Genomic DNA, 71600 nt, shown 5'->3' with positions numbered 1-71600 from the left:
TTCAAGGGTAACCCTGTCATCCTTTCAACCATGACATGAAATTTTTAAAAATACTACAATACCTGATTTTTGTATTTCAACATATACACCCAAGTCTTACATGAAGCATTATCAATAAAAATAACAAAATATCTGCTACCACCTAATGACTCAACCTCAATGGAACTACTTACGTCAGAATAAATTAATTCTAATATATTTTTTTCTAAGAACTTTTACTAAAAGAAACTCTATGATGCTTACCAAACAAACAATAATCACATGAATTGAGAGACATACCTTTGGTCAAGGGAATAAAAGACTACCTTGCCAAAACCTGTAACCCTTTTTTCACTCATATGTGCCAGCCTCCTGTGCCACAAGTTTGCTGAAGCATCATTTTCAATGGCATTTACCTGGTTACTGTTTAATTGCATCAATGTCTTATACATTGTACAGCATAGTTTTTCCCTTGTAACTACTAGAGATCCTTTGAAAAGCTTTCACTGTCCATTCTTTTGTCAGCTTTCATATCCCTCCTTATCAAAGACATTAATAGCAAATAAGTTTATTCTCATATCTGAAATGTGTCTGACATCTCTTAAAGTCAATATGCAATCTGTACTAGTTTGTATAATAATATCACCAATCCCAACAATCTGTGACACACTCTTATTTTTCATCTTAGTACAATCAAAGTTTTTTGCTTTGTAAGTTGTAAATAACTCTCTCTTAGAAACATAATGATATATCGCTCATATGTCAATTATCCACTCAATGTCGAGATCACTAATATAATTACAATCATCATGTGTACAAATCAAAGTAACTGAATTATTATCTAAATTCACTGCTGTAATATTACCATCATCTGAACTATTGTCTTTCTCATTTTTTCACTCTTGCTTCAAAATTTTACAGTTTCGTTTTATATGACCTGCCTTACCACAATAGAAACACTTCACGTTACCTCTAGACTTGGATCTATGTTTAGACTTACCACGACCTTTTGAGTTCTGATCTCTGTCGATGTTTCTACCTCTATTCTCTGTGACCAGAGCTTGATTCCCAAGGTTTACATTTTTTCATCTTGCTTCTTCATTAAGCATACTATCTTTTACCATCTCCAATGTTACCTTATAATTAGGAGCTGAATTAAGAACAGTCACAACTAAAGTATTCCAACTGTCTGACAATGAACTCAAAAGAAATAACGCATTCATTTCATCATTCATCTTAAGCTCCATAGTAGTCATCCGATTAAATATATCTTAAAAATCACTCAAATGCTTTGTAACAGATCGTCCATCCCTGTACTGTAAAGTTATAAGCTTTTTAACAAGCATAACTTTATTCATACATATTTTTCTTTCATACAATGCTGTCAATTTTTTTCAAACAATGTTAGCATCTGACTCCTGCATTACATGATGGAACACACTGATATCAACCCACTTTTTTATTGTAGCCAGCGTCTTTCTACGTAACTTCTTCCAGCTTTCATCTTTTATATCTGTTGATTTAGTCGAATCATCCAATATTGGCTCATACAAATCTTTGCAGTATAGATGATCCTCCATCATAGGCTTTCAAATTGAATAATTCGATGCTGTCAATTTTATCATGGAACCTGTATCACCCTCCATGATCTCAAACAAAATTTACTTCTATCCTGGGTTGCTTCTGTATCGATGTCTCAAAAATAATCCTCGCTCTGATACCACTTGTTGCGTCTGAAGCAATAATCAAAATAATACAGAAGCAATAGACAATAATCAATAATAAAAAACACAGAAAAAATAAAGCACACACCAAGATTTACGTGAAAAGCCCTCTAGTGTAGAGGAAAAAAAATCACGAACCACTAGAAAATCTTCACTATCAAATAATAGGTATACAAAGTTCTTCTCTAGCTAAAACTAGAGCTAATCAACAACTAGAGAAACAATTGGAGAAATCTCACAAAATAAGTGACTTAACAAATACACTATGGATTTGTTCTTAGAGAGCTTCAAATCCGATCTTCACTGTTCAAAATGTAGAACTCTGAATCATAAACCTCTTGACAAGGTTTCAACTCAATCAGACCACAGATCGACTTCCGTTCAACCAACTCTCTTTTCTCTTTTTTCTCTCTGCTTTTTCTGGCTTTTCTTCTTTCTCTACTTGATTTTCAACACCCCTTTAAAATAACTCCACCTCTTTTTTATGAAGTAGCTAGGCTCTGTGTAAAAAAAAAAGATTAAAGCTCTGTGTAAAACCACTTACATAAGGCTGAACTTCATTTTTTTAACAAAAAGAACAAAAAACCTAAAAATCGATGATCCTTTTGATAAGAATTTTGATAAGAATTGAGAGGCCTATAATTTTGTTCGTGACAAATAAAAGGTTAAAAATTTTATTTTTGTGACCTCGTAGAGTGGTCCTCTTATTGATTCTGAGACTGAAAGTGCCTCTTTGGCTTCGTTTTCTATGATGTGATTCTCATTTTCACTTCCCAAAACTTCAAATTCCCTTTTCATCACTGTTTTAATCATGATGGGCTTCATCATGATTTGGGTGTCCAATTTTCAACCTGTCACATTCAAGTTTCTTTTTCTACCACATATGCTTACAAATATTAAGAAAATTTTGAAAAAATGTCATGTTATTTTCTCGGAATATGACCGTTTGGATGCTCCATGTATCTTGTTTTCTCTGTTAGCTTTACAACTTTAGCCATCTCCTTTATGATTTTTGTTTTGGTACCGATGGAAAGATCATTCAAGAACATCGTTATAAGAATTAACTATCTTGAATCCGCTAAATAATCAACAAATGCTAACAAATGTCCAAAGAACACTAATTTAAACAAACAAATGCTAGGTCAAGTTCTGAGGATCAAATTTTTAATTCTTTTGCTTGCCGATTTGTATTTATGAAAGAAAAGAAGAGTATTAATTGAAATTATTTGAAACTATATTTTTTTTTAATGTAATGAGATTAAAATTTTTATATAGAAAGGTTTGTTAAAATGAAATATTAGTAAATGTTTTCTTTTTGTTTAATGGAGAATTCAAAATCTCACCTTCAAATACTTTTTCTCATAAACCTAAATGCTTACAACAGTAATTTGAAATTTTCTTTTCTGTGTTGGGAATATATGTCCATTTTGATTGGTCAATGAATTTCGTTTCCCTAAGTCTTCTCTAAAAATCTTATATTTGTTGGCCCTTTTTTGAAATATTTTCATATTGTTTCCAAAATCTGAAGCTAAAGCAAGCAAGTTTTTATAAAAGAATCTATAGTTTTATTTTTTAAAAATTCAAAATGAGTCTAACACAAAAATTTTCATCCCCTAATAATTATGTTTATTGATAAAATATTGAATTCTTAATTTTAGTGAATAAAATTCAATTTTTAATAGTTTCAAATGTAAAATTTCTCATAATATTTAGTTAGTGGTGTATAATCCATTTGTCAAAAAAAAAAACAAAAAAAGTGGTTGGTTCAAATTAAGGATATAATCGAGTCGAATCGAGTCGATGCAGTGAGAAGTTCAAGCTCGAACTCAACTCCCAACTCGTGGCTTGATACTTGGCTCAAACTCGATCGAGTTTTATTTTCTTAGTTCGAGTTCGATTCGTGATCGAATTCGAACTACTTGAACTCACTCGATTAAGCTTAAAAATATATAAAAATATTGAATTCTTAATTTTAGTGAATAAAATTCAATTTTTAATAGTTTCAAATGTAAAATTTCTCATAATATTTAGTTAGTGGTGTATAATCCATTTGTCAAAAAAAACAAAAAAAGTGGTTGGTTCAAATTAAGGATATAATCGAGTCGAATCGAGTCGATGCTGTGAGAAGTTCAAGCTCGAACTCAACTCTCAACTCTCAATTCCCAACTCACGGCTCGATACTTGGTTCGAACTCGATCGAGTTTCATTTTTTTATTTCGAGTTCGATTCGTGATCGAATTCGAATTACTTGAACTCGCTCGATTAAACTCAAATATATATAAAAATAAGCTCGATTCTTATACTCGACAAGAGCTCGATTATTTATGTTCGAGTTCGAATTCGAGATATTTTATTAATTAAAATAATAAAAAAATTTAAATATAAAAGTTCGATTAGGCTCGCGAACTACTCGAGTTGAGTATAAAAATACTCGAATTCGGCTCGATCGATGAGTCGAATTACTCGAGCTTGAGCTCGACTCGATAATAATTGAACTGAATTCGAATTTTATTCGAATCGAATCCAAATAACTTGCGAGTACTAATGTATCATTTACACTCCTAATTCAAATCACCCTATTCTCACATTAATAAAAAAATACTTCAAATGTTGAAGAATTCGAATCTGTATTTTTTGCTAATACTTCCTTAAACATATATAACAAAAGAGAAAAAAAGTAGAAATGACAAAGGAAAACTTGACTTGAGGACCACTTCCCTATAGATATAATGCAAAAGCTCAAGTAAAACCAGTGGAGATATGAATTTCCCCAAAAGTCAAATGCTACGGCCACCGGCCCCCGATGAAGGCTTTGAAGAGAAGTGAAAAAAATGAGACGTTGGGTAATGTCTGGACAGGTGGTGCGATTGTACAAATTTTGCAGCACCAAAGAATTTCATCTATGAAATTTGGTGTAGTCCTCACTCAAATCATCAGATATAATTGGCACATTTTAATTCGTTTGGTGACTAAGCTTTGTTTGGGGGTCCAAATTGGTTGATGGTCGGTCCTTTACCGTCTCTATCATATTTAACAACATTAGTTTGAGGGTTGGCCCTAAGTAATTAAAACTTGTTTTAAACGGTTTGACTTTCAAATAATTAGGATGTCGGTGTAAGAATCGTTGAACCGTATCCATTTGTGTTTGAAATAATTGACGAGTATTAAATCGTTTGAATTTTAAATAATTAGGATGTCGGTGCCAAATTTGTTGAACCGTTTCTATTTGTGTTTGAAGTACTTGACGGGTAACATTGTTTGTTTGATTCTAATAAATTCTAAGCAGGAATGTTAGGTGCTATATGAAGTTGATAATTGTTTGGAAAAAAAAAAGCTTGATTGTTTCCATTTGTTTGCTAATCTGGTTAACAGATTGACATATAAATTGCATTAAACATCATTTTTTTTTGCTAAATAGTAGAAATTATAGTGTTAATTGATTAGTAATCTGTGTGAATATTGTGATTAAAAATTTGACTATGAATAATGTTAATTGTTACATATGATTAATTCAAATTTGGATGGTTAATAATAATTAATGAAGTGAAGAGGGATGAATATTGGGAATATTGATTCAAATTTCATAAGAGATTTGTTTAAGATTTGTTAGAGATTTATTTGAGATTTATCAGATATTATTTGATGGACAAGAAAACTTGCAAAAGAATAATTCTAAGAGAAAGATAGTTCTTAATAGGTAAGTTTGACGAGAAAAATTTTAAAAAGAAATGAATTCTTAATAAGCAAGTTTGACTTACAGGAAAAGAATTTTAAGAGAAGAGGGATTCTTAATGGGCAAGTTTGTATGGTTATAAATATTTGAAGTCTCTACAGGGTTAAGTATGAGAAAAAGATATAAGAGAGTTGTAGGGTTTTGTGGGATAGACACTACTCCACGTCTTATAGATGTGTATGCTTGTTTGTGAGTGGACTAGAGGAGACTGAGAGGGTCCACATAAATATGATGTATGGGAGTATATGGGTATGTGTTTGGTTATGTTAAAAAGGGTACACAAAGGTTTGAGTTGAGAATACTCAATAGGACTAGAGGAGATTGAGAATATCTTATGAGTATTGATTGTTGAGTGAGATTGATGATTTGATGTATGTTTCTCTACAATTAGTGGATCTTATTTCTCATCTGTGGATGTAGATTGATTGAATCGAACAACGTTAAATTGTTATCTTTTGTGAGTTTGATTTATTGTTTGATTTCGTTTATGCTAGTGCGATTAGATTGAAAGCTTTTAGTCCAACAATGAAAACTATATATTTGAAAAAAAAAATGATGAACGAGGAAGTTTTTTTTTTTTTCTTTTTTTTTTTTTAATTCTGAGAGGTCTCTACATGTATGGATGACAAATTACGCATCAACTTTTTTTTTTTTTGATAATTTAAACACCAACTTAATTAATATAAAATTATTTTTAAAAAGATAAGAATGAAATGTTATTGCATGGGAAGGTTTTGTTATTATCAAAAGAGACAAAATAGATACATTTAGAATTTGAGTTATATAAAAAATTAATTAGTATTTGATACATTATCTCTGCAAATTTTTAATTTTATAAATGGTGTTAAGAGTATGATATATATTTTATTTTTATGTTTAATTAATTTTTTTATTTTTTTTAATGTACTTTAACAAATATGTGTAGTTCTTTTAATTCTATTTATGAAATTTTAAAACTTCATTATCAATCTATTTGATAATTTCTTATAAAAAATACTAAATTTATTAATTAGTTTGTTTATCAATAATTATTCTAATTCCAAAAAGAAAATTATTTGGTAGATGTGATTACAAATAAGATTGGCTTTAAATTGATTATTTCAATTAATAAATTATGAATTTTTAAAATTTATTCAAATCTGAATTGAATATTTTTAAAATTTATTCAAATCTAAATTGAATTTTTTTTGAAATCATATTAATCTAAATCAAATTAAAATATTTAAGATTCAATTTGAACCAAACTGAATAAAAATAATCAATCCTAATAAAACATTATAATTTTAGATCAATTTTTAATTTTTTTTTTATTTTTCTTCCGCCCTATTATCTAGTGCATATCTATTCTTCTTTCAAATTGATTTCAAAATCAATATGCAGTTGACAATAATAATTAACATGATAGATGCAAAATTAACCCTTACCAATTTTTTTGAATTCATCGATAATTTATTTTTGGGACTTATATAAATGAATTTCACCTCAAAAAAAGCATTGATAATGCAAAAGATATTTTATATAGTAATTATTATTCTTTTTCATCCGCTATTACATATCTAATCTTGCTATAATATATTTTTTTATATATTTATTTGAAAAAGTATCAAATTTGAATCTTGAGAGTTAGGATAGAAAATTTTGACATAGGAGGAGGTACCTCTTTTATGTACTGTATTTGTTAAATGAATCTCCGCATAATATATATTAAAGAATTCAAATATATAATGGTTTGAATAAATTTAATTTTTTTTTTTTACAAAAGAAAATTGTAACTTTATGATTAAAAAAAATTACATTTATTAATTTTTAAATATTAAATCTATTATATATCACTTCTTACTTGAATTGTTTTTATATAAAAACGACCAAATGTTTCATCTCGGATCAAAACCTTAAAGATTATCATATTACATTTTGATGTTAAAGTCTAAAATTTCATGTTAAATTTTGATTTAAAATATTATTATTTTGATGTTATAACAATGCAATTTTAAAGTTTGTTGAAGATTAACAACTTTAATTTTTTGTTCTAACATGATCAGTATGATCGAAATCATCCAACAAAAACTAGAGGGATGTCATTGCCAATGCCTCAAAAATTTAAACAAAACTCAAAATGTTAATTTTTTTTAAAGGCCAACTAGTAATAGTTAATTAATTAGAAAATAGTTAAATTCCTCAAAAATTTACCTTTGTTTTTTCATATTCCACTTTCCCCTACAATCCAAAAGGAAATTGGAGTTTAGATTGGATTCCTCTTTTATATAATAATTTCTCAAAAAAAAGAAAATTATGTGGTTAAGCTTTAATGGGAAAAAAAACAAGGGCTTAAGAAAAGTTGGCTAAAGACGAGTTGATTATGGTCACCTTTGGTGGGCTTCCACGTGCTTGAACAGGTTGCTTAGCTGGCTCACCGACCAAAGACAAACGTCTTTCTGTCAATTATATTGGGATCCACATTCTTATTGGGATCTTCAGAAATTAAGGTGCATTTTTTTTAAATGTTGAATATTTTTATTTATTTGTGCGATACTAAATAGTATTTGTGAAATGCCTTTCAAGAATAAAATTTTTATGTTCTTAAAATCGTTGAAAAAAATATTAGACTCATTTTATTTTATAAAAAATTTTTTTTTGAAAGGGCAAAAAGCAAATTATTTGTTTTTTTTTATTTTTTTATTTTTCAAAATTTCTTATTTACTTATTTATATGGTACTAAGGACTCAAAATAAACTAGTAATAAAAACATTATAAAAATGTGAAAAAGGAGAAAAAGGGGTTTCTATAATGGAATAAGAATAAAGATTGTGATGAAAATATTAATTGCAATGGTAATTAAAAAACATTTTTATTTTTACTTTATTCCTTTAGAAACCCCAACCCAGAAGAAATAGGAGTGTGACGATCGTTGGGGAAATTGTTTAATTTAGTTTAGTACGTTTAATTTTACATTTAAAATAAAAATGTGTTATTAGAAAAATATGAATAAAGTGTTCCTTTATTTACTTGTAAAAGTTTCTTAGCAATTTCATCTATCACTACTTTTTCACACCTATAAATTTAAATAAAATGTCATGTGATAAAAAAATTTTCATTAATTGTAGCTTCCATTTTTTTTTTTTTTCATATAATTGAAGTAAAAATTCATTTTAATGCCAAACAAGAGAAAAATATACGTAACGTATTTTTTTAAAAGTTATTTAGGATTCTCTTTACCAAGTGAAAATCAACTATCCACTATTATATATTTCATATAATGTTATTTTTATTTTTATTTTTTGATAAAATCTACGTGGAGTGTGGACCTGAGTCGCCCGCAATTCTTAACGCTCAAGAAGAGGAAACCGCCAGGCAATTTTTATTCCACAAATGTTTTGCCACGTTTTATCTTACTATTATTTCATTATTTCTCAGTCCAATAAAGAAACAAATATGTTTAAAAAATAGGACATACCAAAGGAATACAGTTACTGATTTAGGGCACCAAAGGCCTTAAAGGCTGCATAGGTACGGCACCTCGTGGGACTCCTGTCATATCCACTGCGCATGCACCATCACTTGTCCTTACCCTTTACCCTTCCAACCTAGTTGGCTTGCCCCTAATGTTTTTCACTTGACTTCCCACCCCTTTTTTCCCTTCTTTAAAAAAAAAAAAAAGATCATATTTAATTTAGAAATTCTCTTTACTCCTTTTTTTTTTTTTTTCTTTTTTAAATCTTGAAGAATATCACATGAAAGTCTATATATAGCACGCCAAATCAACTTCATTTCAATCAAAAAATTACAAATAAAAAAAATTGGAATTGGAATCTCAAAAAGAGTTATATTTTTAAATATAAAATTCAAAAAAATGAGTTGTTCAATTTTTGATCTTATTAAAATAAGATATATTGTATATCACAAGAGTTTTATATTCAAACTAAGTATCAATGCATGATAGGTCATGGTGGTTTTAATTTAAGGCTACTTTTTGTCTATCAACATTAATTCCTTAACCATGAATCAACCCCTTGTACATCTCCAAAAAGAGTTTATATATTAAAAATATGATTTATCATGACAATGAAAAATGGGTTTATTTACCGATAAGGATTAATCGAATTGGTAAAAAAAAAAAGTTTTCTTTCCTTGTTATTTAGAAAGTAATATTTGGAACGAGTATTTTGAAAATAAACTCTTGAATAAGGTCGATGTCAAAAATATATTTTTTAAATTAAAAAAATATACTTTTAAAATTAGCTTGTAGAAAGAAATAAGCTTCAGCGAAACTTAAAATATACACGATGATATTATAAAAAAAAATTTAATATAGCTTATATGTTTGTTTTATTTATAAAATTTTATCCCAAAATTTTCACGAATAAAACATTGCCATAATGTATATTGAAACAAAACATGTTAAGATTTATGTATGATCAGTATTATGGCAAGTTTGAAAATGATTGAAGTTGAGAGTGAAGTAAGAAGAAAACCAAGACTATTGTCCAATTAGTCTATCAAAACATAGTATATGAAAATCAAAGACTTGCCTAATAAAACAAAAAAAAAGAAAAAAAGAAGAAGATTATAGAATGGTGGATTCAAGAAAAACTTCCTGTAGCATATATCATTGCTTTTCCTAACATTTCTTGTCATTGGCAAGAAACAAAAATAACTACAATTAAAAGTTACCTTGCATGATAATAATCCTATGATTTATTGATAAAATATTATATTATTAATTTTAATAATTATGATTTAATTTTTAGCAATTGCGAGAAAAAAATTATTTTCTTTTTATATTTTATTTAGTTAAAATGACAACAAAAGGAAAGAAAGAAAAAAATAAAACAACTTTAAAACTTTACCTTAATTTATTTGCCTTTTAAGGTTAAAGGCAAATATATATATATATATATATATATATATATATATAAAGAGAGAGAGAGAGAAGGAAATGCTAGCTAGAAGAAAGGCCAACAAATGCCCAAGTAAAAAGGCAAAGTGACTGGCAAAAGGGTAGAGGGATTGAAAGCAAATGGGTAGACCATGGTGGTATGGTAAAGTCAAGTAGGGTCGGTGATAGTGAAATCACCCTAATGTTAATTTAGTGCAATTATTGTTTTGCATTAATTAACTTTTTTTTTAAATAAATTTTTTTCTATATTTATAGGTTTTTTTTTTAAAGGTAAACAATTAAGTTGTTAAAAAGAGGAAAGGAGCCAAAATACTACTAAAATTATGACACCAAAGCACTCGAGCAAGAGACTCAAGATTTAAGGTTAATTTAGCATTGTTTAAGATTGAAAAATAAATTGATTTTTTTTTATTTCAAATGTACAAAAATATTCTTTGAGAAACTTTTTAATTTGAATTGAAAAATCAAACTTTTAAATTGTAAAGTCAAAATTTTTATTATTTAACATTATATTTGAATAAAAAATAGTTTTTGAATGTTAAAATTATTTTCAATAATAATATTAAAACGAGACCTTAATCAAGCCATTAGCTATACGATTTATTTCTTGAGAAATGTACTTGAATTATAGTATTTTGTTTGCATGTACAATTTTAGATATTACAGGAGAGATAATTTTTTTCTCATTTCATAAGTATAATCTTTTTGGTTTTAAATTTTAATTCGATCACAATTAAAAAATCAATTTGTAAGTAAATTAAAAATTCTATAGTTAAATTACAAGATTTTTTGAAAATAATTAAAAAATCAAGTATGTTGCTTTTGGTTGATCCTTCCATTTTTCACTAACTAAAAGTTTTTCTTAATAATAAAAGCAATCAATATGATAATTACTTGTGTCTTTTTTTCATGGCAAGTTTTAACTTAATTATCAATTTAAACAAAAATAAATAAATAAAAATCTAAGTTTCAAGTTACCTATCTACTTAAACAAGAAATAAAGTTTAGGTACCTCTATAGTCTATAATGACTTCTTTCATTTTTTTTTTCAAAAGTTTAAACATTAGACCTTGAAGTTAAAATTTTGTGAAATTATATTTAAAAATGCATCTTTTAAAAAAAAAAATCTACAAGAATTAGTCAAGAGGAATTTTATTTTCATATTAATAAGGTTTGATTTTTGTAAATAATATATTTCAAAAGTACAATTTTAAATGTATTAAACTTTTTTAATATTAAAAGAAAGTGTACTTAAGCTTTCTAAAAGGAAATTAAAGTAAAATGCTGAGAACCATATATTATAAAAATATATACAAAACAAAGAAAATAAAGGAAGAAAAAAAGGATGATGGGAGTATATTTCATATAATATAATTAATTAATCTTAATTTAAAATTATATGAAATATATCAAAATTTATATAAAACACATGTAAATTTTTATTTTGCATGTATAATTATAATATTTTATTAAAAAAATTGCAGGTGATATGCTTTTAAGAAAAAGCTAACGTGTTTAAAGCTCCATTCTCTCCCCATATTAACCCCCTCACCCTCTTCATTATCTGCTGCTCATTTCTCAACCAAAAAAACCAAAGCACACTCTTTCTTTCTCTCTCTCTCTCTCTTCTGTTCCTTTCTAGCATTTGCAAATCTTTCTTCTTTTAGTTCTTGAAGCTATGGCAAAGGAAGAAGAGCATGGCTCATATCATGCTAAGGACTATGTCGACCCTCCACCAGCACCTTTGATTGATGCAGCTGAGCTGATGAAATGGTCATTTTACAGAGCTTTGATAGCTGAGTTCATTGCAACTCTGCTCTTCCTTTACATCACAGTCTTGACTGTGATTGGCTACAAGAGCCAGACCACCTCTGACTCCTGTGCTGGTGTTGGTCTTCTTGGTGTTGCGTGGGCCTTTGGTGGCATGATCTTCGTTCTTGTTTACTGCACTGCTGGTATTTCTGGTATGTTAATTCATTATGTCCTTTTCTTCTTTGCCTTGGGTTTCATTTTGTTTTTCTAGGTGGAAAATGTTTCAATATTTTCTTGGAAAAATTTTCACAGTTTTCCGACCATATTACTATATACTATATGTTTTTTAAGTTTTGAAGTTTCAGATTTTAAAACATAACAAAAGAGATTAAGATTTGTAAAACCAAAAAAGAGTTGATTTTGTTATGAGCTCAAAGCATAATGAATTTTTTTTAGTACAAGGAGGCCCTAATTTAAAGATAGAAAAACAATTATGGATGTTAGGATTTACATCTCAAACTTATAAGATAGCATTTTTTTTTTTTTAAGTTGATTGAATGAATCATTGACCAAAGCTTTAATTTAAGCCTAATAAATTTCTAAATATAGAAAAAAAGCTTTTTTTTTTTTTTTGTATTTTTCCATGGCAAATTCCATGAACAAGCAATCTATGACAAAAAGTTCAACAATTTTTCCTACTCCCTACCCACCAACCAAAAAAAAGCTGATTTTTTCTCTACTACTTAGTTTATTAAATAAACTTAACAGTGCAAAGTAATTTTTGGTTCACATCAAGTCAATCGATTTCTGACCTTAATATAATTGTTATATAATTTTTTTTTCATGCCATGCAACAAACAGGGGGTCACATTAACCCAGCAGTGACATTTGGTCTATTCTTGGCTCGTAAGGTCTCATTGATCCGAGCCCTTGCTTACATGGTGGCTCAGTCTTTAGGAGCCATATGTGGGGCTGGGCTGGTTAAGGCTCTGCAAAAATCATACTACAACAGGCATGGCGGTGGAGCCAACACTCTTTCAGAAGGCTACAGCATTGGAACTGGTTTGGGTGCAGAGATTATTGGTACCTTTGTTTTGGTTTACACTGTTTTCTCTGCTACTGATCCCAAGAGAAAAGCTAGAGACTCCCATGTCCCAGTAAGTACCTTAGCATTTCCTCCATTATAATTGATTTTCACCATAAAATTCCAGATTAGTAAATTGTTCAATCTTGTTTTATTTTGCAAAACGCACTGAATTTTTCAAAGATTTTACATTTTAATTATATATAAAATATTTTTATTAAGCAACAAAAGATTTTTGAGTTTTTTCTGTACATCTTTTTCTCGGGCCAGTTCATTTATTTATATAAGATTTATTTTTTTCACAGCTTCTGACAAATTTGAATCCAAATAATAAAAAGAAACTCATTCTCTTTGTTGAGTCAATCATCCGGTGGTTAAAATATTTATTTTTCGATCCAAAGATAATGACTATTTGAATCAGATTTCTACCCTATTGACAGATGAGGTTGAAGAAATGGACAGTGGTATGAGCTGGCCAGTCATAACTCTTTGGTTACCATTAAAAGAATTGTAATATTTGCTTACCCAAAGGGTTTCGTTTTTCTTGTTTCCTTGGACAAAAAAGTTCTGATTCTACAATTTTTTTTAATATATTTTTCTTTTGGGTTTTGTCTTTTGCCATGGACAAAAGGCAAAGCTTTGTTTCATAAAATCTTGGTCGTTTTTCAGTCCAACGTGAATGGTGGGTTTAAAACAAACGTCTTTCATGTGTCTTCATGGACAATGTCCTTTTTTTCCTTTTTTTTTAATTTCTATATTTAGTAAATCCGTGAGAATTTTATCTGCTTAATTTTGTTTAAAGTATGTTTTTAGTTAGTGGGCATTTTATGCTTTCACATGTTTGTGTCACATGCACATAGTTCCATTCCAATTCATGTACTTCTCATCTGAGTTTCATAAAACAAAATTTTTTTATAAGTTTTCGATTTATCATGTTAGCTAAGTGAATATTTGAGATCAATTTGTTCAGTTTTTTTTTTTTTTTTTTGTTACACAATGAAAGAAAATCTCTGATCGCTTGTCCAATTCAACAAGGGCAAAGACATACTCTTAATTAGGGTATTAGAAAAAAATCTCATACAAATCCTTGCAAAAACGTGATTGTAATTTTATCACTAATCACAATTATCAATATGCATTAGAAATGAATTGAGTTATGGTTTTATTTTTTATTTTTTAGGTATTGGCTCCACTTCCAATTGGGTTTGCTGTTTTCATGGTTCACTTGGCTACCATCCCAATCACTGGCACTGGCATCAACCCTGCTAGGAGTATTGGAGCTGCTGTTATCTACAACAACAAGGAGGCTTGGGATGATCATGTTAGTATAATTCTCAATCATTTCCAAAGCTCTTAGTGTTTTTTGATATTACTGTCAAAAATATCTTTGGACTTTACCCAAATCTAATTCTTTTTTCTGGCAATTTTAAAGATGTACTCTTATAGATTGGTTTTTCTTCTTTTTAGGTCTTCATTATCTTAATTTTCCCTTGACATTCTTTTTTTTTTCAGTGGATTTTCTGGGTTGGTCCCATGGCTGGAGCAGCCATTGCAGCTTTCTACTACCAATTCATCTTGAGAGCAGGAGCTGTTAAGGCTCTTGGGTCATTCAGGAGCCAGACCCATGTTTGATAATGATCTTTGACAAGTCTTTTGCCTTCCTTCATGCTTTTTAAGAGGACACAAAAAAAAAAAAAAAGGAGAAAGTGAAAGTAATGAGGGTAGTTTCTTTTATGATTTATGTGTGGTTATTGTTCCCCAAACACCCCTTTTTCTTCAATTCCCCTTTGTGGAAGTTGAAAATTTTATTGGAACTGAGGGTCATGAAAATTTAGATAAAGTACTCTTTGAGAAGTATGGGTTTGTCATTTCAAGCACTTTCCTTAGAATTTACTTAAACTTCTTATTTTGTACTAATTTATGGTTTTAAAAGTAGTTTTGGACATTGTTATCATTAGTTTACTTATGTCTCAATTTACACTTATTGCTTATTGATTAAGGGTTCACTTTCTAATTCCTACTCATTCCAAACATGAAATTTGTACAAAATATTAGTGTTTTTTCAAGAAGTAAAAGGGGAACCAAAAAGCAGCATGAGAATCCTCATTGAAAGTAGATGCCAAATTTGATAATGCAAAAGGATTAGCTCTTCACTCTTCCAAGGATTAGCAACTCATTTTGATGATGAAAAAAGTGTTGATAGTATTGTAATGTAGCAATATTGTATTTCATTATTTTACAAGCAAGTTTAAAATTATGAGTTTTTAAATTAATACGAGTTGTCGAAATGATATTATCTTATATTCGTTAAATATTAAATATTTATAATTTTATATTTAAATTGAATCCTATCACTTATTATCAATTAGTTTTAAATTAAATATTTAAAATGATATTAGAGTCCATTTTTTTTTATATTATTTTGCTTATTACTTCTATGTGTTACTTCTTTCAAATTTGTTATTTGATGACAAGAACTTGTTAAAATAATGTTATTTCATGTATATTAAAAATTAAATTTTTTATAATTTTATATTCAAATTGGATCTATTCATTTTATCATTAATTGATTTTAATTTAAATGTTTAATACGAGTGAAGATTTTTTGTTTAATGTTACTGTTTACAATCATGTCGTAATAGTAACGAATCACGCGGAGGTAAAATGTGGGGTTAACTATAATGTAAGATTGGAAATTTTTATACAAAGTTGCATTCCATTCATATGTTATATATTTTGAAACAGTGTCAGAAAATGCCAGCCTCTATTTTTAAGCCAACCAAATCTCATCCTATAAAATGCCAAGGAATTAATGATCTTAGTGGGGCTTCGCATGCAACTCAGAATTATGAAAGGCATCCAAAAACAAATGAAAATGTGCTGATCCCACTTGCCAAACAGGACAAAAGAAATTGCCTGATTTGGTGAAATCAGTGCAGGTGACCGTTGCATATTCTGACATATAATTAATTTATTTTGTTTAATGTCAACCTCAAATTTCCAAAACATGGACCCAATTGCTTACACATTCTCCTCAACATTATCTCTAGATACTATATCTTTTATTTCCCCAACTTAATTGCATTATATGCTTTGTTGGTGTAACATGCTTAATTCTTACTAATTTTTGCCAAATTTGTATAAATTTGAGGGGAAAAAAAAAAAGATTTGGATCCAATCCTTCAAGAAAGAAAATTCATACACCTATAGTTGAATTAAAATGTTTGAGTGAATATCATACTCATTACTCAATAAACTTGTCAACATTAATTTAGCCTTTCTTGTTTAAACCTTTTTAGTTGAGTTGACACATTAAATATTTCACTCGTAAAATTTAAGATTTAGGTTCGATATTCGTTATTAACAATATTTTTTAAACGATTTGTAAATTCATTATAAGTATTCATTGAGATCTGCTATGTACACCGATCTTGGAATGGATAATCTCTCCCCCACCTGAACCTTGATGAAAAAAATAAAACATATTGAATGACGTGTGTGACAGTGCATGAGTAATCTTTACTATTCCAAGGCTTGTTCTCAAGCAATTTGGTGTTTTTCCATAATCACAGGCTATGTGGGCTGTTTACATCTTGCAAGTTAAGCCCATTTTTGTTCCAAGGATAGACAAATTAAATTATGATATGGCTTGGGTAGGCTTTTTGAATGGTCTTTTTTTAGGCTTTACCAATAATAACAGGCTTCAACAAAAATTTTCCCTTCAAGACCCAACAAAACCTAAACATAGCTTCATTGGCTAGACCTAACCCATCCAAAAGTTGCAAATGTTTATCATTTAATCCCATTAAACAATTTAAAATTTTAAAAACTCCACCTATAATGTATATAAAATAATTTTTCATAATGTATTTGTATATTTTTAATTCTTTTATTCATTAAAAAAATAAGTACTAAATCAATAATATATACACTAATGAGTATCTTACAAATACTTGCTAAAGTAGATTGTTAAAATATTTAATATTTCACATTAAATGCAATAATTTTGGTTAAATCAAAACAATTTTTTCTTAAATTAGAATTTGTCCACTAATTCTGTGAGTGTTTTTGAAAAAAAAAATATTTTAAAAGAAAATAGGTTAAAATAATAGAAAAAGTTCTTCAACTTTATAATTTTATTTAAATAAATTTTTATATTTTTATTACACTCAAATAAGTTTATAAACTTTAATTTACACCAAAATAAATCCTAAACCTTTAGTTTTATTCAAATAAACCCCTAACTTTTAATTTGTATTTAAATAAATCCTTAGTAAAATCAATATTTCGTTTGAAATAAAGGTTTATTTAGATATAAATAAAAGAATAAGAGCTCATTTGAGTATAATAAAAATAAATGAAATTATTTAAAAAAAAGTAGAACAATTCAAGAGCTTTTTTTAAGAATATTTTAGCCAAAAAAAATAGAAGTTACTTGATTAAAATATAAGAAAAATTAAAATTTTTAAATTTTACAAACAAAGTTTGCAATATGATACATATATATTAAAAATTTTTTAAAAATAAACATGTGAAAATTTTTTAATTTCATTTGTATAAAAGCTTATTTGGGTATAATAATAATAAATGAACTTATTTAAAAAAGTAGAACAATTCGAGAGCTTTTTTAAAAAACATTTTAGCCAAAAAAAAAAAAAGTTACTTGATTAAAATAAAAGAAAAATTAAAATTTTTAAATTTTACAAACAAAGTTTACATTGTGATACATATTTATTAAAAATTTTAAAAATAAACACGTGAAAATTTTTTAATTTCATTTATAAAATTAAAAATTTTCAATGTTAATGAACTCTAAAATACAGGGTTTTTTTAGTGGTTTTTAAAAAGTGTTTCTAAAATGACACATACATCTTTAATGTTATTTTTATAATTGTTAGAATACGTGGTCTTTATGTATATTTTGGAATTGAATTGATATAATTTTAATTCTATAACCGATTCAACAAGAGATTAACAATTATAAAATAAAATTAAGGATGTAGATGTCGAAAGTTTTCCCACAACAATCAATAAGACATTAATTTAGTGATAAAGAGAAGCTTTTAAAATTCTAAGTCTTAGATTTTAGTTTTATTTTGTGTAAATTTAATTCTATTTTATATTGAATTTATTTAATTATATTTTAATTTATTAATTTATTTATAAATTTTTTATATATAAAATAACACTTACTATGATCATAACTTATATTTATAATTTCATAAAAAAAACAAATATAAAATCCTTAAAGCATCTTAACCCCTTAGTAATCATTAGTTTCAACAATTATTTTTATGACCTTGCAACTTGCAAGAATCAAGACGTGACAACTTGGCAGCCAGTACATTAATTAGTGTTTTCCCCCTTATCCTAACACAAATTTTGTCCCCCACTGGTAGTGTTGTAGGCAGGAACTCTCAAGACATTCATTCCATCACTCTTCCCACAGGCATAAGCAACCCTAGCTATCACTTCCATCATTTTCCTCAAAGCTTTCACCATGGCTAGCATCTAAACACTCTAAGTACATTTTTTTTTTTTTTTGGAAAGCAAACACTCCAAGCGACAAATTCAACTACCATTAGCAACGCCCAACTCAAAAAAAAAAAAAAAAAGAACCACCTATATAGAAAGAGCAGAGAAAAATTAATTCTCCAAACCATTTTGATAGACCCAAAGTTTCAAAATGGCCCCTATCACTACCATCTTCTTCTTCTTCCTTGATGCTCTCTCTTTTGCTTTCAGTCCTGCAATCTTTTTTCTTGCTCATCAGAACTCGTTGGGGATATCGATGCCTGGGTTGGATTTCTTGCATCCTGATTTCTCAACCTTTCAACTCCTGCAAATTGGATATGCACTTTCATGAAAGGTAATTCATCTTCAGTTATTATATATAGTTGGAAGTCATATTCATGAAGTGGGAGAGTTGCTTGGTTCCAGCCTGCAGGCTTTGCTTTGGTCCCATATACAGCAAAGTCTTTACAAACCAAGATGTTTCAGTTTCAGCAGATGAATGTAAACTTTTGTTTGAATTTTGATGGATGATCCATTTATTTTATCATTTCCCCCTAACTCTTTATAAATTATGTATAAATAACTCTTTATTTGTCATGATCCGTATTATTCTACATTTTTTTAGGTCACTATAAGAAATATTATAATTAGTTTTGTTTTTACATGTGAGATTATATAAATTATATAATTTTATCTCTAAACGTGTATTATCTTTTAAAAAATAATTATATAAATTAATTGAATTAAAATTAAATTTTAAATATTATAACTAATCTTATGTTCACATTTAATCTAATGCTCTGACCGATGTAGTCATGCCATCTGTCCTTAGATGATAACTTTTTGGAACATTTGTCCATTGAATTCGTTTGGAAAATCATTGCTTGGGCAAATTGGTTTGCAAAGGACACTGTTAGAACTGGCCTCGGAATTTATTGAGGAATGTACAAAGGTTCCTTTCAAAAAGTTCTCCCATTTAGGTTGTGAGTTTCATTGGCCATCAAAGACATAAATATGTTTTTGCTTATTACCATCAAAGATTTAAATTTTTTAATTAAAAGAAGTGACAATTTGATAATTAAAAAATTACAAAATTGAGATTTAAACTTTAAAATTATTAAATATTATTTTTTAAAGATGTTAACATAAATTAATAAATTAAATTTTGGGTTCGTGGTCAAAGATTAATATTATATGTGTAATTGTCTTTTTCAAAAAGTCTACAATTACTAATTAAATCCTAATTTAAAGAAAAATTAAAAAATGAGGTGCAATTCTTGCTTTATAAATTGTATTTCTTTTCATGTTCAATGGTAAAGCTTCCTTTTTTTTCCCCAAACTTGACAACTTGTCTTTAAAAAAAAAAAAACAAAACCAAAGAAAAAAAATTTGAAAATTCTAATTAACCAAACTAGACAACTTGTCTTTAATGATAAAAAAAAATGTTCTTTTTGTAATTTCCAAGATAAACAAAATTAAAGGTGTAAATTAGAGAACTAAGTATGGATTGAAGTAATTTTGAGTTAAAAAAAATTATATTTGGATCATTTTCCTCATTTTTAGTTTAAATTGTTTTAGATTTCGATGATTATAAATTTCAAATATTGTTTTGAGTTTCAAGATATTTATATAGTTATTTTAAAAATAAATTTAAGTTTATTTTTAATAGTTAAGGCTGTTATGATTTGGACTTTAATAATTAAAATTAAAATTAAGCACTATATTAAATTTAAGTTAGGATTAGTTTTAATGAATTTTGAATAATTTTTAATGTATTTATTATTTATTATTTATTAACTAAACTTTAAAATAAAATAAAACTTTTTCTATCAAATTAAGTTTCAAAAATTTTCAAATATAAATTAATTCAAGCTTAAATTATTTCAAGTTTGAATTTAATTTTTAATCAATTTGTTTACGTATATTACATATGATTATAAACTTTTTTCGCATTTTGAAAATGGATAAACAAAAGTTCAAACTTATAAAATCTAACAAAACGAATATAAATTTGAGAAAGTGAATTTGAATTTTATTTTTTACATAAATTATGATAATGAAAGGTACATATGAAGCATAATTAGTTAAAATTCATATGTCTTTGTATTTGAAAGGTATACAAAAGTAATCTTAAATTCCCTAAGGATTTCACATTTATCATCCAATAAAATCATGAATTTGTAAAATCATTACGAATATTATATTTATATGAAAATCCAATTCCTTTACGCAAACTTCAAGAATTCAAAAAATGCAAAAAAATAAAAATAAAAAAATAAAAGGCGTACGGCATCGTTTAGAACCGTTTTTCATTATCAATGTCAAAGCTCGCATTTTCCCTTCTCTTTTTCGGTTCCTCTGTTTTCGTTTCATTGTCAGAAAATTCACAGGATCAAAAGACAAAGAAGCAGTAGGAGAGAGAGAGAGAAATGCATCTATGGCCATCAGTTAGAATTAGAGATTCATTCAAAATAGCTTATCTAAGAAAACTAGAATGGAACCTCCATAGGATGAAATCGGAGAAACGATCTTCTTCTTCTTCTTCGCCAAGGACCCCAAGCAACCAACAAAAACTCTTAAATGACCAAGAAGTTGCTGACTCAGATTATGCTTCTTCCAATTCCTCTGCAAGTTTTATGGCCGTCTGTAGAGAGATTTTCATGGTCCTTTCTTGCTGTTACTGTTGCTTCTGCTGTGGAGGTAACTCTAAATCTCCCCTTTCACTCTTACTTTTTTTTTTGAAAAATTTTGTTGAAAGCTTGGATTTTTGGGTCTGGTTTTTGATTTTATGTTGGTTTACACTGCTTTTTGACTTGGGTTTTTTGTTTTATTCGATTTTTGTGTCTCCTAGACTGTAGCGATTCTTGTTAAAAATTAAGTCGTTTTTATGAGTTTTTGGTTTCATATGGGTTTATTTTTCCTTTTCTAATATAGTTTTTTGATATTATGTGATTTAATTGTTTTTTTGGGTTCTTTAGGGATTTGGATCTTTCAATTCATGACCTTTTCTTTGTATTACCTTTATTCTTTTTTTTTTTTCTTTTTGTGGAATTGGAGTTGTTTACTTGAGTTATTTTTTCGATTTTATATGATGAATAATCAAACTTTTGCTTGGTGTTTTGATTTATTGGTTTAAGAAAGTTAGGTAGTTTTTTATGAGATTCTGAACTTAATAATTCCAACCTAGCAATTAAGTACAAAATGTCATAAGTAGTTCTTAACAAATTTCTTTATGTTTTTGTCTTAAACTAAAAGTCTTGCAGCAAGTTAATTGTGGATGAGTGTGTTAATGATCTCTGGGTTCATATTTCAGTGATCCTACTAGATGGCTTAGGCCGTTTGATTTAGCATCAGAATAGTGCAGGCCTTGTATGGTCAAAACACACACAGCTAGGTATTTCAAACAAGTGAAAATTGAGATGTGTGGTACAACCTCAAGCTTGGATTGGTGATCTAAAGATGAGTGAATTGAGCAAACAAAGACAGCCCGATTTTACTCCTAAAATGGGAGATATAAAGTTAATTTTAGAAGTATGAATGTCCATCTGTCTTTGGTATGCACATAAATTAAAGTTATGAAGGACAATGAAGTTTGAAGATGGAGAACATAGCACTAGTTATAGTTGGGAATCGTTTTTGGAATTTTGGAAAATATTTATCTTATCTCTATTTTGCTTCTGATTTAATGAGATGAAAATCCTGAAACTGATTAGTTGGACATTGATTACCCATCATTATAAGTTCTCGGTAGGTTGATCATGCCTTCTTTGCACATACTTTGTAGCATGTACTGGTCTTATAGTAGAGATTTAGGAAAAAAATAATGAAAACGATATAATGCTAGTTCTTCTTATTCAGTATATGAGATTTTAGAGGAAAGGTGTCTATGAAGCCTTGACTGAGGATGTTTATCTTGTAGTTTGACCATGGCTAGTTCAAGTGGGGTCCACATCAATATGGTTAGACCTATTACATATTGGGATGGGAATGATGGTAGTCTGGTAGCTCTCAGCATTTTTTGGAGAATATAAGAATTGGGTAGTGCTTTGGATGTTCATGTTCTTAGCAAGTATCATAAAAGGGTCTCAAAGCTGGTTTTCTTTTGATGTTACTGTTGGGAGCTGTTGTACTCAACTGACGAGTCTTTTGGGGATGGGGATTTCCTGGCAATGCTTATAATTTTTTTTCCCAATCTTCTTGCCTGAATTGATGCTTACGAAGATATCTATGCATGCACAATGAATCCTTTGTTCTCTTCTTCTGAAGGAAAATAAGTAGAAGGAATTTAAGCTTTTGAACTTTGAAAAGATTTATATTATTTCATCTTCCTTTTTTCTTCTTGTTTTTGTTTACCGAGCTTAGGCAAGAATCAAAGATACCAGCAATAGCAACCTGTTTCAATCTATTTTGTTAAGGCACTTGTCAAAATGGGCACACACACTCATGTAAAGCTGTTAAGTTTCCTTTCCTTCAGTTGGTTTATACTTGCCACCGAAACAAGAACCCTAAAAAACATTGGGTAGAGGTTTGCTTATGCTGAAGCAAGATAATTTTTAATCTTTCAGTTGGATTCTGGAACTGCTTTTTATCTTTGCTACTCAATCACATTTCACATTGATGGATGTCAAGTTCCAGTGTTCTCCTTATGATACATCTTTGATTGCTTGTGGCGGGTTTAATTTGTTATTGTCACCTAATTTATATTGTGAATTACCCCTTTCAGCTTGTGTTGATCAAGAAGATAAGTGATGCAGTAAATGGCAGGTATGGTTTTGGATGCTGAATCCATCCCTTGACCACAGAATTGCACAAAATGATGTAGCTAGAAATAAAAGGAAAAATACTTTTTACAAAATGAATGATAATGACTCTCTCTCTCTCTCTCTCTCTCTATATATATATATATATATATATATATATATTATGAGATAGTTGTAGTAGTCATGTGACAATCCTTGGACTATTGCTCTCTTATCAGACTTGTACAGTTTATTTGATTGTTATAGGAGTATGATATATTACAATTATTGTTACATTGTATTGACTCATCACATTTCATGATTTTTTTTCTCTGCTAGACTTACCAGAAGAGGTGTTTATGGGTGGGACTGGATAGGGTTCATATTTAATATTAATAACATATTCTTGTTTCGGCTGGACCTAATATTTTGGGCTTCAATTTTCTAGCCTATTATATTGTTATGATCTCTATTTATAGATAAAAATAAACTATAATTGGATAACCTTGGTTAAGTTACCGTACTAATCTATTTACTGTACATCTTTAACTGTAGCTGTTTGTTTTCTTTCAGCTACAATTTTGTTTTTACTGTTGTTATCTGCTGTTTTTTAACTATTTGCTACAGTGATTTTTGTTAGAAACCGAACTGTTTTAACTGTCAGTTAGTGAATGAAAATCTAGGATGCAATCATAACGGTCAAATAGGCCAAGATGCTCTAGATGTTCTTCAAAGCTATCCTTCATGGAAAACATTGATCATCTGCAATATTTGCTGATACAGTATCAAGAAGGATGGGCACTATGGAATCAGTTCAGAAGCAATTCACCTGATGACCTTCATGACCTTGAAGATGAAGAATTAATGAATCTGGACAACCTAAAGGAGGGATAAGCTATTCCAAGCCTATCCACTAACTGACAGTTAAAACAACTCGGTTTTTAATAAAAATCACTGTAACAAACAATAATAGTAAAAGCAAAATTATAGCTAAAAGAAAGTAGACGGTTACAGTTACAGTAACCTAATCAAGGTTATGATAACCTAACTAAGGTTATCCAATTATAGTTTATTTTAGTCTATAAATAAAAGACAACAGCTAAGAGGGATAAGCTATTCTAAGCTTATCCATTAACCGATAGCTAAAATAGTTTGGTTTTCAACAAAAGTCATTGTAGCATATAGCTGAAAGACAGCAAACAACAACAATAAAAGCAAAACTGTAGCTAAAAGAAAGCAGACAGTTACAATTAAAGATGTACAGTAAATAGATTAATACGGTAATCTAATCAACCTAACCAAAGTTATCCAATTATAATTTATTTTTGTTTATAAATAGAAATTATAGTAATGTAATAGACAGAATCTTCTGGCAGCCTCTTTCACTGCAAACTTATTCCAAGCTTATCCACTAATCAATTGCAAACTTATTCCAAGCTTATCTACTAATCGACAACTAAAACAGCTTAGTCTTAAACAAAAATCGCTGTAGTAGATAGTTGAAAAATAGCAGATAGTGACAGTAAAAACAAAATTATAGTTAAAAGAAAGTTGATAGTTACAGTTAAAGATATATAGTAAATAGATTGGTATAATAACTTAACCAAGGTTACAATAATCTAACCAAGGTTATTCAATTATAGTTTATTTTTGTCTATAAATAGAGATCATAGCAATGTAATAGGCAGAGTTTACTGGCAGTTTTTTTCACTGCAAACTTCTTGGTTTTAAAAGATGGATCTACATGCAAACTATGATTATAAGTTTTATTTGAACATATACAGTTATTTTCTTCAATTTATTCCATGTTTTATGTGCTTAAGATCGGTGCTAGTTTTCCTTAATAGTTTAAAAAAAAAAAAGCCAGTTATACAACTTCTATTAGCTTAAAATACCAGTAGCGAAAGTAGATAACAAAGTGTATGAGCTGTAAAACACAGAGCAATCTTTCAAAGATAAAGGTATAGTTAAGAAAACTTACAATATAAAAGGTATTTTGATATATCTCTTGAAACTTTACACGATTACAATCAACACAAATAACACAAGCTTTGATCCCATTTACATAGAAAAGTGGAAGGGAGAAGAATGATAGGTATTTAAAGAGAGAAGGGAGAAGAAAGATAGGTATTTAAAGAGAGAAATAAGAAGAGACAAGCGGGATGAAAAGTTTGTAGTGAGAGAGACTGTCAGAAAACTTTACCTATTACATTGTTATGATTTCTATTTATAAGTAAAAATAAATTATAGTTGTATAACTTTGGTTAGGTTATTGTAACCTTGGTTAGGTGACTGTAACCTTGATTAGGTTGCTGTAATCTTGGTTAAGTTATCGTATCAATCTATTTACTATACATATTTAATTGTAGCTGTTTGCTTTCTTTCAACTACAGTTTTGTTTTTACTATTATTGTCCGTTGTATTTTAGCTATCTTTTATAATGATTTTTGTTGGAGACCGAATTGTTTTAGGCTCAAATTGGGAAAAAAAAAATTTAACTCTACATATTAAACTTAATTTATGTAATAAAAATTAAAAATAAAATATAAAAAATAAAAATTTACATATATATTTATATACTTATAATATTTTAATTATATATAATTTATTTGGGTTAGGATTTAATTTTTTTTTATATAAGATTTGGCTAAAAATTTAAATGAATTTAAAAATTATATTTAAATTCATTTAATAAATTTTAATATTTTATTAAATTTTTTTTTTTTAATTTTTGAACGAATTTTCTAAATACGAATTTAAACGACTACTTGCCAATAATTTCGTCGTGTTTTTCGCTGGCATAACCTTTGGAATAACCAACAATTATTGTTATGGTATGGTGCCTGGCCGTCCTTGGGACCATTGCTTGATGGCAAGAAAACTACCTCCATTAGCAAATGGTAGATGCAAGAACCATGAAAGGTTAGTTGCCCTCGCCAACTACGCCTCTTGTTCAATAACAACTTCAAACCACCTCTCTTTTTGCTAAACTTAAATGCACACACTTTCCAACTTTGTATTCCTTTTTTTTTTTTAACATAGGTTTAATCTCTACAAAATAAAAATTTAAAACAATTTAAGCTATTTAAGAACTACTTAAATTCAACTTGATAAATATTTTAAATTTAATTTATTTGTTGCCGAGTTGAATTTAAGTTTAAATTTATTGAATAATGAATTGAGTTCGAATTTTATAAATAATAACATTTTAATTTAAATGATTCACAAGTTTTATAAAAAAATTTTAATATTATATAAATATAATATAATATTTATTTACATGTTTATAAAATTTAATTTAACTTTTTATTTCAAGTTAAAGCTGAAGTTGAATCTTGAACTCTGTATAAATTAATAATAATAGAGGTTTGAGTTAGGTTTGAATATTTTCAAATTAAGATAAAGCATCAAAAAAAAATTATTAAACTTGAATTTAATATTATATCAACTTAATTCAATTTTATTATTCTTCTAAACAAAGAAAGTTAGCAATATTTCAATTATCCATATAACCCTTTAAGCTAACAACACTATTATTAGAAGAACTACTTGAATTTGGAACACTCATGTATATCTATTTTATTAATTAAGGCTCTTACAAATGTTTTAATTTTTTGTTAATTTGTTTTTAATTTATATATATAAATTAAAAAAAAAATTCATTAAAATTTTTTAATTTTTAACATATTTTTAGCCTTGACTTTTATATATTTAATTCAAAAAATTCACATGTCTGACTTTTTTTGAATTTATAATTCATGATTTTTAAAACTTTGATCATCGTATAAATCATTTGAATTGTTAACATGTCTTTTTCCCTTTTTTTTATTAAGAAAAAAAATGCTTTAAATAAACTTTGGATACTTTCAAGAAATCTAATTCATTACTCTATAATTATCTTTTCTTTTAGGAATAATCGATTTCTTTTAATTTTATTCAACGAAATTTATAACTAATTAAATTTGTATTGCAGTTGATCAAGAATTAATGTTTTTAATTTAAAATTTTAAACATGTACTTTTGCGATCCTAAATTTAAATATAGAAAAAAAAATGAAATGACCGAAGGATTCTTCAATAAAATTCTGGTTTCCAACTTTCCATACGTGATATAATAAAGAATCACAATCATTACATGCGTGTCATAGAGCCTGTGTGCATGATAAAGAATAGCACATAATGCACCAGATCACACTTCCCTTTCAAGATAAATATCCTTCAACGCTCAACGGAATCTTGCACTCAAAACTTCTTGGAATTATCTTCACATTCCTGCGCATTTTAGCAAAAATGGCCCGGCATCCGATTGCTGAAGCCAACGAGAAGAGCCCCTTCGGCAGCTTAACTCCCGACGAGTTCTATGACCGCCACTCGGTTAGTCACTCCTCCGAGTTCATCACCAACGCGCGCGGCCTCAAGCTCTTCACCCAGTGGTGGACCCCACTCAACACTCCAATCTCAGGAATCGTAGCTGTTGTCCACGGATTTACCGGTGAGTCGAGCTGGTTCCTTCAACTCACCTCTGTTCTTTTCGCCAAATCGGGATTCGCCACTTGTGCGATCGATCACCAGGGTCACGGCTTCTCCGAAGGCCTTGACGGACTCGATACTCACATCCCAAACATTGATGGCGTTATCGACGATTGTATTCAGTTCTTTGACTCTTTCCGTGCCCGTCACGCGCTGCATTTACCGGCGTTTTTGTACTCGGAATCGCTTGGCGGAGCCATCGCGCTTTATATCTCGCTCAGACAAAAAGGCGCGTGGGATGGCTTGGTTCTCAACGGCGCAATGTGCGGGATAAGCGCTAAATTCAAGCCTCCATGGCCGTTGGAACATTTTTTATTCATAGTCGCCAAGCTTATCCCAACCTGGCGAGTGGTTCCTACGCGCGGGTCTATACCAGATGTTTCATTTAAAGAACCGTGGAAGAGGCAGTTGGCAATGTCCAGTCCAAGGAGAACGATGGCGAGGCCACGCGCCGCCACTGCATACGAGCTCATTAGGATATGCAACGATTTGCAAGGGAGGTTCGAGGAAGTGGATGTTCCGTTGCTTATTGTGCACGGTGGTGATGACGTTGTGTGTGATCTAGCTTGCGTGGAGGATCTTTATAAACGCGCTGCCAGCGTGGACAAGACGTTGAGGATTCATCCAGGGATGTGGCACCAATTGGTTGGGGAGCCGGAGGAGAGTGTCGAGTTGGTGTTTGGGGAAATGGTGGAGTGGCTTAAGAGTAGAGCCTCACGCGCCGCCGAGGCAAAGAGTGTTGGTGATTCAGGTTCCGCTGTTGGCACTGGTAGCTGATAGTTGGGTGGTTAATTAGTTGTGTAACTCAGGGTGGACCAATGTAAGCTTGCCATGTCCTAAGCAAATTTAATGACATTAAAAGCACCTTTTGTATTGGACAATCCTTCACAGAGTGCTTACTTGGATGCGTGGTTGACATTGGATGCGGATGCGGTGAAAAAAAAAAAAAGATTCGAATAGAGTTTTTTTATTTGATTTAAATTAAATTAAAATATTAAATATATATATTAAATTTAAATGAAATTGTAAAAAATTAAAAAAAATTTTAATTGAATCAAATTATATGTTTTTATTAATTTGTATTTATTTTAAATTTTTGTAAAATAAAAATAATTATTTTTATATAAATTAAATTTCTTTATTAAAATAATATATAAAAAATAAATTAAATTTAAAAATTAAAAATTAAAAATTTTTTTCACTTTTTCTTGTTACATAGGTAAACTTATAAACTTGTTAGCTTACATACTAATAGTTTTTAGCCAAATAATAATGTAGTTTGGGCCTATAAAAAGAAAAAGTAGTATTGTAATTTGAAACTAGAATCTTTATTTGATATAGGCAAGATTTGTTAAAAAAGTTTACAAAATTTATGTTCAAAGAAATCATTGACCAAATTTCTCACTTCCGAGAGGTTGGAATTAATGTTAGGTGTCCCACGTCAAATGTATGCAAATTAAAGCTATAAGAAATGGATTAGTTATAGCATTTATTAAAAAGCAATTCAAATTGAATACAAACCATTGCCATTAAAATAATGTCACATCAAGTGGATGGGCAAAGTTAATACATGTTTGAAAAAAAAAAAGGTATATCTAAATATTTCATATATAATATAAAAGTAGTATGATTTAAAATTTTAATAAAAATTATATAAATTTAATAAAAATAAAAAATATATTTTGTGTTTAATTTATAAATACAAATTATGATATAATAATTTTTATATTTTATGTATGTTTACACATAACTTGGTATTGAGAAAAGCTATTTTTCTATTCTTAAAGTTATTTATAAGGATGTTTAGGCACATTCATGCTGATTTTCTTGGTTTAACTTTTTTTAGTAAGGATCCAAGAAATTTGTGTGAGTAAATTTGGAGTATTTCAATGGCCTTTTAGTCCAAATATTTGGAGTACACCCACTTGTCAACTTAATTAAGATTGTGTTTGTGTATTCATAAAAAAAAAAGAAAAAAAAAAGATATGTTTGTGTAAGTTTTGACTAAGTTTGTGAAGAATGTATGGACAATGTCACATTATTGAATCGGTCAGTTAGATCATCCACTTTCCAAGGAAAGAAAAGAATGAAGAACTAAACCTTAGAACTGACATTTCAATTTTTTATCTTATTGATTGAACAAATCATTGTATCATTTCAATGCCCTTTTTCGATTTCTTTTTTTAATTACTTTACTTTCTTCTGTTAGATTGAATAGTTGTTTACATAGGAATTCCAGCAAAAGAACTTGCATGTTTCAGTCAATTTTGTAACGGGAAGTCATATTCAAGGTGAAATGGAGCATATTTTCAATCTGATCGAAGTGGATACTTCTAATAGTAGGATCAAAGTTTCCATAACTGAATCAACAATGATGCAGATTCTGCACAATGCAATGGACAAAGCATATCGAAAAGTTAAGTCAAAAAATGGGGCTCTTGAACGCTTGAATGAGATATCAAAATTCTATGAATTAGCAGTGCTGCAATTAGAAGGGTGCTTGAAGTTTGTTCAAGAAGAAACAGACAACTATTTTCTTGATAGCAGCCATGAATTTTTGCTTGAGGACTTAACAGAAATTCGAGACCGCCTTCAAGGACGCCTCAGGGAAGTAGAGCTGGCTATATCGGACAAAGATAAAGAGTTATTGGAGAGACTAGGGAATGAGTTGAAGCTGAAGAAAGCATTGGAGATCAGTGAAAAAGAATTGGATTCTTTGCATGCTGACCTTAAATTGGAACAAAGGAAGAGCGAGGGCATTGAGGAGTTCTTTCTTGGCAACCAAGCAAGCATTGAAAACGGAGATAGAGAAGGCGAATTCTGCGAGTTAAAGAATTCAGTTGATCAGCAGGTATGGAACATTCAACAACAGCTTGAGCCTAACTATCGACTTAGAGAAGAAGAAAGAAGTCAAGGGATCGACAACAAGAAAATCGAGCAGATGGGATCAGATATTAGCATTTTAAAGGAGACTCTTGATCTTGCCTTTTGTAAGATGCAGAATGCAGTTTTCTTATCTGAGCTTGGGCCAATAGAGCATCAATGGATGTGGAACATAGAGAGAGGTATAGCGGCCATTGTGATTAAAGGATCTTTGAAAGATTTTCAAGAGAATTTTGAAAAGGAAGTTAAGAAGATAGAGATGCGGGTCTCAGATGGCTTGAGAAAGCATTTAGCTGATGTGATCAGGGACATGATTTGCCTCAACCATGAGCTTGAGCTTCTTAATAATCAAGATGAGGTTCAATTGAAAAGTTTAAAAGCTAAGGGTTCTCTAAAAGAAAAAGGCAGATGTTTACCAGAAACTCGAAGTTTTGGCAATTCCAGCAATGTCTCCTTGAAGGTTGAAGAAGCAAATACAATCAAGCAGCCCCGCAATGCTGATTCAGAAGATGATGCAAGTCATTTTGTTGCAAAGATGATAAAGAATCATGAGTCCATAATCCGTAAAAAAAGTGAAGAGCTTACTTTGTTGACGCGAGACCTTCTTCCGGAGAAAGCATGTCCACCCCTCTGGAAAGAAAAGGATTCTGTCAATCCGAAAAGAAGGATTCAAGAAGTTATTGGGTGTTTGGAGAGTTTGATAAATTGGAATCCTGGTATTGCTGATGATATTTTTGGTGACACTAGGTATGATTATGAGGTGGAAAAGCATCCTGAGGTGATGTTATTTACAGATGATCAGATGGATATAGAGAAATCAGGCATTGACAGTATGGAAGAAGTATGGGCAAAAGTGAATAAAACCTCAGTTTCTCAAGCTGGAAATGAAGAGCCATACACAGAAATGAGGACGCTGAAACAAGAAATGGAAGATGCAAATCTGCAAACTGTGATGATGGAAGAGACTTATTTAACTCTTTTCAAAAGTTTGGTTGATGAATTTCATACTGAGATGCTTAATCATCACATGCATTGCCTAATAAAAGAAGGTATGTATGAAAAATTTATTGAGGAAATAAATGATGAGTGGAATGAGAAAACTGAAAGTGACAGAACTGAAGTGCAAAGCAGAGAAGAGAGATATGATACCGTGTTCACAAAGGCAATGAAAGATCTTGATGCTGCTCATAACTCCATTGCAGCACATTATCAGAATGCAAATGCTGAAAGTAAATGTTTTCAAGACCCAAACTTTATAAGTGGCTTAGGTAATTTGGAGGGTATGTTAAAGGATGATGTTTACACATTCCTCTTACAGGAAACACTCAGGGAATGGAATGAGAGTATAGAAAGTTTCAAGTCTTTAAGTTCTCTAGGGGAGGAACTATGTTTCATTGTCTTTGGTGAAACTGTTAGAGATATTATGAACACGGCCAATTATGCATTAAGCAAACTGCAAGAGATCAAAGTTCATGACAGTTTCAATTATGACTTCCAATTCAGCATCAATTTTTTTGAAAGTGCAGCAATGTCGATCAAGGATGATGTTTGTAACGTGTTTCTCGCTGAGATGATCAAGGAATTGGAGATGAAAATATATGCTTTTAGTATTGAGAGTCTCATCAGGGAAGAGGTGCTCCAATCCGTCATTGTTGAGGCTGTGAAAGAAGCTGATAACTGGAATCAAGACAGAAGTTCAAACAACTTGTTCTCTATTGACAACTTAAGAACAAGCCTAAGGGAAAATGGGAAAGAGAATTTGACATTAACATTAGATAGACTAGTGAAATTCATGGAAGAGGAGGAAGCTCTGATACAAGGTGCCTGTTCTGAAATAAAGCAACAGAAGATGCGCCTTGACCTTGTTGGTTCCGTGTTTGACGAGTTGGATGAACATGAGCATTTTCAGAGATTATTTACAAATGAGCAAAACAGTTCTAATTCAGCCTATAGCAAACTTGGGAAAGTTTTACAGCAGTTAGACTATGGTAAGGTACTATTGAGTGAGTTTGGATTCCAACTAGGCGTATCAGTTGGCAATTCAGAATGGCATCACAAAGAAATGACTCCACTTATTGCCACCAGGCATTGCAGGAAGCCCTCTATTCACCAAACAAAAGATATTGAGGAGGCGAAAATGAATATATATGAATCTCTGTTAATCCCAATCCAGGAGTTATCGCGGACATTGAAGAGTTTCAAGTATGGATCATGTACAAGATTAGGAAGGCATATTTTGAGGTACTTAATTTCGCGTATAAACTTCAATTGCTCGCTGATGTTGCTTTTTTAGTTGAAAAGGTCTTCATGATCTTTTTTTAACACATGTATAATCACTGATCAAAGCATTCTGAGATCATACTGTTATGATTTGTCTTTATTCCTTTGCTAAAAATTTACTGATAAAAGTACAGATTCTCGGAATATACAATGGATGTCATAGCACCTTTATGGACTAAGCTAAGTACCATGCAATGGCTATTTGCAGGTTGGATGAAATAAAGCTTCAGCTAGATTTACTTGTTGAACTCACTGCCTCACTCAGCCAAAAGGAATCACTTTACAGGAAGGCTTTTATTAGGAGATGTGAGAATCTCCAAATGGCTGAAACTGAGGTGCTGAACTACACTCATCATCATCATCTTTAGCAATATTTTCCTGACTAATGAATTGGTTTCGGGTTCTCAATTCAACTTCAGTTTGCAAAGTTCTTATTTCAATACACTGTTTATACATATATATATATATATATATATATATAGGTGGATCTTCTTGGTGATCAAGTGGATCAACTTCAAGGAGTACTTAAGAAGATCTATATGGCACTGCATCGACATTCACCAGTGTTGCAGCAGTATTTTGAGGTGTTTAGCATTCAATTTCCTTGTGCAATCACCTGTCTTTCTTTGGGACAACCTGGTTTTGATGTTGCTGTTTTTTTTTTTCTTGCAGGTCTCAGAAATGTTGAAGCTAATAGAGAAAGAAATAGGAGGAAGATGAGATCAATACCATTAATTTTTTTCCTCCTCTTTTCCCTTCGTTTTTGTCTTCTGAAAGAACATATATAGATCACACATTATGCAAAATATAAAGTAGCTTATGATATCAAATCAGAGACAAAAACCATCTATTTTAAAGTTTGTAAACTTCAATCATGGAAAGGGCTAACATTCAAGCTGAATACCCTTTTTTGAAGTGAGTTTGTTGCCAAATATTCTTTTGTTTTATAAATTCAGTATAGGAAATAGAGAAAAATTTTCAAAATGGCAACTGATAATTTGAAGGTGATATCAGAAGATGCTGGAGCAGTTACTTAAAGATACATTGCTGCATCCACTGTGGCATAGGTTTTATAGGCTGCAACACTCCATAAATTTTAACTTGAGATGTATTAAAAGATTTCCAAGATAAATATTCAGAATTGCTTTTGTCATTTAAAAAAGCAGGGCGAAGCCTATCCGGATAGGATAATCGGAAGCGTTAAGATTAAATCCAATCTTTATAAGAGTTCATCTTTTAAGAAAGGTGAATGAATCATTTAAATTAAATTAAATTTCATCCTCTCATATCAGCATTGCTTTAATCTAAATAAAAGTTAAATGCAAGTTTTTTTTTTTTTGTTGACAAATGTCTTTAACATATAAATGGATTGAGAATATTTAAGTTAACAATTTAGATATTTTGATGAGAATGAATATTTTTTTTTTCAATATATTAATGAGATTAAATTATTAAAATCTTTGAATATTTGTTAAATGCTTTTAATTTTACAGGATAATTAATGGTATTGAATTATCGTATTATATAGTAATTTTTATCAAACTTTTTAGTATACTCTTAAATTGTCTTGATGTTATTGACTTTTATGAAATTTAAGAAAATAATTTTGACTTTAATGTATTTTATATTAAAATTTAAATTTTTTTTATAAAATTAAATTTTATGATTTTTAATATTAAAAAAAAAAATTTTAAAATATAATATAAGAGTTTTAAATATTTAAAAAAGGAAAAAGAAATAATTTTGTTACATCTTTAAAAAAAAAATGGACAGAGAGAATATTGATATTCAATAATTATCAAATTTAAATAAGTGATACTGATAGTATTTGAGAAGATCAAATAATTTTTTTTTATTTCCTAGGTTATTAATAGGTTTGAATTACTTGTTCAATGTTGTTAATGGGATTAAATTATTAAGAGTAGATAATTTTTTTGTAATATTTCAAAATTGTTGATGAGATTTAAATTTCAATAAAATATATAGATTATTGTCATATCAAAATGTCACGTAAGCAAAATAAAAAATTATGTCGCCAATTAATGGTTAAATCAATATTTTGAACAGAAAAAATTGAACAAAGATTAAACTAAAGTTATTAAATTAAAATAATATAAAAATTACATTTGTATGAATTATAATAAAACAAAAATTAAATTTCAAATTTTAACAAAATACAAAAATGACATAATTTCACATTTTTTATAATACAATGGGAGATATTCTTATATTTCGTCTAAATTTAATCTCCTATATCCCATATGATGAGCCTGAATTAATCCATTATCAAGATTTTATTTTTAAACTTTAATTGAAGAAAAAGAACTCTTTTATTCACCAATGAATTAAATTTTTTTTATAAAATAAAGGTAATTAATTATGATTCAAATTTTTTATAATTTATAAAAAAATTATTATTAACTAATAATTTAATATTTATTTGTTTGTTTATTTAAACTTGCCCCTCCTTAGCTGTAGTAGTCCGCCTCCCTCCCCTAAAAAGTTAGTTCTTCATCAATACTGCATGCACTGCCTGTCTTCGACCCTTAAAAGAAAAATGTCTACTACAAGAAATATTCTTCTCCTCTTTTCAATCCTTCTGATAACCTTAGCCATCTTTTCATTGCGTTCTCAATCTCACCATCCATCACTACTTGAAAGCTCTACCATGCTAATCTTAAACAAGTGGTTCTACCTGCAGGCATTTTGCTCAAATTCAGCCACGAAGAAACCATAGATTTCACTGATTTCAATCCTCAGGAATCACATGTTAAGTCACCTGTTATTCATGGTGATGATCACAAAGATTGGGTGGAACTATTGAAAGGAAAGAATTTCAGCAGTTTCATAGCTGAGAACAAGTATGTGATGGTTCTTTTCTATGCCCCTTGGTGCTATTGGAGTAAACGACTGGCCCCCGAATTTGCAGCAGCTGCTCTACTTTGTTGAAGGGTGAGGTTGCTTTGGCTAAAGTTGATGCTACCATGGAAACTGAGTTGGCTGCGAAGTACAGAGTTTCTGGATATCCCACAATGTTTTTGCTTGTGGGAAGAGATCGAAAGCCTTATTACCATGACAGAACCACGTATATGTTAAGGTTTTTGTTGGATTTTGTTTCAAGAATTCTCTGTTTGTTTTGATGATCAGAATTGGTCTTAGCAATCATATCATATTCTTCTGGTTTTTATTCAAAATATTCACACAATTTCTTCTCCCCTAAATTCTGATATTTTTATTAAGTCCTATTATTAGCAAAAGTGTTTTAAAAAATGTAAATATATATATATATATATATTTTTTTTTTTTGAGCTGGATAAGGAGTAGTATTGGTGTTGTGAATGTAACAGAAAAGGATGATGCAAAGCGTATTTTGGCTATGGATTCTACAAAGGTTGTGGGATTCTTTGACACTTTAGAGGTACTAAAAGACACTGTTTGGTTTTTGAGCAATGATGAATTTCACTACATTTCCTTCACAATTTTCATGAACCCTAAATTGATTCAAGGAGCTTGACATTGCAATATCTCAATGATCCCACAATGATCTCATTCTTACATATGATTCAAACCGCTTTGCTTGTCCAATCATTAGATTCCATTTCCTATGTTATTGACAGGGTCCAGAAACTGAGAAGCTCGCTGCAGCTTCAAAACTGGAACCTGACATCAACTTCTATCAAGCTGCTTGCCCTGAAGTTGCAAAGATATTCTACATTGACCCACAAATCAAACGCCCAGCTTTGGTCATGCTGAAAAAGGAGGCTGAAGATTTGAGCCACTTTGGTTGATCATTCTTGGCTTCTTAAACAGTTTTAGGACTCCCAAAATGTTCATTGTCTTCAGATGGTTCATTCACCAGATTGGCAATACCAGACTTTGTGTCCATCAATAAACCGCCTTTGGTTACCACTTTTACTGAATAAAGTGCTTCATGGATTTTTCAAAGTCCAAGAAAACAGGTAAATACCTTATAACTATTTTCTTATCCCCAACATTCCATTGTGGTTGGTTTTAACATCTCTAAAAACCTTTTTATCAGTTATGGCTTTTGGACACTAAAAGTGAATCAAAGAATCAAAATTTGAAGAAGCATCGAAAGCACTTGGACAAGAGGTAACAATAACATTTCATCGATGGACTGCATACTTTACATGCATGTGTGTATGTTTGTAAGCTTGATTAAATCCATTTAAGTGGAGAAACTATAGGAGTTTCCCTGCAGATTCTCTTTGAGTATGCGGAAATAAGTCATGATGATATAGGGAGATGACTCGCATCTCAATTTGCATTAACTGGAGATGCTCCAAGAGTGAGTTTGATTTGTTCATCCCTTATACAGCTACCACCTCTAATCCAACAAAGGAAAAAAAAGAAAAAGGGAAAATTGTTTTGTCTCTTATAATATTAGTTCTTACGGTAAGTAGTTGATTTGCCTGTCAGCAGGTTATAGCCACCAGTAGAAATGGTAAAACATATGTATTCAATGGTGATATAACCTCAAGCACAATCAAGGTTTGAATCTGTATCCTCCCCAACACATTTAGCTTTATTTATTGCTAGGTTTCTTCATTCCTTTTGCATTGTAGGCATTGAAGATTCATGATATGTGCTCACAGTCCAATTCTGTCTTCTCTATTCTTTTTTTGGTAGTCATTTGGAGAGGATTTCTTGGATGACAAGCTTCCTAATTACTGGCTCGAATCTGATTCCAGAAGCAAATCCTTAGATTTCACACACGTTCTGATGCCTCCGATCCAACGTCCTTTCCACATGTGGCTTAGGAATTTGCAAAAGGAGATTGTGTTTTCTTCTCCATAAGCCAAATATTATATGTTCTTATAACCCTGGTTTTTATTGAAATCCTGTAAGAAAAAAGAATCAATAAACTAGAAGAAGCTTTGGTGTTCCATTAGTTGGTATGCATTGGATGTCCTTGAAGGTTTGAGAATGTCAACACTGAACATGGTTTAATTATATTGTAGTATTAAACTTTCAACCATTCTCCTGATGCTGCTAAAGCCTAAATTTGAAATTGAAACTGAATGTATGGTGTTTCAATTCTTATGGTTGGAGGCAATCTATTTATATACCTATATAGAATTGTCATGAGATTATCAAATATAGAAGCTTCATGATCGAAGATTTGATTCTAAACACAAAAGAATCCAAACGTGAAGAGTTTATATTGGAGAAGTCGAATGGTCGTATAAGCGAGTCGACTGTCCATGGTTTAAAGAAGAAAAGAAAGCTTTTATTGAGAAAATACTCTTGGGAAGTCGAATGACAGCTGAGAGAAGTCTGATTTTCCCGCTTGGAAAAGACCTCACCTTCATAAATACAGTAAGGAAGTCAAATGCCCTCCACAGGGAAGTCCACTTCCATGTCTAAAAAATGTTTCCGGGCAGTCGGATGCCCGAACAAGACATTCAACTTCCCTAGTTCGAAAAAGTGTGCTTCTTGAAGAACGAAGAATGGTATTTCTTGTAATCAAATGTATTCACTCATAAGGGTTCTTTCACGATGAATAATTACATATGTAATTATTAAGAAAGGAGTGATTCTTGATCGAAGGAAGTAATGGTTGATTGAAACAACCCAATCAAAAGGTCACAACCCTTGGATACAATCTTTATAAATAGAGATGTTTGAAACACATTTGTACACTTTCAAGAATTCTGAAACCATTCTCTTCTTTCTCTCATTCACTATCAAATAAGAGCAAGTGTCTTTAACATTATTTGCTGCAAAAAAACCTTGTTTAATGCAAGGTATTTTTATCTCACATCAAAGATATTTAGTGGTTTGATACCACTATTGTAAAGTTATTTCAAATAAGACTTTATTATATCTTAGAGACATTTTTTTTATCACTTTTGCATACAATAACTGCTAGCAATGAAATAAACCTTAAAAAAAGTAACATTTGGAGCATGTCTTGAAACCATTTTCTTTCCACATTGAAGGTTTCATCTTTAGTCCAAGACAAAGCTTAAAAGAAAGACTACATCCAGCACTCGAGTGGGAGTGTACATTGTCAACTGCAAGTAGTGTATTGCAAGATTCCTACTACACCTATTTGATTTTTTTTTTTTTTGGGTGCTTACATCTATTTGATTTTATAGCTACAAAATATTCTTATTTGAACACTTTTTTTATCGATTGATTTTCTAGTAATCCCACCTTATCAATTTTATAGAAGATGCAGATTTTTTGGGGGTTTATTGAGATTTAATCCGTCTTCAGGTTGATGAATTTCCTACACTTCTTTTTTTCCCAGCTGGGAATAGGAGTTCTGAGCCAGTAAGCTACAGATTTCAATTTCAATAAGTTTTCATTATTTTCATTTAGCTTAAAAGCAGATTAATTATGCAAATATTGCATACTACTACTTATATCTTTCGCTTTTACAGGTCACTGAAGACACCGATAGAACAGTAGTTGCGTTCTACAAATTAATTCCTGAGGGAACATGCATCAATCCCTTTCAAACTCCAGAAATCGACTGAAAACATTGAAGCAATCTGATTCAGCTGATGACCAAAAGATCAGCAATGGCATGAATATGAAGGATGAATCATAATGTTTTTACGTGAACTTTTGGACATTAATTGTCATTACCATTTAGATGGACATTGTTCTCTTTTTCTATGAACAATTTCCTGTTCCTGTAAAACCTGTCTTCTCTTTCAAAAACAAAATTTCAGGCTTTTATGATGATTGAGGAGTACAATTGTGACATTGCCCCGTAAAAGTACATCATATTCATAAGAACGAAAGTGGATGCCACAAAAAAAAAAAAAAACCAGTTAATTCATTCCGCTAGACAGAAAGAACTTTTAGATTTGAGCATCAAATGATCCCTCATTGATGCTATCCAAAATGTAAACTTGAGCGATGCCAAACTAGAAAACTGCATATGTGGTTTAACTTGGGATTGGACCAGCCTATTTGTCTAGAATAATATAAAGTCATTCAACTTCTAGCAGTGTGAAACTTCTTGCTGGTATCCAATGCAAAAAGGACCGCCTTTGGATTTGTTCTTTAGCAATAAAGTTGAAAGACTTTCTATAATATATTGGCAGCAGAATGTTAAATGCACTTAAAAGGAGTTGTGTCGTGAAGTATAACCATCTTACTGAATAATTTAGGGATAAAAAAGTTCTCTTATGTTGAATAATTTAGGGATAAGAAAGTAGTCCATTAATTATGCATAATTATGTAAGTAATTTAGAAAATGATTTATAAACATATAAAACGATGTCATAAATGAAAAATATTCCTGAATTCTCTCTCAATTTCTCTTTTTTTTTTTTTTGATCTCTTACTCTGCTTTTTTCTAATCTAATCTTTTCTCTTTCCATTTGGTATTTGAATAAGTTCATCACAAGTCAAGAACTAAGTAGCAAATAAGGTACAATTACGCACCATAGAGCCTTGAATTTATTCAAGATGTTAATTAATGATTGCTATGAAAAAAAACACATTTTTATTGTGTTTTATTATTTAATTTTATTCATCAAATACATTTTTCTCAAGAAAAAAAAAATTGGGTATAAAAAATGTCACAATTTGGGATAAAATAAAAAAGAATTGCAGGTGTTTGGTTTTGAATTTTTTACATATTAAATTTTTTTTAAAATAATTATATAAATTAAAAAAATTATCAAATATATTGATACTGAAATTTTTTAACTCCAAAATTAAAATGATAACACATATTTTTTTATATATTTAAAAAAATTAATTTTAAAAAATAAGACATGTGTCACTATTTTATTTTATTTATAAAATTAAAAAATTTCACTATCAATGTATCAAATAATTTTTTTTATAAATTAACTTAATTAAATTTTAAATTAAAAAAAATTATTTAGTATACAAAATGATTGGACATATTATACCTTGAATGAAGGAGAAAAGCTAATGTTTTTAAAGAAATTAAAGACCATTGTTTTAATTTTACCCCTTCATTCTTTCTTGGGTTAATTCAAATAGATGAACTTGACCAATGCCGCCACTAAAAAAATAAAATAAAATTTTTACTATTACGTGTCCAAATATAGTCCGTTTACCAGTAATTTAATAATATAAATAAGGGCAAAATAGTCATTTCACTATTAAGTTATTTTCTTTCTGTAACTGTTTAAAATAAGTATCTAACGCTCCCTCAATTTTCTCGTTCAATCTCAACCAAAAGCACCGATTCTTTTGGTACGTCTTCTCTCATGTGATTTTTTTTTCATATTTTCTATCTTTTTCTCATTTCCTATGGTTTTGATATTGTTTTTAACTTCAGATCACTACTTTCTAACGCAATAATTCTGTTGTATGAGAATAAGATCCTTATTCAATTCGTTATAAATCTAAAAGCTCTATTTTTTTCAATTTGATCTGGCAATTCTGTTAATAGGAAGTTGGATTCACCTAAATTTTTAATTTTTTAGTGAAAAAACTTTGATGGGTACTTTTTTTTTCCTTGTTTTTCGTGGACCTAGATTTGATGGGTTAGTAATTAAACCAGTTTGCTTAAAAACTGGAATTTCATGTCTTTTCTATGATCTTGTTCATTTTAGTTATATTTTGCATATGAGCTAATATGAAATGGGTTTTTGAGATATTGGAAGGAGATTGCAGATACCGAATTAAAAGAGTTGACTTTTTTTGTTGGTGGCATTGTTTTAAATTAATTTGTGATCAGATAATGTTAGTCATAAAGCCGGAGTTCTTACAAATCAAACTTTGACAAAAACTCTTTTGAAACAAAGACTCTACAACTTTAAAATTTGAAAAAGATACCTGGAAGTTTTAAAGATCATGCCCTGACCAACTTAAATTGAAGTACTTCTCCTTGGTTTATGCCTTTAAGGGTGGAAAATGTATCATATGGCTGCCTTGCATAGAAATTTAATCATCGGTAGGCATGAAATAAAGTTCCTTGTATTCTGAGAAGTGTCCTTGAATTTTAATTTTTCTATGGATCTAAAAATGCCAATTGAAGTTGAGCAAACCTTTAGTTATTCGATTGAATTTTCCATGTTATTAAGTTGAAGTGGCCCTTGGTGACGTTGGATGTTATCTATTTTGGAAAATGTCAGCACCTTCTCTTGGTTGCTGCAGCATAATACATAGAGAATAAATATTCGTTATGAACTTTATGAAGTTACTGAACACACACACAGCTGTTATTTGGTGTGCTTCCATGCAGACAACGAAATGCTTTAGTGGCCATTGAAACCATATTTCAAGATGACGATCCTTACCCACACTTTTGTATTGGAGGATGTGTTTTGCTACTCTTATTCTTATGATATTGACCTTGGATTATTTTTATCTCGATGACTAACTTCCAACTTTGATGACCTCAAATTTGCTACTTTTTGATGTTATCAATCTTTTCTCATATGTTAATGTAATAAAATTGACATATTGAATGCCTGTTAATCTTATTTATAGTAAATATATTGTGTGTTAATTTCTCTTCCAAACTATACTTGATATTATCATGCCATGATTCACTGCTATTGAACTGAAGTTTTTAACCAATGGATTTTGTTCTTTTTATTGTGTGACTGGTTTTTATGGCAATCAATACAATTACTAAAGTACTATTTTTATCCAAAAAAAAAAAATGAATTCTTAATTTCAGAGCAACCGTAACAAAATTCAGCAAGTATGGAAGCCAACAGGGGCCAGAATGGTATTCAACAGCTACTCGCTGGAGAACAAGAAGCTCAGTACATTGTCAATACTGCAAGAAACAGTAAGCACTCATCTCATTTTCTATATTTCTCTTACCTCGGCTTGTAAAAATTTATGCAGTTTTCTTATGGTGTTGCACTGATGCGATCTTAGATCGAGAATAATGAGATGATGGTTCCTATGTTGATTCTATTTATTTGTTTAGGGCTATATTTGAGAATTATAAAACATATTTTGCACACTTGATCTCACTTCATAAAGACATTTGGTTAAACAATGTAATTGCTTAAACACACACACAAATGCGGACATTTTGGAAGTTATATGATAACTTTTTTGCCATTAGCATAATTTGGAAACTTATCCTGGATTAAATTGGTTGCAATACATTCCACAACATGCAACCTTTCTTCTGGGTCCTTTAGCACTGAATCAGATCTCTCCCCTCCCTTTGTATCAAAATATCAGAACAATAATGCTTTGCTATATGGTTATTGCTGCTGGCATTTCATGTATGCTAAGATGTGAACTAAACATAGAAGCGAAGTTGATTTGGCTTTCTTGGTTGCTGTTGTTGTAGCATTTTTGGAGGTCTTGATGTTGACTCACTTCTGTTTCTTTTTCCAGCAAAAATGGCTAGACTAAAACAGGCCAAGGAAGAGGCAGAGAAAGAGATTGCTGAATATCGTGCTCAAGTAGAGTATGAGTTTCAGAAGAAGGTAGCAGAGGTATGAATTAGTGAATTTAAAAATAAATAAATAATTTGATCTATATCTGTTCAAATGAAGGCAATGTGCTGAATATTTTAGGTATGAGCCATCAACCCTTTTTTGTCTTCCATCACAATTGTAATTATAAAATTACAAATAATTGAATCTTTTATTGAACATGTCTGTTGCTTAGATATCTCATGGTTCTTAATTAATGACTGCAATAATTATAAGTTCTGTAAATCTTCTGGAATTTATGTGTTTCGTTTAAATTAAGATTATTTTCAGTCAGATGCTTTATTTTTTTGTGTTGGAGTGTTATCTCAGTTATTATTTCGCTCATTTGCACGTTTCTTTGGTTTCTTTTTGTGATTGAACTCTAGGTGATAAAATTGCTTTGAGATCCAATTATCCTTGAGTCCAATATGAACTAATGCATGTTCTAGGATTATCATGCAGAGTAGCGGAGACTCTGGGGCTAATGTGAAGCGGCTTGAGCTGGAAACAGATGCAAAGATCAATCACTTGAAGTATGAAGCTGCAACGATATCGCACGATGTTGTACAGATGCTTTTGAAGCATGTGACATCTGTGAGGAACTAGGATCTTCCTTGAGGTTGATGATTTAATTGTCTACAACCTACAATGCCTGTATTTTTACATGAAAACTCTGAGCTCATGCTTGGAAACAATTCAATGCTATTATATTATTTGTCGTATTTTATTTATGACATGTATTGGTTGATCATGTTCCTGTTGCGAAATAGAGTTCAATGTGAGCACCATGTTTATCCATGAATGAAAAACAATTATTGCATAATGATACAGACAGTTGGACTAGGAGACATGTTTATCCTTTTCAGAATTGCAACGCTAAGAAATCCTGTAGGATTTGCTCCACCACCAAACCACAGGCAAAAAGTCCTACTCCAAAAAGTGCAAGCCTAGCTCTTGTTAATACTTTCTGATCAGAATCCTCACCTTCTCTGTTTTGCATCGCCCAAGCCATTGCTGGTGGGAGAACTCCATACAGCATTGTCATGCAGTATCCTCCCTGCATCAATGTTCCAGCAACTGATCATCAAAGTAAGTTGTGAAGCTTACGTCTGATTTTTTATACATGTTTTGTAGTGTCAGAGATTCTGCATCTTAACACCTTTGAAACGAGGGGAAAAAAAAATACACGTCTTCCAAGTATGGGTTCAGCCGTGTTTTCTATTCATTCTTTGCCCCCCAACCCCAACCCCCTCAACTTACAGCAATATCTGTAGCAGTGGAGAATGCATCTGGAACTGTTGTTGAGACTAAAAGAGTTGGAATGACAACCATTCCCATTGCTGTGAAGCTGGTTTTATTTCTTCCCCACCAGTTTGTTAGCCCTGAGGGTTTGTCTGCTGCCTGCTGTGGATCAGCCGCTGTCGAAGGCGTTATCTGCATAGCTTTAACAATATTACGGTGAGATGAATGAAATGTGTTACAGAATATTCTAAACTAAGAGAAGATATTTCTTTGAATTCCCTTGTTTGCACAATTCTCAGTTTAAATAAGAGAGAGAGGAGTACGAGTGGGTGGGGGAGTTTATAATAGCAACTTGCATTTCAAGGCGATAATTTTAAATACGATACAGTAATATAACATAAAAAAATTAAAATTTTAATAAAAATTGAATTTGATAAAAAAATAAAAAGAGTAGTGTATGCTGTGATAGAAGTTGTGATATGATAATTTTCACATTTTATATTCTTTAAACATCAAATAGATAGATACTGATACACTGTCAGGGCTACCTGCATTGAAGAAGAATGCCATGAGAGGTTCTTAAGTTGCTCCTTAAAGAACTCTGAGAAGCCGAGGAGAGTGCCAATCATTGATGTTCCTACTGCCAGAAGTGAAAATGCCTCTACCATAAACGAAACTCCACTCCATTTTACCCTGAAGCAAGGGGAAAAACATTAAATTCGGAGTCCCAACTGATCAAAAGTCTTCTAACTTGATGAATCATGATCCCCAAGAATCCTTTGCGAATTCCACCCACGAAAGTCTACCGTCTATGCTCAGTTTTTAGGCTCTTGGCTCATAATCCAGGCATTGGTTTCAATTCCATTTTTATTTCCCAGATGCATTGCTCGAACTTGGAAGTGAGTGTCAGACATGGATATTTGTCCGTCCTGGATACTTTAGGATGTTACATTTATGCCCAACACAGAGTTACATTTATGTCCAACACAGAGTACGTTCGGTTTCAAAATTTTTCTTTTATATTTGGAGGGTTAGGATGTCACATTCTGTCCAGTTTGAGGTGTCACATATGTAACTAATACCTCAAAAATAACCTCAATGAATATTAGATCTTGCAATTGCAGTACTATCACTTAATTTTCTTCTACTGAGATGATTTTTTTTTTGTACAAAGGAGGCTGAAACCTGGGATTCTATGTGCCTAGACAATTTTGGAATGTAACTTGTGGAATCCGGATATTTGAATTACCTCATAAGCAGTTCTATAGGATCAACATTTTGGTCTGCTTGTGCTGACAGGCCAAGTGCAATAGCATCCCAAACAAGCAATGCCAACAATGGAACAAGGCTACCAATCAAAACTGATGCCCTTAATCGGGTAAGGTCACTGCCTAAATAAGCACAAAGAACTGCAAGAAAAGTAATAAAATTATAAATCAAGAGACATTCTTACCATGCTTGGAAAATCTGAAGCTTCATCTTAAAAGAACAGTCTTGTTTTACCGGGTGTGATATCATGATATACCAGAGAAAATATCATCAAAGGAATAGTAGCTGGAACTTTCCCCCAATCGCCATGTCCTTCCAGCCCTGACCATCCTCCAAACACAACTGCTAGCACTTCAATTGCCATTAATAAACCTGTGCATCATTTCCTTCACATTTTCAACATTCATAATCATATGTTGCTAAAGAGGGCATTTGCGACAGCCATGTGATTCGTTGATAGATTATTGAACTCTTAGTTCGAGTTACCATGACTCAATTACCTCCCAAGAAAAAGAAGGCATTCAATCAAAGGAAACCACCTAAGGTTAATCAAGATGATAAAATATAGGATCACTAAATATAGTTTCCAAGCAATCCAACAATCTAAAAGTTTATCCAAATCCTACCTATCATGGAAATAGTGAGCCATTGGTTCACTTGATCAGTGGCTTGGGTTCCACCAACAGAGATGAGAATTGTGAATATTCCGGTGAACAGGAAGCCAGAAACTGATTCAGGAAGATTGATCAAATGGAAAAGGATCTCCCCAGACTTTGAGCTATAGGCAATCATTGAAGTGTACCCCAAGAAAACATAGGTAACTGTGGCCAAAGTTCCACCCCAATCTCCTAGTGTCTCTTGTGCCATTGTCCTTATGGAAACAACCTCTAATTCAGTCTCTTCTTCCTTCTTCCTCTTCTTTCTTCTCAATTGAACATTTATTTCAATAAGCAAAAGTGCTTCAATAAGCAGAAATGCCCAGCAAATTATCAAGGATATTGAACTTGGAAGCACACCCTGCAATGTAAAAGGAAGTTGAACATTACTTATCTCTATAACCAAAATGATAAAACTACTACCCCAAGCTTAACTCAACCAATTCATGCAATTACTGTTAAAAAGTGACATTCAGCAAGTCCAGGTTCAAATTTCAACACTGCAACCCTTTCTTCATTCTCAGGCTACGACCTCTTTTATAGAAAAAATTGGTAAAACTACTCCCAAAACCCTAAAAACCTCCACTTCTATTTAAAAATATGCATATTGAAAACACATGTGCATACACACACAGGAAAAAGAGAAAGCATTTTACAGCAGGAGAGGCTTTCTGTGGGAGTGCAAGTATCCCAGATCCAATACTAGTACCAATAATAAGAGCAACTGCCCCAGCTATAGTTCCTTTTTTTCCAGCTCTCTTGACAGGCTCCTCTTTGACTTGTATGAAACTTTCTCCCTCCTTTGACACATAAATTTTTTGAGTCCTCCATGGATTTCCCTTCTTCCGCTGCCATTGGCAACCACAAGGATACCTGTTGCTGCTGGAACCAACCAAAAAAAAAAATGATAAAGAAACTGATCATATAGAAAATATTGAAATGAAGGTAATATTATATTTGTATATGCTGAGTGAAAAAAAGAAGAAAGTTCACACCATACATTCTGAATTTGAGGCAAATACTATTCTGCCTTTGGAGAATTATTGCCGACTTTGGGATTATTGTTGCATTTTTTATGCGAGTTTTGGGTGTCAAGGAGAAAGATGAAGGCATGCACTTGGTATCCATGGTAAAAAGGAGAGTGAAAACTGTGGAAATGAATGCATTGTAGATGCAAGAGTTCCAAATATCTTGGAAGTGGACCACATTAGATTTTACAAATTTTGTTAGCCACAAGAAATTGGCTGCTACTTGGGACCATGTAAGATTTTTTTTTCCATTCCTGCAGGTGTTCAATGTTGAGAATTGGAATGCTCAATGGTGCCCCTTTGGGACTTTGAATCATGTTCTTGGAAACCATCACCTCTCAATTTATCTGTTTTAAATCATGATACTTGATCCAAACTTTTTGTTGCACTTGATTTACCTTGGTAATTTCATATTAACATATAATCTATTAAATTGTTACGATTTGCCTTTGTAATTTCATATTAACATTAATCTATTAAATTGTTACTCAACATATATAATATAGTATTTATAATAAAAAAATTAGATGAAAGTACAATGAAACTTGAATTTAAAATTTAAAATATATAACAAATTTTTTCCATTAAAATAAAACCCTTCACGAACATCAGACAAGAAACAAATGTCTATTTAAGTAATTCAAATTACGCCTAATTAAGTTTTTTGTTTTTTTTTAATGTTCCTTCTCTCACATACCAAATTGAAAAGCTATGGACCTATATGGGTTTCACCATCAAAGAGCCAACTTAGAGAAATGGGTCTTTTGTCCATCTATCATGGTAGCCAACCTAAGCTCATGCCTTGGCCCATGCTAACCCTATTACAGGACCTGGGTACAAGTATGGACCTAGAAATTTTAAATGAAAAATGGGCCAAAGCCTAATATTCTTATAAAAGTCTTGGGGCGAGGGGGGGGGGGGGGGTTGGGCGCAGAAAACACTGCGCTGATATCACATTACAGTTTCTTGCTTGGCAATTGGTATTTGCCTAACTCAGATGGTTTCTACATTTTTTTAGTGTCGAGGTCTTAGGCTTCATATAGTACATTTTTTTTGTTTAAATAAATTTATTTATATCAAATCTAATGAATTCATGAGAAATTTAAATTTTTGCACAATTTACAATTTTCGGATGAACAAAGAGATGAACAAATTTTTTAACTTGAACCACTGTACATTGATTATTGAGTTAAAAATAAATCTAATAATTTAAAATATAATATTTTAATATGATATAAATATAATATTAAAAAAATATTAATTTAATATAATTTAAAATTTTAATAATAATTTATATGAATTTAATAAAATAAAAATTATTTTATATTTTTATATTAATATAATTATATCATATAATTTTTATATAAAATATTAGATAAATATATATTTTAATATTTTAAATAATATAAATATAAGAATCATCAGATTTAGCTAAAGAATCTATATGATCTAAATTCAGAAATTAAAATTTTTCGAAAGGACAAAAAAATTATAGTTGATATCGGAATATCATTGTCCTTTAGCCAACAAATTGTCAAAGGGGCACAAGGGAAATGACATGGTAGGGCTGATAGAGTAATGGGCTTGGAGATAAATGTGACAGTGACCAGGGACACTAATGGAGTTGGGAGTAGGGGTCTGGCAAAATTGAAAAGATTGTGACAAAAAAAGAGACAGAAGAAACATCAAGAAGAAGCCAAGGGAGGCTATTTTTTACTCTTCCATACTTTCTTGAGGCTTGTTTTTGCTGTCCCCTTGACCATGAAACTCAAGTCTCTTAGCAGCTGGACTAGCTGACTCCTCTCCTCCATCCCATCCCCTGCCTCAATAAATGCCTTTAACACTCCCCCCACTCCTGCATACATCATCACAGCTGTTTCAGTGTGGCTTTTGTAATGGGACTCGAATGTGATTCTTCTAACCAAAGTTGAGCTAAATGTTTGGTTGCACCATGAGATCAAAACTAGCAGAGAACCAAAATCTTTGGCGTTTTGATATCAATTGAAATACATGGCCAAAGAGATATTAGTAAATTGTTCGTATAGAATCTTGTAAGCCATTAAACTAAAATCAGAAACACCAATTATTGGATTAAAAAGTCAGAATGATCTTGAATTGAAACTGAAATTATGTTTTTAATTTGAAAATAATAAAAAATTATTTGGATTTTTTGTTGTTGAAATTGACAAATACTAAGATTGTAAAAAATGGATAGACAAATATATAAAAATCATAAGTATAATAAAATTTTATATGTTGCATCCAAAGTTTAATTCAGTTAATTTATATAATTATTTTTAAAATAAGATATTTAATATTTTTAAAATGATATGATGGTTAAAAAATTATATGAAAAGATGATTCTTGATAAAAATGAATAACACAAAAAGATTTAAACTATAATTTAACTTATTTTTTATTTGTTTTTTCATATAATTAATTTTAGAATATGGGATATAATACTTAATATGTTGTTATTGTTTGTTGTAACCTCATATTATAATTTTGTATAAAATTAAATAAAATTTCATTTGTTAGGAACCAGCATAAAGTTAAATTTAGTGCCTAGTTGGTGTCAACTAGTATAATATTCCAATAAAAGTTTAATGGAGCTTTTTATTTTAATTTTTCCTACAAAGCAATGACTTTTGTCACTTGTGATTTTGATAAATCCCACTTATTCTAATCATGGTTAGAGAGACCACTAGCCTTGATTAGTGGCAAAAATGCCTTTTGTCTTCCAAGTTATTAGCGATCAAAGACCAAAAACCAAGAAGAAATTTTATATGCACCAATGAAATTCCTAAAATGTGAATCATTTTGAGGATGGTAAAGCCAAAGAAAGTGGAAATTAACAGGTTAAAAGCTACATTTTTAGCTACTAATGTGAAAGAGGATATCATATAAAGTTAGAAAAAAATACGAACTATATATATACTCCATTTGTTCCTTGTTTTTTCTATCAAATTTTCTTACTTTGACTTCTATTATTTTAATTAATTAAATTTTATAAAACATTTAGAAACCATTTCATTCAAAATTTTTAAAATATATTTTTTTCATAAATTTATCAATAATAAACATGAAAAATAAAAATTATGATGTGACAATTTTATTAGGAATAGTATAATTAAATTCTATAAATATACGAAATTTTCATATATTCACTTTAACGGCAAATAAGAAAATTAACAAGTGAAAATGGGTCAAACTTTTTTTAAAAACATTTCATTATTAATGTATAAGATAATAATAATAATAATAATAATTTAAGACTTTGAAATAAAAGTCATATTAACCTTTCAATTTTTAATGGAAATAGATGTCGAAAAATAAGGAAAAAAGTTGTTAAATCTTCGGAGAAGCCAAGATTATGAGGCCATTCTCAGTAAATGTCTTCATCATTAGCACTAAGCTTGGGACCAATAAAGCTAGTGGAGAAAAGCATAGGCCACACAACATTCTAGCAATGGAAAATGCATCTTATTGATAATATTAAGGATAAGAACGCTAATTTGTTGCTTGAAAGAAATGTGGAACTTGGCTTTGTCATCCACTTCTTTATCAAGAATAATGGATCCTTTGTTCCTTTCTTGCTTTCCAAATTTTTAAGATAATTTCATGATTTGATTATAGAAAAATTTTTGATCATGACACTTGTGTTCATGGATTTAATATAGTCAAGATTGGTTGATATTTTGAGTATTTAAATTTGTAGATCCATCAATTTGCATTATGTTTAAGAGAAATTATTAAATATTAAAATATTTTAAAAAATATTAATATTTTCAATATATTTTTATATTCAATAAATTTATTAAATATTAAAATATTTACTAAGAAGAAAATATTAGTAATTTTGATGATTACATAAAAAATAAAATTATTTTTTTACCTTTAATTTTGTTAGTAAATATTTTTTGGGTTTTGGTTTTAGGATAGAAAATAGAAGTTTATATCTTAAAAATGAAAATAATCTATTTTTTTTCAAATATATTTGTTGTTTGTTTAAAATATAAAATTAGATTGTACATTATCATAAAATATTTCATCATGTATTTGTCATTTATTTTACAATATTTAGTCAAGATAAAATATTTCTTTAAAAACCATGTCTTTTTAGTTATAAAATATTAGTATAAATTTTCAATGAAATATTATAAATTTAATACTATCACTAATTAATAAAAAATAATAAATTTAATTATTTGAATTGCAACTACATATTTTCATAAACCAAGCCAAACTTGAATAACACTTTTAAAGTCTCACTTAAAGCTCAATTTCACTCATCTATTATAAACCTAAATAAGCCTATTTACTATTAAAATTTAAAATATTAAAAATCTTTTATATTCATATTTAACATTTTAAAATATATTTTAAAATACAAATTAAATAAAAATATTTTATTAATAAAATAATAATTTGATCAAGTTAAACCTAGACTTTAAAAATCATGTCCAAAAGTTAATTCAAGTTGAACTTTACTTGTAAATCTGATTGACAACTCAATTTATGGATAAATCTAATTATAACTTAAAAACTTTTTTCTTAAAAAAGAAAAAAATATTAACTAATCTAAAAATTAGCATTACAAAAATAACAATAAAAATATATAAGATTTAACATCCCTACAAAATATATTAAGAAAATAAAATTTATAAAACTTTTATTTCTTTCGTATAATTATTTTATCTTTTCATCTTAAACTTATAATATTATCAATCTATTATTTTATTTTCTAATTCCTTTTGCAATGCTTATACTAACTATTTAGTTTGTAGAAGAATAATTTTGTTACGATCATCAAAATATAAAAATTAATATTTTATTTTTTAAAATTTAACTTCAAAATAATATTCATTTCAAATTTAGAAAACATAAAAGTAATTTATTTATTTCAGAAATAACAATTATTAAGTCAAGTATGAAAGGTTTGAAATCTAACTATATATTCTATAAAAGAAATATTTCAAGTTAGATATTGTTTTATAAAGATTGAAAAAAAAAAAACACAAATCCAATTATTCTAAATAAGTTAGAACATAATTGATAGCAAAAGATAGACCACAAAAGCTCCTTTCAATTATCTAAATTAAACCCTTTTGATTATTCAAGATTTGTTTTTATAACTTTAGATGAAAGGTGATTGAAAGTACAGTCAAGGCTTATACACATGGCTAAATTGAAAGGAATATTGGAAAATGTCAAAAGGATTTTTTTTTTTTTTGGTCTAAAAGAAATAAAATTAGAGAATTGAAGAGGACTTCACGTCATGAATAGTCCCTCTCTAACAAAAAAACCAAAAAATTCTTTACTGTTCCACGTCTGAGTAAATTTTGTTCTTGGCTTTCATTACAAATTCCTTTGTAGCCCCGATAAGCCCTTCTGTAACTTGCATTAATTTAATAGAAATTAAAAAAAAAAGAAACCCATATTTTCTATTCTTATTTTAATTTTTTGAGTTTCCAAATCATTTCGATTTTGAAAATAAAATTAAAAAAAATTATTCTGTTCTATAAGTGATAGAAACCTAATTATTTATTTTTTAATCAAATTTGTTGATAGATTTTTGGGATTTATGGGAGGGAGCAAGGTTAAGCCGGCAATTTTGTCACATTTTTTAAAAGAAAATTGACCCAAAGATGTTAAAATTAAAATTTCATATTGATACGTCATATTATCTGTCATGTGACATTTTGAGAGTTGATATAAAAAATAATATAGTGTCGTGCAATCTATGTTATTAAAGATTAATCAGGTGAATGATAAAAAAAAAATTTTACTCAAATTTAAGCAATCAAACAAAAATTAATAATTAAATGATAATTGTAAAAATAAAACCATGTATTTTACTTTTTTTTTATTATAATTATGAAGTGAATCGTTACCTTTTTAAATTTCATTTATTTATGTATGCATAACATTTGTACAACATTATTTATAGTTAAAATGATATTAAAACATGTAACTTCAATTTAATTAAAATAAGATATTAAAATTTTTTTTTTTAAGCTTGGAAGTGCTGTTTTTCTCTTGTAACGTACCCATTCAATTAGTACCACAATAAAACGGTCAAATTAATAAATAGGAAAAAAATAGTACTATTTACAACAAGTTTAGTCAATTTGTTGGCCGACTTGTCCCCACAGTTATAATCTTATCCATTATTTTCGCCAATTCAATACCCTCATTTTCACCATACAGTGAAACAGTTAAACATTAAACACTTTACCCCCGCTGGCCATTGTCACAGCCTTCAAAATTGACCCCACATTTTTCATCCTAAATTAAACCCACTTTTTTACCCAAAAGGACAGGTTTGTCCACAAAAAAGTTAAATACTTTTGGCCACGATTAGTGGTGCTCCTCCATTCTTTCGCCGACGGTGGTGGCGCCTTGGCCCCACGCGGTTAACGACAAGCGCGGGAGATTAAAAATAAAAATAAGAAAAAAACTACAAAAGGAGAATTTTTTTTACTTATTTTGACCGTTGATCACGGACCAATAGTAATGAAACAATCTCTATCGTCGGATCAGAAACCAACAAATAATAACAACGTTGGTTACTGATTGGCGATTTTTGAAACGGTAAATGCGGTTATATATATAAAAAAAGTTTAAAATGGAAAAAATGGTTTTCCATTGTGGGTTTTGTTTAAAAGGCTAAAAGAAACAGACATCCTCTGAAAGCAAACTCCTGCTGTTGTTCTTGCCTTTGCCTCCTTCCTTTCTCGCTTCTGGGTTCTTTTCTTTGTCTTCTTCTGGGGTTTTGGCCTTTAATTTGAAGTGTTTTTGGTTTTCTTTGAAACGTTAAGGAAATAGATAGATAGAAATTTCCAAACTAGAAGGCAAAGGCGTGAATTTGAAGAAGAATTTGGAGTTATTTTTTTCTTTATTTATGATGATAATGATCGAGGAATGGGGAGTGATTTTCCATTTTAGAAGCTGATGTATGTTGGTTGAACATTCTTGTCAAATAAGGTGATACTACTAACTTTGGAAAATCTTCATTTAATGTTATTATTTGTTATTATTTTGAAGCTAAACTCATCAAATTCCTATTTGGCAGAAAAATTTTCATGTGGGTTGTAGAAAAACGATAACTGAAACGCAGTTTAGAGTAGGCAAAGAATTTTCTCTTCCTGAAAAGAAGAGAGATTTTCTTTCTTTTTTTTTTGGTTATTGGTGTTTGATAATGTCGTCGAATACTTCATCAGAGATGCAAGAACCGAGCATCGACACAGATAAGTTGAGTTACGAAATCTTTTCGATTCTGGAAAGTAAATTTTTGTTTGGGTACGATGATCATCAGAAGCTATGGATTCCCAAACCGATCTCTCCAGCTCCTGAACCGAAAGTTGAGCCGTTGCTTCAGCCGGGTGATGAGAATTCCCTGTCAGCTATCAAGAACCAGAGGGGTAAAATCTGTATTTTGAGTATTGATAGCGGTGGTATGAGAGGGATTCTCTGTGGGAAAGCTTTGGCTTATCTTGAACACGCCTTGAAATCCAAGTCAGGTAATCCAAATGCTCGAATTGCTGATTTTTTTGACGTCGCCGCCGGTTCCGGCGTTGGTGGTATCTTCACCGCCATGCTTTTCGCCACCAAAGATAACAACCGCCCAATTTTTACCGCCGAGGAGACGTGGCGGTTCCTTGCTGATAATGGAAGGAGGATATACAGGTTCGGTTCGGGTAAAAACAGCGGTATTTTGAAGAAGATTTTGAAAAACGGTTCGACGGGGTCGAGTTCAACCGGTTTGGAGAAGGCGGTGAAGGACGTATTCACGGCGGATGGAAGGAGTTTGACGTTGAAAGATACTCTAAAACCGGTTTTGATTCCGTGTTATGATCTTTCTAGCACTGCGCCGTTTTTGTTTTCCAGGGCGGATGCCTTGGAGACAGATAGTTTCGATTTTCCATTATGGGAAGTTTGTCGGGCCACATCGGCTGAACCGGGATTATTCGAACCGGTTTTGATGCGGTCTATCGACGGTCAAACCACCTGTGTGGCGGTTGATGGTGGGTTGGCTATGAGCAACCCAACGGCTGCAGCAATTACGCACGTGTTGCATAACAAACAGGAGTTTCCTTTTGTTAGAGGGGTTGAAGATTTGTTGGTGCTGTCATTGGGGACCGGTCAGCTACTTGAGATTAGCTATGAATATGAACAAGTCAAGAATTGGAGGGTCAAGGATTGGGCCAAACCAATGGCTCGAATATCCGGTGATGGTTCGGCCGATTCGGTGGACCAAGCCGTAGCCATGGCGTTTGGACAATGCAGAAGCAGTAATTATGTAAGAATTCAGGTATATTTCGAGGACACAAAACATGTTTGATATTTCTTTTTTATATGCAAGTTTAGTATATAAGATTCTGATGATAGACTAGACAGTTGAAACATTTGTGATTGTCTTTAGCAAATTCTGTTTTTGAGATGATTTTGATGGGGTTTTTGTCATTGCAAATGCACAAGGGACAATGGAAGCCAAGCTGGTAGGAGTTAAGGGTCTTGTCTTTTGCACATTGGAATTCTTGAATAAGTGGTTCAAATGTTGGTAGCGTTTGTTTCTGACCTCGGAAATGGGGTCATTAATCCTTGTGTTTTTCCATATTGTCCTTTTTCTTTTCCCTGTTTTAGTAAGTTATGGTTGAGGACATGAAGCACTAGTATTGAAATCTATGCTTAGTTTTGAGCAATGGGTAAAATTGGAGACCTCGGCCTCAGGCAGGCATGGTGGTGACGGGTGGCACGTGATGGTTTTGGGGCAGCAGCTCCTTTAGCAAACTCCTAGATTAAGGGTTTTTGGTTGGCTCAACCCAAGACCATTGCTTGCTTCAACTCGCTTTCAAGACTTGTTTTTTGGTCTAAAATGTCAGTTATTCTTTGAATTGAGACCCTAAAGCTGGTGAATTGTGTAAGAGAAAAACGCTTTCAAAATTTTGCTTTACAAATAGAAATTCTTTTGGTCAAAGAGAATTCTTTTGCATAATTCAATTCATGAGAAAAGCTTTGTTTTTTTGGGATTTGGTTGATTTCATATGGCCTGGGAATGTTTTTAAGACTTTTAAAACTTTCATTTGATGCTGTGGGGGATATCTTGCCTTGTTTATTTTTTAGAGCAAAGCTTTGGTTAAGAGTGTGGGACATCATTGAGTGAATCAGAAAATGCCATTCATGATTCATGTCCCTGAATTAGGTAAAGAGGGAAAACATGCCTTCTATAATTAGCTTAGCTTTTATTATTAGGATGATTATGGTAATACTTTTCTGTGTTATTTAAATATGCCAGGACCTGGTCTCTAATATTTCCATTCTGCATCTACACTACACTCCAATGGAAAGAAAAAGAAAAAAAGAAAAAGGACTGGGGAGGAAGGTTCTTGTAGTTTGGATTGTGGTCTGTTCAACGGACTAATAAGGCTCCATTTGGGAGATTAGTGGGCTCCTTTCATCGTATTGGAAGATTCGTTTTATGATTGGACCTTTCAAAGAACATTTTCACCAAGCTCCTAAATGGAGCATAAGAAATTTAGTGGTTTTTTTTTTTTTTTTTCTTTTGCCCGCTTCTGTATCCATTTACTAGCTTTACATGATAGTTTTCAGTTGACTAGTGAAAGTGGGAAAAACAATCAGGTTAGGTGCCATTTTAATGAACCCACTAAAAGGGGTTTGGCCAAGTATATAATGAAATGAAGCAAAAATGGACTCCACATAATAATTTGCATAATAATTTGGTTCCTTGATTTTCTTTTGCCTGTCCTTCTGGTCAGTTTCATTGACAATTTAATTTGCTCTATTGCAACCTTAATTGTTTGTTTGGAAAGCTAAAAAAACTGCATGGTCCATGATTTCTGGGACCTTTTGATTAATTTAATATGTTTGGTGAATGTTCAATATCTGTTTTTCTTTTTATGATATTGAAAATCATGAAATCGCTACTATTTCTTTCGATCATTATTTTCTTTTTTTCCAATCAATTTTGGTGTGACAGGCAAATGGGACCAGTTTAGGTCGGTGTGGCGCTAATGTAGATACAGACCCCAGCCCCAGCAATGTAAAGATGCTGATAGGAATAGCTGAGGAAATGCTGAAGCAGAAAAACGTTGAATCAGTCCTGTTTGGAGGTAAAAAGATTGCAGAACAAAGTAATTTTGAGAAGTTAGATTGGTTTGCTGGAGAACTTGTGCTGGAACATCAGAGGAGGAGTTGTAGAATTGCTCCCACTGTTGCTTTCAAGCAAGCAACCCCAAAAACCAACTAGAATTCTCAACAAAATTTGTACCGATTCCAAAGGCCAAAAAAAAAAAGAGGTATGCCTTTCCTTTCCATGCTACTACAAGTATTTTAATTTTTCAATTTTCATGTAATTATTTAATGTTTGTGGACCATGCATTATTGAAAATTTTCCGAGCATACTTTTCCAAGTATGGTTGTTTCTAGTAAATGCATACTTTTCCAAGTATTAATCCCTAGAAAATTTTCAAATGTGATGTGCTTGTAGGCTTGAATTGTCATTTCCTTTGTATGATTCAAAGCACTTGACAACTGGTTATTGTTTGTTGCTATTCTTCTAACATGAAATTTGAATGAAAAATGAAATCCAAAAATAAATAAAATAAAAAGGGGAAGAGAAAAGCACAAGAGGAAACTGTGATGTGGCCCGTGTGGGGAAGACAGCTCTCAATGTTGTCTATCTACCGACACTAAAACTTGAAAGAGTTAGAGGTTAATATAGTCATTTTAGAGGGACAAGTTAGTCATTTTAAAAGGACTCGTACTCTCAATGTTGTCTGTCTACCTCTCATTCCATATTAGAATATCAAAATCATCTGTCCATCGTCCGGAAAAAGGTCGCTCTTTGTAAATTGTGATCATCTTATGTTTGAAAAGCTAAATTCTTTCGCCCTCTTACCCTTTTTTAGTTCATTTTCATTGAACCAATTAATGCATGATTTCTTATTATAAATATAAAATTCGAAGTCCGTTCCTCAAAAAAAGAAAAATCAAGCATAAATCTTTAAAACAAAAACAGACATTTATGTAATTTACATTTAAATTTCGTTTTCTTTTTAATTCTTCCATTGCTTTGCTTCCCATATTTGATTTCGTGCATATGTGGAATTGTTTGATTTCAACTTGTCCATACTTTCTTGTTGTTGATGTTGTAGTTTAGTGAAGCAATTGTTCTTGTTCTTGCTTTGCTTAAGTTAGAGTTGTTCTTTGGGACAGAAAGCATTTATTGAAATTTGACTTTTTCTTTTTAACTTAATAGTTAAGAGATCGGTTGAAAGTATGTTAGTGTGAATTTGATTTTGTCATCCCCTTCCTTGCAAGGGCACTAACCCTCCTTTGTAACAAAAAATAAAATAAATTGAGAGCTTAAGCATATAAAAAGATCATGTGGATTATGTGTTTTTTTTTTTTTTAATTTATTTCAATCGTACCATCATTCTTTTAAAAGATTGTAATAATATCTAACAACTGTTGTGGTGGGAGTTTAACTTGTCAATGCTTTAAACAAATCTCTTTATTGTTAAACACTAGAGCCTTTGAAACTAATATACAAGATAATGTTAAAACTGGTCTGAACTGTCAAGCAACTTAGATAATGACAAAAAAAAAAAAAAAGGAGAAACCAACCTCACACCCTCCCAAAAAAACACAAATTTCAAAAGCTTTTTCATTTTGTTGCCTAGTACTTTTGAGTTTTGTGCTTGGTTTTTGCTTTTTGCACATTTTCTAACAGTAAATTTTGTTTCTTGAAATGCAGGATAAAAAATTGATATCTGAAAAAAAAAAAGAAAAAAGAAAGTAACATAGCAGCTTTTACTTTTTGTAAGTGAAGATGAGCAAGGAAAAGAGAGTTTAAAAAAAAAAAAAAGACATTAACTAATGTAAAAAGGGTTGCAAGATCTTAGTGGGATACTTTGCCTACTAGAGGACAGGCATGGTGTTGTCAACTCCAACTTTCTGCAGTGGCAAGAAACCAAAAGAACAAAAGTAACAACAGTTTCTTTGGCTTTTGGAGGTCAAAGGTGTGAATCTTTTGATTTTTCAAAACAAAAATGAAAAACTAGGAGGTGGGAAAATTGTTTCCATATTTCCTCCTATGTTCCATACCTTTCCTTTCCTTTCTCACCCTTTCTTTTCTCCCAAAATCAATTCTTATATATTCTCTAAAAAAAATTTGAGGTGGGTGGTGGACTATCTTGTCTTGTGGTGAAAACCCAGATTTAAACCAAAGTTCTTTACCTGATCTTTGTTTTATTTTTTCCCTTTTTTTTTCTCATTTTAATTTTATTGCATAGAAATTGTAGTGGTGAAGGGATATCAGAGGATTGATGGATGGGCCATGGTTGAGGCTAGGGAATGAACCCCTTTCTACATGTTAACAACTTTGTTAAAGTATAGGACTCCTCTCTTTTTATTTCTTTTCCTTATAAAAATTGTTCATTATCTTATGATTGTTTGAAGCAATTACAAATTGCAAACTCCCTTTTTTGTAATTTTTTTACTTAATTTCAATGTTAAAGAGCGGTGGGTACTAGTTGATGCTTGTTTCTTTTCTTCAGCTTTCCTTGTACTTGAATTATATTATCAAATGGTTTATTTTGGTACTTGAAATCCTAAAAATTATGGTTGTAAAAGGATGATGGTGCATAGACTATTGATGGAAATTAATTTTATAAAATATTAATTCATACAATCATTTTTAAAATATAATATTCAATAAGTAGAATTTCCTTTCTTTCATGAATTTGGATAACTATTCATTCAAAAATTAACATTATTATTAGATATGATGATTATAAGAATTTAATGCAGAAACATTTTATACATAAATTGCAGCATTTGATTAAATTATTGATGTATGATTATTTTTGTTTAATTCTTATATTTTTAAAATTAAAAAAAAACCATAAATTTATCTTTCAAAAAGGGTATCTCGGAATCTTTTTTTTTTTTTTTGACTTCAATAAGAAAAAAGAAGAGCATGTGTGACCATCCTTCAAAATTGACTTGTAACAGCTTTTAAGAAAGGTTTTGAAAGGAAAGTAAAGGGGAAGAAAATGAAAATATTTAATTGTTGCCTATACTATGAAAAGAAAAAGCCATTTCTGGTGGCTTTTTCTTTAGAATGGCCAGCATTGCAATTACTTGGTCGCAAAATTAGAACCCCCCGACCCTCTACATCTTGAAAAAGCAACATTTTTGTATCTATATTCCACAAATAAACCTAGAGGACATAAACCAAACATCGTTCCAAATGTGTTATCTTTCTTTTTCATTTCTTTTTTTTTCTAATTTTTTTGGCTAAGTAACATGACAAGATAACCTTAATTTCATTTTTTTTTATTTCACTCATTCTAATATTGATATTCAAGTTTGAATTGAAAATATATTTTAAAGTTCTATTGAGATGTCTTAGTAGAAAATTTTGTCTTTCTTTTTCATAATGGGATCTTGAAATTCAACTATGAAAATTAAAGAACACAGATAAGTTTATAAAAGATATATATAAAGTTGTCAAAGTTAAATTTAGCTAAAAAAATTCATTCAATTCATCCAAATTTGAATTTAATTCAATTTGATTTATTAAAAAAATTTATAATCTAAATTTGTCTAATTTAAATTTAAAGTAATCTAAATCTAATTTAATCCAAATTTGAAATAATTTATATAATTATGTTGAACTTAATTTGATTTTAAAAATTAATAATTTGAATTGTATGATCTAAACTCGACTTAAATTCAAATGATTGAAGTATCAAACTCAAATTAACTCAATCCAAGATACTAAAAATTTTTTAATCCAAAATAATCCTATGCATTATAACATCTACATGTATTTGTTATTAAATCAAATGGTGGATTAAATATTGGGTGTTGACCTTTTCCTAGATCTATGGCTAAAGAAAAACACTATGTGAAATAGCAATCTCAATTATGAAAATAGCACTCAGATCATGTCTAATCAAGGCATGAATATCCCTTCACCAACCATATTAAAAGCACACACCCTCAAGGCTTTAATCAGACAAATTACTCCGCACAAACAGGCTTTTTATAAAAATTGATTGAAGACCAACCGAAATTTTAATCATCTTCATTTCAGCAAAATATTCTAACAAAAATAATGGCATACACAGGGTGGGAAAAAGGGGGGAAATCTAATCAAGTTAGTTTGGTTAGTCAATATCCAACTTTTTGCAAATTGGGTAAATCATACATGAACCCTAGATTCCAAGAAATCCTACTTTTTCTAACGTCTTTTTACCAAAATTCACCTTTGCTTTAACCCTTTCAGATAACCCTTTTTGACAAAATTGCATGGTTGTAAACATGTTTAGTTATGTCTATTTTTGGACCTTGATAATTACTTTTCTAATTCCACCACCTTTTGATTACGTAAAGGATTGATGGTTGGAATGCATTTGATCAAAAGTTGAAGAGACACAAATTTCTCATTTTTTTTATTATTAAATTTTGCTTACATCAAAATATCAAAAGGAGCTTAGGATTCAAATAACCCTGTAATCACTTCTTCTATTTTCAATCCCTTATGTAAGAAGGAAAAAAAACTAAAGGATATAATTATTTTAATAATCATGTGGAGAAATCAATTTTACATATCTTGTAGATATTTAATTTGGTTCAGACTCGGATTAATTGGGCTTGGTTTAAATGTGTAAGCTAATTTTGTATTTTTATTTTGTATCTTATTTATTATTTATTTATTTATTGTTATTATTATTATTTATTAATATATATATTTTTATCTATTAATATATTTTTTTATTTATTTATTAACGTATATAAATTTTTATTATTAACTAATATCTATTATTTATCTATTAGTATATATATTTATTTATTATTTATCTATTATTATTATTATTATTATTATTATTATTATTATTATTATTTTGGCTGGGATTAAAGAATCTTGATCAAAAAGTGGAAATTTTACTGTGAATTTGGGATTTAAATAGAGTCTAGATTGGATTCAAGGATTAAATCTCAATCCAAGAGGGAATTGAGATTGATCAGAAACTCTTATGATCAATCTCTATAAATAGATTCACAGAACACACATGAAAAAGACACACAGAGAGAAAACAAAAGCTAAAAAGGTTATGGTGCGTTAGATACAGCTTTAGGAATTTGTGAGAAATTTTTTTAGAATTTTTGAAGTTTTTTTTTTTTGAAAAATTTCTAGAATCCGATGAAATTTTTCGACGAATCTTGAATTTTTCGACAAGTTTTTCGATCAACTTTGAAGTTTTCGACGTTATTTTCCAAAATCCGGTGAAAATTCAACTGGATTTTGGTTGTGTTTTTCAAGTAAAAAGAAGGAGGAGAAAGCTGAGGGGAAGAGAGAGAAGGGGGAAGGCGCATCTGAAGAAAAAACCCGTTCTTTGCCTTTTATACCTGTGCAAAATAACGTTGTTTTAATGTTAGTACGTTATCAGGATCCGCGTGTTTTTGTTTGGACTGACCCGACCCGATTGCGACTTGATTCGTTAACTCGCGTGCTAACCGATCCCTGGAGCCGAGTCGACCCAAGCTGACTTCCCCGAGCCGCGTCTTCGAGTTGCCTTTTTTGTCTTGAACAGAGCCGTTTCTCAGTCGAGCCGAGCTATTCCAAAGGTTTTTTTTTCTTATTTATTATTATTATTATTATTATTATTATTATTATTTATTGATTAGATTAGAATTATTTAGTATTTCTTATTTTATTTTATTATTTTTTTAAATGATTTTTTTAAATAAAATTCCAAAAAAAAATATTTTTGAGAAAAAGTTGAAAGTATCAATTTTCCTTGAAAATAATTTTCTAAAAAAAGTTTTTTTTTGAGAAAAATTGAAAGTATCAATTTTTTTTGTACAAAAGCAATGAGTTTTTGAAGAGAAAATGATTTATATCTAAAACTGAATCATTATTCTTTTTTTTTTCATTTTATTTCTTTTTCTTTTTGAATTTTTTTAATGTTAAATAATCTGACGATAGAGCCTCTTCAAGTGAAATAATAGTTTCCTTGCATACTCTTGAGGTGAAGAAATTTTTTCAATTTTTTGCTAAAAGTATTAGAGTCAATTGAGAATAATTTTTAATAATTAATTACTTGATAAATTTTTAAGGCTTATTGGATAACACAAAATTAAGCTAGTACCATCTTTCGATAGACGTTGTGAGGGTGCTATAACTTTTCTCACACGTAATCGTACTTTCGAACCCTGTTCTGATTAGTAGACCTAAACCTATTCTTTTAGAGACACTTAGGCTTAGGTGTTCCTTAAAAGGATAGATTTCTTAGGTGGCCAATCGTACCTAAATAAAAAAGATTGGTGACGACTCCTTCAAGTCAATGTCTAGCGATAGATCCCCTGATCTAGACGTTATGACAGTTTGACGACTCTATTGGGGACGTTTGAGAGTTAGGCCAGCAAATAAATTTGTGTTATCCAAAAGACCTAATAAAATTGAACCTTTTGTATAGATTTTTTATTCATTCATGTTTATTTACTTTATTAATTATGTCATTTATATGCATATGCATCACATGAGCTCTATACCTGAGCTTCGTCCCTCTAAGAGAGAGTAAAGTACCTATTGCTTTCGTGAGGTTTAATGCCTCTCAATAGCTAGCAAAATAGTCTCACTCAAATTGAATATTTTTCGTTTGTAGCCTGTAATGGGTGAGGATTAGGGTGCCTTACTAGTCTGTGATGGACAATGATGTAAGGAGCAATTTGGAAACCTTTAGACTTTAACCTCAAACCACATATAGTGAACCTTAAGAGTGCCTAACCTATAGATAGAGCCATCATCCTTTCCTTTTAGAATTGACCAAAAGCATATGGTTCATTCCTCTTATTCTGTGTGATGTTTAATTTACTTATTTATTTATTTTTTTTTTTGGGCATACTAACCTTTTCTCTCATTCTTTTGCATTGGTTCATGCTTATATCATAAAGTTGCATAAAAAACATTTACTTGAAAGGCGGTCTCCAACAAAAGTTTTTCATGGACTCCACAAAATTATTAGTTTGCTCCTCATCTGTATTAACTCCTTGTGAGCTACCCAATGAAGTAAAAATCCAATCAGAAAAGATGTAACTAAAGTGGGGGATTGTTTACCAATCGACTATGATTCTATCCTATCTCAAGAAACATCTATCCTTTTCAAATAAAATAATCTAGAAGAATTGGTTGATATATGAAAGAATATGAACCCAACTAAACAAGAAAAATTTTGCCAGAGATACAGGTATATAGCACACCTTCTCACAGTAGTTGTCAACGATCAACTAATCAGAGCTACAACATAATTCTGAGATCCTACATACAGGTGTTTCATCTTCAATGAAGTTGATATGACACCAACCATCAAAGAATATTCGACTTTGTTGGGTTTGCACCTCAAGGCTCCTGATAAGATATATGTTAAAAAATACAAGTCAAGATTTCGTAAGGATTTGGCTCAACTCATGGGGATAGACAAAGAAGTTGTGAATTCTCTTACAAAGAAGAAACAAGAATAGGTTTGCCTATCTTGAAAGTTTTTTTATGAGTTTTTAGTGCAACATGACAACGAAGAACGGGGGCTAGATGTATTTGCCTTGGCTATATATAGAATGGTGATATTTTCAAAGGTTTTGGGTTATATTAAAATAGCGGTGGTTGATTTCTTCGAGAGTGTGATCAATGGTTGTAACCCTTCAACGGTAATATTAACAGAGACTATCAGATCGTTGAGTTACTATCGTCAGAATGGAGGGCATTTTATAGGCTGCATACAGTTATTATACTTATGAATGAAAAGCCACTTTGAATGGAGAAAAGGTGCTCTCTCGAAGCTTTATGTTCGTAATCGAACTCCGATCAAGAAATTCTATAAAAGTGGATGGTCAGAACAAAAGTAAAAAAAAAGGGATGGTCAAAACCAAAGTAAGGTGGTTGATCGTATGGATGAATCATTAACCTATGCTATATCATTGTGAAGATAATACTGTAGTCCCACTTCTGGGTTTATGGGGGGTAACAAGTTATGTGCCATTTCTAGTAAGAAGATAGTTTGGGGCAAAACAGTTCATTCTTATGACCTATGGGCTTCATCAATTAAATTTTTCTTATAGTGAGCCAAAAGCATTTCAGAGGATGAATAAGGTGATTAAAGCATGAAAAAATCCTTATAGAGTGAGTCTTGGACCATTCACTGATAAAGTCATTATAGGATATTTGCTTTGGAGAGCAAGACGAAGACAGAAAATAATATTCACTTATGAAAGCTTTCAACCACCAATATGAGAAAAACTTGAAGAGACACCATCAGAATTAGAGCTTGCAACAAAAGAATTTGAGTATGAAAAGGATAAGTTAAAGTAAGAAATCCAGAAGCTTCAAGAAAAAAAAGATCAGTGAAAAGATAGAGCTGAAAGGCATGAAGCTAGAGTTTACAAGATTGCTAGAGAACATGATACAGCTGTTGAAGATCTAACAAAGCTACACCAAGAACATAAGAGGTTATGTGTGAGAGAAAGGGCCAACGAGATAACAATTGTTGAGCTGACTGAAGAGAATGCAAGATTGAAACAAGAATATGCTGAATTGGAATAAAAAAATACCCAAGTACAGACAGAGAATAACATGTTGAATAGCTACTTAAGTAGGTTGAGACAAAAGTTGAATGAATAAGAAGACCATATTGTTGTATTGGTTAGAGAACATAGAAAGTTATTATACCAAGTCTGGTGTGATAAAAGAGAGAATTTAAGAAGACAGAAATACATTAAGCACGTAACGATCTAAATTTGTAAAGGGGTATGCAAGGCAAGAGAGATGGTAGAAGAGACAGAAGCATTGAAATAAGTAGTGACCTTAGTAGGAGAACATGGGCAGCGTTTATTGAACTTCATCGAAGAAGTCAGAGCCCAGTATGAGCAGATCAAACGATTTTATGGTTATAACTATAGGATGATAAACTCAATGTAAATAAAATTTTTTTGAAATAAATAAAATCTTTTAGTTAAGCACCGTCTTAAGGCAAATGTTCTTTGCATACATGCATTTTCATTCATTGCATTCCCACTTATTACACTTAACAAAGTAACCATGAGATAGCCATATAAATTTACTAATTTTAAGATATGATATTCAAGGTTCAAAGATAGCTCCATCTAACGAGAACCCTGTCCATCGATATAACACAAGAGCCAGAGCCAGAAAATGGAGTAAGAAAACTCTCACAGATTTGAAAAACTAAAAAAAGCACAGGAAAAGATTGAGAATGAGTTGAGCAAGATTTTAGATGCTCTCAATAAGCTGAACAAGGAAAAAAGAATAGAAAAAAAATATAAACCAACAAGGTCCCCCATCACAAGAAGTGGCCGACCTTTTGTATCCTTCAAGTTTTGGTCCACAACAAGCCTAACCCACACAGGATATTCTGCCATAATAGTTCACATATCCTGTATACTCCGAAATACCATCAGCTTCGAATTCAGGGCATTACCATAGCTATGTAAATCTTGTCTTTACTAAAAAGGCAGTAGAACCGATTCAAGTTCTTGATCTAGATGACTTGAAAGAGAAGGAAAAAAAAAAAAGCAAAGGTGGTGGAGTTTCAGAAATATTCAAAGATTAGTATGCTTGAACAAAGATTACAGGTCGTAAAAGGGATTGGATTTTATGGTTCTATTGATGTTGCTGGGCTATGCTTAGTCCCAGATGTAGTCATTCTACCAAAATTTAAAGACCAAAATTTGAGAATATGATGGTATGAAATGTCTAAAAATCCATATCATCATGTATTGTTGAAAGATGGCAGCCCATGCTCATAATGAAAAATTATTAATGCACATTTTTAAAGACAACCTTACAAGTTCTACTGCCAGTTGATATGTTCAGCTGGACAGAACCCGTATTCATTTTTGGAGCGATATAGCTCATAATTTCATTAGTGAATATTGATATATTATGGATCTAACTCTTGATCGTTTGTCTTTACAGAACATAGAAAAAAAGATAAATGAGTCTTTTAAGGAATATGCCCAGAGATGAAAGGATGTAGCTTTTCAAGGACAACCCCTCTAACTAATAAAGAGATTACAATGCTGTTTGTTAGCATTTTGAAATCTCTTTATTATGAAAAAATGATAGAGAATGCAATCAAAAATTTTATTAATATGATAATTTTAAGAGAAATTATTGAGAGTGCCATCAAGAATGGTAAGCTAGAAGGAGGTAAAGCATCTATTAAAAAGGCCTCAAAGAAAAAAAAGACTGAAGCTCAAGCTGTGAGCTTTGATAGGCAACAATTCATGCCATCAAAAGGATACCCCTCATATTATCCTGATGTGAATAACACTTCTCCTTATCTATACCAACTCATCCTACAGCCATCCTACCCTCAAACATATCAACTTTTCTTCAGACCTTAGAATGCCACATACAGTCCTAACACTCAACTTACCTCAAGACCTCAGACCTGTCCAGCCAGCTCAATGGAAGGTTTTTCGAAGCAATGAACCACTCGTGAAAAGCTTGTATTTGACCCAATCTCTATGACCTATACAGAGTTATATTGTAAGCTTTACAATAGTCATCTGATTGCTCTTAGTAAATTAAAGCCACTCAAGCCACTTTACCCTAAGTGGTATGATCCTACAGCTTATTGTGACTATCACTATGGGATCGCTAATCATTTCATTGAAAATTATACTGTTTTGAAACATAAAGTGCAACGACTGATCAAAAATGAAATGATTAGTTTTGATACAGGAGAGGTAACTGCACCAAATGTTAGTGGTAATCTTTTGTCTAATCACAGTGTGAATGCTCTGAGTAATGAACATGAGTGCTATTTGAAAAGGAAAGTGGTAGATATTAAGACATCTTTTAGTCAGCTGTTTGATATTTTATGAAAAGCTAACATGATACAACCAGTGAGTCTGCACAGTTATCATGGAGTATATATAGCAGCCACTAGTTATAAATATCATAATGGGACATATGGTCACCCTATCAAAACTTATGAATAGTTTCACCAAGAGGTATAAAAGCTCTTAGATTTATACTAGTTGAAAGTCTATGAAGAGAGAAAAAGTTTAAAAAGTGTTGAAATATCCATGACAGATAAGCCAGTAAGCTATTTCCAAAGTCGATGATGATTCATTGTGGGAATAAGCCACAGTCAGTCCTAGATAAACTCATTCTCAAGCTGATAACTTTTAAAGTTCCAACTCTATTCCCTATAAGGATGATAAGTTGTACCCTAAAAATATGGTTACGATATAGTAGTTCAAGGGTAAAAAGAGAATGTCTCTAAAGCTGACGCCTCCAATATAACTGGTGTAAAAGGCATTACCTAAAGTGAAAGATGCTACACTCTAAAAATATTGAAAAAGGCTAGAAGAGATAAAGCCAAGATAAGAGAAGGATAAAATAACCTTGAAGTAGAACCTCAGAAAGATCGCCCGAAGATGGTGTCAAAAAAAGAGACTTGTGAATTCCTAAAGTTGGTAAAACATAGTGAATATTTAGTTGTTGAACAGTTGAATAAAATGTCAGCATAAATCTCATTATTATCACTGCTACTGAATTCGAAACCACATCAAAATATCTTGTTGAAAGTATTAAACCAAGCATATATGGCACATAATGTATCTATTGAATATGTGAACCACCTGGCTGAAAATTTAGTCATACCAAATTATATTTTATTCAGTGATAATGAGATTCTCCCACAGGGAAGGGGAAGTACCAAGGTTCTGCATATCACAGTCAAATGCAAAAGCCATATCATGGCTAAAGTTTTTATTGATAATGGCTCTACTATCAATGTCATGCCTATGTCAACTTTGTCAAGGCTACCTATCAACTATTCTTATATGAAATACAGTCAAATGATAGTGTGAACTTTTGATGAGACAAGAAAAAAAATTTTGGGAGATATCGAGATGTCCTTATAAATTGGGCCATGCACTTTTAATGTGAAATTTCAAGTAATGGATATCTTTTCGTCTTATAGCTGTCTACTAAGAAGGCCATGGATTCACATGAAAGGGGCTATTCCTTCTATTCTTCATCAAAAAATTAAGTTCAATATAAAAAACCAGTTACTGACAGTGTTTGAAGAAGAAGACAAGCTAGTGACCCAACTTTTGAATGCCCCATATGTGAAAGCTACGAAAAAGTGAAGGAGTGTTCCTATCGATCTTTTGAACTGGTCAATTCTGTGGGTGAAAGATTTAAAAATTAACATTTTTCAAAGATAGTGATAAGCCAAGTCTTCAATAAGGGCTGGTATCCAAGAATAAGACTGGGCAAGAACTTGCAGGGAATAAAGGAACCTCCAATAGTGGTGGATAATAGTGAAAGGTTAGGCCTAAGCTATGAAGTAACAGAATGAGAAATCAAGAGAAGGCCAAAAGGTAAAATAGCAAGACTAATAATTATCTTACACCTGTACGAGACTTTCAGACCTAGATGATTCATGTACCCAGATATAGGAAAAAGTATGGAAATAGCTTTTGCCCAGTTAACCATCCATGCCATTAAAGATGAAATAGGGCTTAATCAAGAAGGGTGGGTCTGCCTTTGTTCATCAGATTATGAGCTGAACAATTATAGTGCCATTGAAATGTCTTTGACCTTTGAAACTAATTCAATGTAATTGTACTTCCTAATAGTTATTGCCTAAAACATTGGGGTGATCTTTCTTGTTTGGGTCATTTATCTTTTATTATTATAATAAAGATTAGGAAGGATGCATTTTCATTCATTTTTTCTTGTGTCTTTATTATTACTATTTATCTCAAATACATCTTGCCAACATATCCTATTTCATTCAATTTTAGGTCCTTAAATGAACATGAAGATAATTATGATAACAATCAAGAAGTTAGTTTTGAAAATTCAATTAACATTGATGAACTTGACAATGAAGAGAATTCTAAGGAATATGTTATGCCTCTGAACTTAATGAGATTGATTGAACAAGAAAATAAGCTAATTGAGCTTCATCAGGAGATAGTTGACTTAGTGAATCTGGAAGATGAATAGAATAAGAAATATGTTAGATTGACACTTCACTTTCATCAGGAGATAGGCAACGTTTGGTAGATATACTTTGAGAATTCATAGATATGTTTGCTTGGTCTTATCAGGATATGCTAGGACTGAGCACGGAGATAGTAGAGCACAGATTGCTCATAAAGCAAGAATGTAAGCTAGTCCAGCAGAAATTGAGGTGAATGAAGCCTGAAATGCTATTAAAGATTAAAGAAAAGGTGAAAAAATAGTTTGATGTAGATTTTCTACAAGTGGCTAAGTATCCAAAATGGGTAGCTAATATAGTATAAATTTTTAAGAAAGATAAAAAGGTACAAATGTGTGTAGACTATCATGATTTGAATAAGGCTAGCCCAAAGGATAATTTTTCTTTGCCTCACATTAACACATTGGTAGATAACACGGCTAGGCATTCAATTTTCTCCTTTATGGATGAGTTTTCAAGGTATAATCAAATAAAAATTACTGTAAATGATATAGAAAAAACTACTTTCATGATTATATGAGGAATATTTTTATTACAAAGTCATGTCTTTTGGGTTAAAGAATCTAGGGCAACATACCAAAAGGCCATGGTGACGCTCTTCCATGACATGATACATAAAGAGATTGAGGTGTACGTGGATGATATAATTGTAAAATCTCATGAAGATGAAGATCATATCACCAACCTCAAAAAGTTATTTGAGAGATTGAAAAGATTCTAACTCAAGTTAAACCCAGCCAAATGCACCTTTAGGGTAAAGTCAGAGAAGTTACTAGGCTTTATGGTCAATGAAAGAGAGATTGAAGTCGATCC

The 71600-nt window shown here is 30.7% G+C and overlaps 7 protein-coding genes and 1 pseudogene across 8 annotated transcripts; 7 read left to right on the top strand and 1 right to left on the bottom strand.

Moving 5' to 3' along the window:
* Positions 1-11883: 11883 nt before the first annotated feature.
* LOC111310308 (putative aquaporin PIP2-5) lies at positions 11884-15131 on the top strand. Its single transcript, XM_022909624.2, has 4 exons — positions 11884-12297; positions 12947-13242; positions 14350-14490; positions 14682-15131. Exons 1-4 carry the CDS (start codon positions 12012-12014, stop codon positions 14799-14801), a joined length of 843 nt encoding a protein of 280 aa, XP_022765359.2. The 5' UTR covers positions 11884-12011; the 3' UTR covers positions 14802-15131.
* Positions 15132-20986: 5855 nt separating this feature from the next.
* On the top strand, positions 20987-23716 carry LOC111310307 (uncharacterized). The gene is made up of 2 exons (XM_022909623.2): positions 20987-21383; positions 23407-23716. The coding sequence occupies exons 1-2, from the start codon at positions 21113-21115 to the stop codon at positions 23430-23432; spliced, it is 297 nt and encodes a 98-aa protein (XP_022765358.1). The 5' UTR covers positions 20987-21112; the 3' UTR covers positions 23433-23716.
* Positions 23717-27493: 3777 nt separating this feature from the next.
* On the top strand, positions 27494-28832 carry LOC111309848 (caffeoylshikimate esterase-like). Its single transcript, XM_022908852.2, has one exon. It carries the CDS (start codon positions 27601-27603, stop codon positions 28726-28728), a length of 1128 nt encoding a protein of 375 aa, XP_022764587.2. The 5' UTR covers positions 27494-27600; the 3' UTR covers positions 28729-28832.
* A 1092-nt stretch (positions 28833-29924) lies between these two features.
* LOC111309538 (WPP domain associated protein) lies at positions 29925-33996 on the top strand. Its single transcript, XM_089748657.1, has 4 exons — positions 29925-31761; positions 31936-33114; positions 33323-33449; positions 33597-33996. The coding sequence occupies exons 1-4, from the start codon at positions 30248-30250 to the stop codon at positions 33900-33902; spliced, it is 3126 nt and encodes a 1041-aa protein (XP_089604783.1). The 5' UTR covers positions 29925-30247; the 3' UTR covers positions 33903-33996.
* Positions 33997-34097: 101 nt separating this feature from the next.
* LOC149513396 (protein disulfide isomerase-like 1-4) lies at positions 34098-39620 on the top strand (annotated as a pseudogene).
* Positions 39621-41237: 1617 nt separating this feature from the next.
* Positions 41238-44343, top strand: LOC111310306 (V-type proton ATPase subunit G-like). Its single transcript, XM_022909622.2, has 4 exons — positions 41238-41325; positions 42761-42874; positions 43441-43541; positions 43983-44343. Exons 2-4 carry the CDS (start codon positions 42787-42789, stop codon positions 44124-44126), a joined length of 333 nt encoding a protein of 110 aa, XP_022765357.2. The 5' UTR covers positions 41238-41325; positions 42761-42786; the 3' UTR covers positions 44127-44343.
* Positions 44344-44377: 34 nt separating this feature from the next.
* LOC111309536 (uncharacterized) lies at positions 44378-47877 on the bottom strand. Of its 2 annotated transcripts, none has more exons than XM_089748428.1 (8): positions 47688-47877; positions 47344-47569; positions 46658-47048; positions 46266-46403; positions 46012-46171; positions 45311-45455; positions 44781-44954; positions 44378-44577 (listed from the first exon to the last, which is right to left on the bottom strand). In XM_089748428.1, the coding sequence occupies exons 1-8, from the start codon at positions 47813-47815 to the stop codon at positions 44383-44385; spliced, it is 1557 nt and encodes a 518-aa protein (XP_089604554.1). In that variant the 5' UTR covers positions 47816-47877; the 3' UTR covers positions 44378-44382. The 2 variants fall into 2 exon arrangements, with proteins under 2 accessions (XP_089604554.1, XP_089604553.1); XM_089748427.1 differs by having other exon boundaries at positions 47344-47566.
* A 6477-nt stretch (positions 47878-54354) lies between these two features.
* Positions 54355-60295, top strand: LOC111310305 (patatin-like protein 6). Its single transcript, XM_022909621.2, has 4 exons — positions 54355-54702; positions 54791-56029; positions 57716-58034; positions 59495-60295. The coding sequence occupies exons 2-3, from the start codon at positions 54917-54919 to the stop codon at positions 57983-57985; spliced, it is 1383 nt and encodes a 460-aa protein (XP_022765356.1). The 5' UTR covers positions 54355-54702; positions 54791-54916; the 3' UTR covers positions 57986-58034; positions 59495-60295.
* The last annotated feature ends 11305 nt before the right edge of the window (positions 60296-71600 follow it).

Source organism: Durio zibethinus, chromosome 19, assembly GCF_047325235.1.
Source record: "Durio zibethinus cultivar Kanyao isolate XHJ-2024 chromosome 19, ASM4732523v1, whole genome shotgun sequence".
In the NCBI taxonomy this organism is placed as follows: Eukaryota; Viridiplantae; Streptophyta; class Magnoliopsida; order Malvales; family Malvaceae; genus Durio; species Durio zibethinus.
The sequence above is the reverse complement of the archived record's forward strand: the minus strand, read 5'-3'. Positions and strand labels throughout refer to the sequence as shown.

Coding starts and splice junctions, on each gene's coding strand:
- LOC111310308 (XM_022909624.2), top strand. CDS start 12,012: ATGGCAAAGGAAGAAGAGCATGGCTCATATCATGCTAAGGACTATGTC. Junction 12,298..12,946: donor CTGCACTGCTGGTATTTCTG/GTATGTTAATTC, acceptor TGCAACAAACAG/GGGGTCACATTAACCCAGCA. Junction 14,491..14,681: donor AGGAGGCTTGGGATGATCAT/GTTAGTATAATT, acceptor TTTTTTTTTCAG/TGGATTTTCTGGGTTGGTCC.
- LOC111310307 (XM_022909623.2), top strand. CDS start 21,113: ATGCATCTATGGCCATCAGTTAGAATTAGAGATTCATTCAAAATAGCT. Junction 21,384..23,406: donor CTGTTGCTTCTGCTGTGGAG/GTAACTCTAAAT, acceptor TACCCCTTTCAG/CTTGTGTTGATCAAGAAGAT.
- LOC111309848 (XM_022908852.2), top strand. CDS start 27,601: ATGCACCAGATCACACTTCCCTTTCAAGATAAATATCCTTCAACGCTC.
- LOC111309538 (XM_089748657.1), top strand. CDS start 30,248: ATGGAGCATATTTTCAATCTGATCGAAGTGGATACTTCTAATAGTAGG. Junction 31,762..31,935: donor AGGACGCTGAAACAAGAAAT/GGAAGATGCAAA, acceptor GAATGAGAAAAC/TGAAAGTGACAGAACTGAAG. Junction 33,450..33,596: donor TCCAAATGGCTGAAACTGAG/GTGCTGAACTAC, acceptor ATATATATATAG/GTGGATCTTCTTGGTGATCA.
- LOC111310306 (XM_022909622.2), top strand. CDS start 42,787: ATGGAAGCCAACAGGGGCCAGAATGGTATTCAACAGCTACTCGCTGGA. Junction 42,875..43,440: donor TGTCAATACTGCAAGAAACA/GTAAGCACTCAT, acceptor TTCTTTTTCCAG/CAAAAATGGCTAGACTAAAA. Junction 43,542..43,982: donor TTCAGAAGAAGGTAGCAGAG/GTATGAATTAGT, acceptor ATTATCATGCAG/AGTAGCGGAGACTCTGGGGC.
- LOC111309536 (XM_089748428.1), bottom strand. CDS start 47,815: ATGGATACCAAGTGCATGCCTTCATCTTTCTCCTTGACACCCAAAACT. Junction 45,456..46,011: donor CCTATAGAACTGCTTATGAG/GTAATTCAAATA, acceptor CCCTTGCTTCAG/GGTAAAATGGAGTGGAGTTT. Junction 44,955..45,310: donor GGCATTCTTCTTCAATGCAG/GTAGCCCTGACA, acceptor AAAGCTATGCAG/ATAACGCCTTCGACAGCGGC.
- LOC111310305 (XM_022909621.2), top strand. CDS start 54,917: ATGTCGTCGAATACTTCATCAGAGATGCAAGAACCGAGCATCGACACA. Junction 56,030..57,715: donor GTAATTATGTAAGAATTCAG/GTATATTTCGAG, acceptor TTGGTGTGACAG/GCAAATGGGACCAGTTTAGG.